We start from the raw sequence: 72,089 nt of genomic DNA, 5'->3' as shown, positions 1-72,089 counted from the left end.
AACTACGTGTTACAATAGTATTAATGTTTCTAATATATGTCATGCTAGGTTGGGTCAAACGATGATAATGTTTTACATACGTTAAAAGAAGACTTAAAAATAAAAGTTGATAATAATTTTGTTCCATGTGAAACTAAACAACATAGTGAACCTTTTCCATTAAGTGATCACAAAACTAAATATTTAGGTCATTTAGCTCATCTTCACATGTGGGGACCTTATAAAGTTAGAAGTAAGGAATGGCGTAGATACTTTCTAACCATAGTAGATGATTATACTAGGTCTGTGTGGATATACTAAATGAGACATAGAGATGAAGTATTTAATAACATTCAGCATTTGTTTAACTTAGTTAAAAATTAAAACTCAGTTTGATAAGACAATTAAGGTGATTGGAAGTGACAATGGTATTGAATTTATAAATTATACAAATGTTTTCAGAACCGGATCAGAAGTCTAACCGGTCTCCTTATCGGCTCACGCGTCTGACCGGTCAGACTGGACATAAGAACCGGGAGGTGTCATAAATATTATAAAAATTAATAAGGTTAAATATGAAAAATATATATAAAAAACGGTCCAACCCCTTTAAAAACCGATTCGACCGACCGGTTTCCCGGTCCAACCTCCGGGTCACCGGTTCAACCTCTGGTTCAATGTTATTTTGGCCTGACCGGCTAAACCTCTGGTTCCCGGCCCGATTGGCCGGTCCGGGCCTGCAAACACTGAATAATATAATGAAAGATTTTGTAAAACAACATGGTATTGTTCATCAAACTACAAGTATTTACACTCCACAACAACATGGAATTGTGGAGAGAAAACATAGACACTTATTAAATGTTGCTAGGTCTTTACTGTTTAAGAGTTCTTTAGTATTTAGTTTCTATTTGCTACTTACTTAATAAACAAGACTCCATCTTCTGTGTTTAATGGTAGGTCTCCATATGAAATGGTATACGGTTTTAAATCCTCTTTAAATCATCTTAGAATGTTGGTTGTCTTTGTTTTAGTATAGTTTTGAATAATCCTGATAAATTAGTAGTCATGTTGATAAATGTGTTTTTTATAATATATTCAAATGAGAAAAAAGTTATAAACTTTGAAATTCAAATTAAAAATGATTTTATTTTCTACGGTTGTAAGATTTTATGAATATGTATTTCCTTTCAAAAATCCAAAAGTTTATACAACCCTGATTTTGAAAATAATAAAAATTTTAAAAATGCAAATTTCTTTGATTTTTATGAAAACTTAATTTTTCTATTTACTGTTTTTTTACTTTTACATTTTCAATGTTTTTGTCTTTTTACATTTTTCAGTGTTTTTGATTTTTCTCCCAAATTCTCCCCCTAAATTAAAAACATATTTTTGGTTTTAAGAAAGAAAATGATGTCACACCCGGTCGTAGCGTAAGCGCGAGGTGTACAAGTCATTCATCTTGAATATTAGTTAGACTTGTATTCGTTTGATTTTTGAACCTTTGTTTATTAATATATATTCCATAAATATATGTGTATTCTTTTAGTATGGATGGGCCTAGCCCAAATGATAAGTGTAAGTGGGCCTAGTCCAATTAAAAAGTATAAGTGGGCCTAGTCCAATTGAAAAGTATAAGTGGGCCTAGCCCATATGATTTATATAAGTAGGCCTAACCCAATTGAAAAGTATAAGTTGTCACAACTGTCAAAACTCCAGGTATCCGTACAATTTAATTAACCATGATTAGTGCTTAATGACTGTGCTGAATTACAAGTAACTGCTTTCTGATTACCGCATCATACTTACATGTGCATCACATATTGCATACTATCACAACATTTTTACATACAAACTCTTAGTGACATAAACGATACACAAAACACAGTTAGCACAGTTAGCGGGTAACTCAGAAAAATGCTGACGATGTCAGTACATAGACAAACAGTGTTTTGAGACCCTGTATGGGCCAGGGACAAGGTACTACACTAGTATAGTGTGTAGGAAAGTAAGGACCATAAAACTGCTTCACTAGGTGATAGTTTAAGTGCCGGAAAGTGCCTAAAACCCACTCAAAGTGCTGCTGAATTCAGCATATTCAAGCAAAAATCAGCATTTTAACAAGTTTGTAACATGCAAAAATATGACTAAATGGTCCTGAATGCTTTCCTAAGTGTCAGGAATTAAAAGTGTCACAAAAGGGTACATAAAGATCGCTAAACGGTATAGTTTGACACTTTAGCGAACCGGTATCTAACCGAACAACCGGACATTACCCGAAATACCAAAATTATACTAGAAGCATTGTTTTTATGTTTCTGAGCTAGTTATGATCCCCAAACACCTTAACACACTATATAACACAACATACACTTAAACACTAACCTATACACTTAACTTCCAACTAAATTATCTAACTTACCATTTAAACCCAACCAAGACCCCCCCCCCCTTCATATGGACAGTCACCATGTAGCCCCCATGATAATCTTCCCCTTGATCTCCTAGATTTCATGAGATCTTATAAGATTTGTGGAAGATCATGTTGTGTACTAATGAAACACTTAAACCATTGGATAAAAGGATTAGATGGTTATAAGATGGATTAGATCTCTCACACTTCACCCCACTCATCTCCCTCTCCTCCCTTGCTCTCCTCTCGGCCGAAACCCACCCAAACACCACCATCATTTTCATCCATTGTCCATCCATTCCAAGTACATCCTAAGGTGCAAGAAGGTGTTTAAGGAAGTGTGGAACTTGTGGATCTTGAAGGACCTTCATCATTTGCTATTATCCTCCACTTTTGTCATCTTCAACCCCTTGTGTTCTTCCCTAGCCTTGTGCTAGTAGTAAGGCCCTTATGATCTCTTGTCATTTCATATTTTGATGATTAATAGATGACGAACCTTGTTAATCTTGAAGAACACTAAAAGACATAATCATAAATCTTTAACATAAACTTAATAACATATGAATACTTGTTGATTAGTGATGATTTGCTTCTTGATGATTGATGATTTGTGTTAGCGATGTTAGACATCATAAGGAACCTACTAGATGGCGATTAAACACATGATCTAGTAAGTTAAGGTGGTGGTCTTGTGAAAGACCAAGATCATCATACTTTATGTTTTCATGAACTTGAAAAATAAACATGATTTTATGAATGATGAAACATATAACAAGATTACTAGACATAAACTTGAATGATTTCTAAAATAGTTCTTCCAAAGAAACCAAGTTAAATCATAAGATTTACAAGAACATTGTTTTTAAAGAAAACCAACCATGTTTCTAGTGTTGAAACAAGTATAAGAATACATTGTTTACAAGAAAAATTCAAGAGAATGATTTTTGGAAAAATCATCTAGTAAGTTGTAAACACTTAAATCTTTCAAGAATGAGATTTTTAAAGAAGTAAACACACTTTAAAGGGTAACTAAACCTACTAAACACACTACCATGTTACTATAAGTTTTTATGAAAGTTCAAGTTCATGATTATTATGTAAATAGCATAGTTTTGGCACTTGGTAAGTGTAAGTTGTTTAGGATTGATTGTTGATTGGTTGTGATGATTTTGAAAAGAAAATGATATGCTTTAATAGCATGGACACCTCCATTTTTAGGGGAAACTATGGCAAAATTTTTTAAAAGTACAAACACTTAGAAAAATATTTTCTAAACAAATATTAACAAGTGTGTTTTAACTATGGTTTTCAATATAAACTTTCCCATAGACTTTGTTACAAAAATACAAGTATTGGAGGTTGGTTTTTGTAAATAAAAATAACTAAATATGTATTTGAAAGATAAATATTTAGAAGACACATTGTGTGTGATTATTTATATACTTTGTGTATTAGTTATATTATTTTAGGATCTAAAGTAATATAACTTAACAAAATACCAAGAATTTACAATCCAAAATAATACCAAAAATCACAAGGAATAAATATATAAGTTACACACTTAATATTGCGAAACCGAACGCAAGAACGTAACTTACAAAATATTCCGGAAGGTACCGTTATAAATATAATTTTGGTAAATATTATTTTGGATACAAGAAATTAAAATATGATTTTTGTAAATATTACAAAAGTAATATTGTATTTTCGACCAGGAGAAAATATATTATTTTTGAAAAATAAAAATATATTTTCTTGGAATATTTAGAAAATATATGATTTTTGAGGAAAATATATATTTTCTTGAAATACATTATTTTTTGGACAAATAAGTTTAATATATTTTCTAAGTTAGACTTAAAAACATAATATTTTGGAACTACAAATAGAAGAATGCAAATATACATGTATGAGATACCCCCATCCTTGGGAAGGACATACGAAAATAAATACTCGAGAAGTATTATTACAAATACTGTTTAACCAATTATTCCAAAACTAAATATAATTAAAAGTTAAAATAATCATTATTTTAACAAGAAATTATAACTTGAAATAATATTGGAGACATAAAAGAATGTAACTCAAAAACGTAAATACTAAGGCAAGGCACGGCCTATTCGTCTAATAGACATAGTATATTGTAGGGAGTCGTGTTTGCTGAGGAGATTTGGGTTATGAGTACTGAAGACGCAAAACCGTGAGTTCGTGACCCCCTTTTCTTTTAACTGTTTTCTGTTTTATAACTTCGGGGGTGAAATACATGTTACAAACTGTTTACGAACATTTTACGTGGTATGGTTAGTTGAGGAAGGGTATTGCTTGATCATGTGAGTGGTGGGTATGACACTTAAGGCCATTAATCCTCGTTGTAGGACCGAGGGACATGACAAATCCGCTAGGTTTGAGTTTTCCTGCATCACTTCACACATACCATTGGCCTTGTAAACCATTGGTGATATGTTTTTCCTTGCTGCTTTCATACCAGGATTTTACATACGTACAAACATACTTTAAAGGTTATTCATATACATACACAACACATGAACTCGCTCAACTTTTGTTGATGTTTTCAAACTACATGTATTTCAGGGAATTAAGTGGATCTGGCGGGTGTTTGCATGTTCCAAGCTGCGTTATGAATAAAGAGATGTCATCCGGAGTCAATGGGTTTAGGATGTGTATCTTAATCCTGGACGAGATACATGTCTCTAAGCTCGGTTCTATTTAAGGTCTTTTGTTGAGTCTTCGTGACTCATTTTAACATGTTGTGGTTTGTAATTTAAATTTAGAGTCTACGTTTCAGATAAGTATGTTGTGGTATTTTCCAAACTAAAATTTATGGATGAACATCTACTTATTTTATCATATAGTGTTGTTATGATTGATTGCTATGGTATTAAGAAAGTCACCTCATAATCACGCTTCCGCAAAAGTCAGGGTGTGACAGCTTGGTATCAGAGCTTCGATCGTAGCGAACTAGGATTTTTTCTCGAGTCTAGACTACGATCATTAGGGCTCTCACGAAAATGTTTTCACAAACATGTTTACATTGCATACACAAAATGTCTAGATCCAGGGAACAAACATTTTTACAAACAAAGGGCACAAAACACATTTCAAGGTTATGTTTATGGTTCAGTCTAAGAGACTGGGGAAATTCAGTCCAAGAGACTGGGGAAGTTTAGTCTGAGAGATCGGGTAGTTTAGTTTGAGAAACTGGGGAGGTTTAGTCTGAGAGGCTAGGTAGTTCAGTCTGAGAGGCTGGGTGGGATAGTCTGGGAAGACTAGGATGAATACATGCTTACATTGTTACTGCTTACACGCTTATTTGATGATTGTTGATATATGAGCATATGTTGTTATTATTTTGATTACAGACACCATGTCCTCATCTGAAAGTGAGCCGTCATATACCATAGACCCTATGGCCATAGTTTCGGACGATGAGATTTTCCCGGACCCTGAGATTTTGACCTCTGACACTGAGAGTGACGATGACGATGATTTCCAGCCTTTTGCATTACCTGACCTTGGCGACGATGTACCGCATGCTGATGGCTTACCCAACGAGGATCCCTTTCTTGTTCCTATTCCTGACCAGGCCCATCTCATCCTCGGACATCCCGATGGTGAGCATGTCGTGCTTTTGATCCTCGCCCCTCTGCCTCTTGCGGTTTTTCCTCTCGAGGATTTGCCTTTTGATAACTTGCCTGATGATGATGTCAATCTTTTCATTGATGGTCCCCCTGATGCTGCCCAGGGTAATGGAGTTCCAGCTGAGGATGTCATTGCTGTTCCACTTGTTGAAATTCCTATGGTTGAGGTTTCCTCTGATCCTTCTGCTCCAGATTCCTTTGAGTCCGCATCATCCTCCATTTTGCATGCATTAGGATTGCAGCATTACCCCACCGATTCTGATACTGATACGGCTTTGTCTGCCACACCTACTCCTCCACATGACTCTGAGTTTGACGTTTGGACACGAGCTTGACTTTGTTCCCGACGATCAGCCTTTTGATGCACCCGCTGACCTCGAGCCTATACCTGCCCCTGATCCTCTGCCTGACCATAACCGTGTATCTATTGACATACCTGTTGTTGCACCACTTGTACCTGATCCGATCCCTGCACTCGTTGACTATGCTGTTTTTGCTGATCAGATAGACCCCAGATACGTATTCACCAGCAATGGGTGGATAGAGGATGATGATGATATGACCCCTTTTGTTGAGCCTGTTACTCCCCTACCTGCACCTACACATGCACCTGTTGACGTTGCCCTGTTTCACCCACATGTGTCTGATATACACCGCACCGACCAGCCTATCACAATCTTGCAGGATATCCCTCCACCCCGTCTAGGGGAAGGTCCGTCCAGCCAGCAGCCTGGCCATGTTCCTCACGAGTTAGCCGCATTTCCTTACATGCCATAGTTTACACCTGCTACTCATTTTCCTTCTACACTGCCAGGCGAGCCACTCATATGGTTTCCGCCAAATACTATGCCAGTTTCTGATCCCTACCATCCTTCACACTACACTGGTTACACGAGGGATGAGCTACTCCTGTCCTTGCAGCTTCAGCAGGAGATTTTGTGTCATAGAATCATGGAGCTAGAGTGGATTCCACGTCCACCGCCTTGTTCATGTCAGTCACCTTTTGCGACTCCACCTGCTCCTCTTTTGCCTTATCCAGATTTTGATGTTCGATATCTCACCATGGAGCAGCAGATCAGTTATCTGTTGCGTCACGTTTATGACCTTGAGGAGGAGCTCACGCATGTGCGCAGCTTGCTTCCTGTTCCTCCGCCTCCTCCTCCACCGCCATCAGCATAACCGGTTTTTGGTTTTATATAGATAACTTACTTTGATGAGAGCACCGCTATTGAGCCTAGCTTGCGAAGCCTTTTGGAGACCACCAATTGACCGTATGACCTTTGTAGATTGGTAGACTTGTGGGACAAGGGTAGTGTGACCCTGTGTTCCCTTTTGATATAATGCACTTTGTAAAACATGTAACAATATTTGGTGATCGATGATTAATGAAAGCTCAATCGTCATGTTCTCATTAAGCACGTTGTTAACATAAATGTTTGTGATATGATACTACATGCATGCTTGTAACATTCTCGTTAAATATGCTCCCATTTACTTGTCCATGTTATGACTGTGTTGTGGCTTGATTGTTTGATATGATGGTTAGTTATATGTGTGTACATACGACCCCTATGTCACACCCCGACCGCGTAAAACAACAAACCGCGGCGGAAACGTCGGGGAGTGATGCGACAGAATTATTGTTTCAACAACCATGGTAATTAAAGTTATGTATTATTAAGATTAAAGTTTACATTGTCTTTTGAGTTCAAACTAAAACAACATAATTAACAGTCATTTAAGTTACTAAGGCCCGAGTCCGCCTAACTGAAGCACAAACATCATCATGCATTAGCACCTGAAACACATGTAAAAATAGGTACGTTAGCATAAAAAATGCCTGTGAGATACATAGGTTTTGTTTATGCAGGATTCATGACTTGTGGTTTAAAAAGTGTTTAACAGAATGTAGTCATGAACCTTGTAAAATGTTTTCCTTTATGAAATCATATGAAAATCGATATGAAAATCAAATGAGGATGAAATGACAATGCATGGTTAAATGAATAACCAAGTAAAAGTGAATTTGTAAAAATATGTAATTTGTAAAACAATGTCATGTTCTTGTATAAAATGTTTCATGTCTTGCCTAAGTGGTTTAGATAACGCAACGATGTATAATATAATAAAAGCACTTATATATAGGAAGTACCAGCGGCGTATCCACCATGCTTTTATCATATAACACATAGCCCCGTTACATAAGTCACTTATCAATAACTAACAAAATGTCATGTATAATGTCAAAATGTTCATGCATAAACCATGTCTAATATAATGTGTAACATGTATCATGTATAACCAATGAAATGCATAGCAAGTAGGAAGACATCTACTTAAACTATGTAATGATATCAATGTGAAAACATATGTCATGTATGGTGAATAACTAGTAATTACTCAACCATAGGAAGAATGTACAAAACAAGGTTTTTGAATAAACCTAAGTTTAAATCAAATGTTATGTTTTGCAGAAAAATGAGATATCATAAAATCGACAAAATGGAAGGATGGTGGTTATTTGTTTGTTACCACAAAGCAAACAAACAACACACGGTGACAAATCAAAGTAAATGAGTCATAATAATGTATCACTGAAGACATGCTCTCCTATAAGTGAACACTCACCCCAAGAGTTCCCAGGTAAGAGTGACTGGTCCGATACAGCGGATTTGTACGAACACTCTAGCCTTAGACAGAAAACTCAGGGTACAGGCATTCACTCTTCCAGTTTGCACGTGTTCACATTATTTAGACCCAAACTTTGACGAGATTTTGAAAATTTGGAAGGCACTAAGCCAAAAGAAATCATCTAAGGATAGATGATTGATTTCAAAATCATTTTGGAAAATTGTATTCAAGTTTTGGTAATCACCTAAGGATAGGTGACGTGTATTGTCTTAAGATCTAAACATAAGTAAACTTGTGTTAGGGTCCTAGAAAGTTATAGTCTAGGTCAAAGCATTGCTAATAACCTAATTCCCTGTAACCATTGCCTCTGATACCAACTCTTCTGTCACACCCCGACCGCGTAAAACAACAAACCGCGGCGGAAACGTCGGGGAGTGATGCGACAGAATTATTGTTTCAACAAACATGGTAATTAAAGTTATGTATTATTAAGATTAAATTTTACATTGTCTTTTGAGTTCAAACTAAAACAACATAATTAACACTCTTTTAAGTCACTAAGGCCCGAGTCCGCCTAAGTGAAGCACAAACATCATCATGCATTAGCACCTGAAACACATGTAAAAATAGGTACGTCAGCATAAAAATGCCTGTGAGATACATAGGTTTTGTTTATGCAGGATTCATGACTTGTGGTTTAAAAAGTGTTTAACAGAATGTAGTCATGAACCTTGTAAAATGTTTTCCTTTATGAAATCATATGAAAATCGATATGAAAATCAAATGATGATGAAAGGACAATGCATGGTTAAATGAATAACCAAGTAAAAGTGAATTTGTAAAAATATGTAATTTGTAAAACAATGTCATGTTCTTGTATAAAATGTTTCATGTCTTTCCTAAGTGGTTTAGATAACGCAACGATGTATAATACAATAAAAGCACTTATATATAGGAAGTACCAGCGGCGTATCCACCATGCTTTTATCATATAACACATAGCCCCGTTACATAAGTCACTTATCAATAACTAACAAAATGTCATGTTTAATGTCAAAATGTTCATGGATAAACCATGTCTAATATCATGTGTAACATGTATCATGTATAACCAATGAAATGCATAGCAAGTAGGAAGACATCTACTTAAACTATGTAATGATATCAATGTGAAAACATATGTCATGTATGGTGAATAACTAGTAATTACTCAACCATAGGAAGAATGTACAAAACAAGGTTTTTGAATAAATCTAAGTTTAAATCAAATGTTATGTTTTGTAGAAAACAATGCTTTATGATTACAAACATTTATGCAGTAATGTTAATCGCATACATTCAAGCCTTGCAACTGTGGCGACAAACCTTTAAATAAATTAAAGGTTTATCTAAGTTATGTAGTCGGATTCTGTCATTCCCAACTTCCAAACAAACCTAGGAAGTCGGAAACGGGAGTTGTCAATTCCTATGGTACCATTACACACTACCGAGCGGCGTGATCAATGTTAATGAATGTATTATTGTCCCGATTAAACACACCAAATGTCATAGTCAATGTAGCATGTGAAAACCATGTACTAGGTATGCTAAGTAAACATACCTAGTAGAAATGTTCATGTAAAACAATGTGCTAGCATGCTTAGTAAACATACATAGCAGAAATGTCATGTAATACAATGTGTACATATGCTAAGTAAACATATTTAACAAATGTATAATAAATCAATGTGCTAGTATGCTTAACATATGTAGCAAAACATAATTGGAATCATGTACTAGATATGTACTAGATGAAACTAGCATGTTTATGTCATAAAAGCATGAAATGCACGAAAATAACACGTATGTACATGTGTATCACCCGAAAATATTTGAAAACGGTAAAAGAGGGGAACTATGTACTCACTTGGGATTGCCTAATAGTCTTGTGAATAAGACCAAATAAGGCTTCAAGGATCATGAATCAACCGACACCTAGTATAGGTAACTATGTTATTAATCGGATCCTAAATGGGGAGATAGGATAGACTGAGGTTCTATAAATGAAATGAGTATTTGAACTCATATGGTATGATTTAATAGTCCCAACATTCTGATTTGAAAGTCTACCTAAGTGCTTTTGACCCGTTTTGACCCATTATGGTAGTATAAGCTACTAGAATGCGTCGTTTGTGTAAAACTAGGTTCAGATGGTTAACTATGTGCTATTCCAAGTCTTACATGCCCAATTATCCCTAAACATGTTACTAAATCAGATTATATGTCAAAAATATGTTCACATAGGCAAAAATACGGATTTATTCTTCAAAAGGGCGTTTTGGTCATTTCCTATGGGTATACAAGCTAACAAGCAAATGACTAACCAATCCTATGTGATCATAAGGTATAACCTCAGAGGTTATTCCCTATGCAACTATGATCACTAAGCAAGCTTGGTCGGATCCTAATGATCGACCAAACGGGTCGGGTGCGAAAGTGTAAGCGGTTGTTTAGACCGCTTAACTTACGACCCTAAACAAGCACTAAACTAATAGTGACGAGTTAAACATGTCAAAACATGTTTAACCTACTTAGAAAACTGATTTGGTATCAAAACAAAGTGTTTTGATACCTAAAAGTAGTTCCATGGCAAAATGCGTGCTAAAACGCATTTTGACCGAAACTTTGACTCGTACTATGCCTAGTTAACATGGTAATCAGTAGGTATAATCACTAAGGATTATAACCATCGTGATTACAATCACGTTGCAAAGTTCAATTGAACTTTGACTTGACCAATTGATGGTCAAAACCGAAAGTCAAATTGTTGGCCAAATTGTTTGACTTTCTGCACTAACATAAAGAAAAAGCATGAAGGAAAACATACAAGAGTCCAAAGCTTGAAGAAAGAATATAAGAAAACCAGAGAGGAAGTTCCAAATACTTGAGAAAGCTCCCAAATCAGATTAGAGAAGAGATTGAGAGGAAATGAGCAAAGAATGAGGAGATTTGGCATGCTATTTATACTTGTTGCAACTTCACAAGATCATGCCACATGTTTGTGTAGCCTCCAAGCAAGAAATCATGGCCATACACTTGTTAAGAGCAGATTCAAAGCCTTGGAGAGGTGTTAACTTGCTCCCCAAAACATGGAATTTGCATACAAGGGCCTGGTTTGGCAAAATAGCAGCTGATTTCAAGTTTCTGGTCGCTGGGCATGCTTTACGGTCCGCAAGGGGACCCTTACGGTCCGTAAGGACCCTGCATCTGATCAGCAACTTTCACTTTTTGACAGATTTGGCCCCTGAGCTTGTTTCGTCGCGTATTGGCACTTCTAACACCCGTCAAGCCCATATTTAAGATCCATAATGAAGTTAAAGTATAGGGAACATGAAACATGCTCAAAAATATGACGGATGTTGGTTCGTTTGGCTGTACGGTTGCGTTGTTCGGCTAATTACGACGGAAATCGTAACGGACGCGAAAACGATCCAAATTGCAAAATGAATGAAGTTTTTGTATGCCGATCACTAAAATAAAAAATATTTTAGTGTGTACAAAAATTTTGGATGTCCAGATGTGGTCAGAACGTAAGATATGCGCGAAAATGCAAACTTACGCTGTTTTTGACACTTTTAGCCCCTGTAATGTCATATAAGCATGTTTTCGCACACCGAACCTATCAAAGCTTATTTCTAAGCTATGTTAAGGTTATATATGGTATGTTTAGCTTATGATCATGTTCTGGACTGTACGTTTCCTTACGAAACGGCAGACTTTTGCAAATTGATGCATATAGTCCCTGCAAGCGAATAAACTTGTTTTTGCCATACCAAAGCCTTCAAAACTTATTTCTAAGTTATTTAAAAGATATTTAAGGTATGTTAAGATGATGTTACTGTTCCGGAGTGTTTTTCGTGTTAAACTAATCGCGTTTACGCATCAGTTCGCGTATAACTCTCCAGAAAGCGATATAGAGTTTAAAATCGATCAAAAACCAAAACGCGCATAAAATCAAACATAAATGACAAATATTGGGATCAAAATACATTGTTTTATTAATATTGAATTGTTCAGAGTTTGTAAAATGATTACACAAGCACAGATGTCACACCCTAGACAACTATATACATTCCCTGAACAAACGAGACCTAACTAACCCGAACTTCTTCCTAGAAGATGTCTCATCAAGAGATCATTTGACTGACCGAGGCAGAATGGCAAGCGCACGCCTCACGGGTCATAGCTCGGCACGAGGTTCTTCGCTACAAACGCAACGAAAGTACCTCAAGGAATAACCTACCTAACAGTAATGTTTAAGTCATCCAAGACACATTTCAACACGTTTGGAAAATTCCAAGTGTGCCTTGCTAATACTTACTGTGATAATGATTGCTTAGGTACAGGTTGTACCTACAAACAATTTTTAGACTGCCAGCCCCTGAACTTTGATGGCACTGGAGGTGCTGTTAGGACCGGTTTTGACTCTGAAACGATGGCGAAACGAACGTGTGACGTGCGGAATCCGTACACGAACGTGACCGAACACACGAGACGTAATATAATCGTGATTCTTTGATAAATCTGAAATTCCAAATGAGCAAAAACCTTTAATCTAACTCTAACTCTCCTATTTATAGGCCAAGGCTTATAAGGAAGTTCACCTTATTTTCAAATATGCCACCTTGCCTTTCTTATCTAAATATAACAATATAAAGCTAGATTTGAACTGTTTCAGCTACAAACTAGATTGACGGAGGCGATAGGCATAAATGCACTAACAGACTCCCCCTTGGATATTGTCGCAGTCAATCTCGTAGCGTCTTGTCTTTCTCTCTCTCTGAGTCTTCTTGAAGCTTTAACACGTTTTCATCAACGTAGACTCCCTCTTGCTTGAACCGAATCCCCGTGGATCTGTCTTCAGCTTCAGCTCCCCCTTTCAGTAGACTCTTTTCTTCATCAGGCTCCCCTTTTCATCAAGCCTCCGTGCTTTGGGATCGACATCTGGCTTTCCGGATACAAGCTCTTCTGAGATAGTTACATGGCTCCTTGAATCCACGCTTCCTCTTGCGTTGAGCTCGTCTTCAGACTCCTCCTTAGACTCAGCTGTCGGGATCGTAGTGTGGTACAACATCTGCAATCCTCAAACATTTATAAGTAAAAGCATTATGAACATCCAGTTGTCCAGGAATTGTAACCTGGCTCTATTAAACTTTCTAAATCAAGATTCTGGCTTTAAGATATAATAATATGAATATATCCAGAAATACTTGATTCACTCCCTTTATCAACAATTTTATTGATTTGGCAGTTTTAGCAGATAAGATCAAAAACTGGCTCTTTTTACAGATTTTAGCAATATGAGCATCCAAATCCTTCACGGTTAATCATCCAAGTCCAAGTTAATGACCTTGGAGATATGACAAACTGTTTTTGATTTTTGATTTTAAAAACTACAAGTTTCAAATTAATGAACTTGATTTATTTTCAGAAACACAATCAGCGTATAAGATTTTGAAACTTAGCATCCCAGACATCGGTTCTCGAAAATAAAGCAGAAATCAAAATCTTTTTGTATTTTTCTGAAACATAAAACAATAAAAAAATATTTACAAACATATTTACAAACAATATTTTTGTTTGAGTTCGCGTAAGAGGATCATATCAGTTTATGACAAATCACTAGCACCGTTGAGCTTTAAACACTTTAAGTTCTAAATGACTCACTTAGATTGTCAGTATATTGATCCACTTAAATTTTTACACAAAGTTCAATTGATTCGAGATACAAGATTAGTGTTTTAAGAACTTAAACTTATTCGCGTGTCCCACCTCAGAATATACTCCCGTATCAAAATTCCCTAGATTCAGTCTTACAGGTGAGTATACCAATTTGATATCTGTAATCTGGGTTAGTGCGAGACCTTGAGAGCTCAGGTATGAACTTCTGTTCAGTCAAAGAGATGAAGGCTCGACTTTAGGTCTGTTCCCTTTAGGGAATCTTTTCTTCAACTGCAATTGATTCATATCTTTCAATATTTTTTCAATTTTTATGCAGAGGGTAAGCTTTTATAGCGCATAACGTATTATATGAGGTCTAGGCCATTGCTTTCGCAAAATCAGAAGACCAGGTATAATACCCCAGATATCAAACAGTATAAAGACCTAGTATCTCAGAATCAGGCAATCTCTCAAACAAGATTTCGGGGGTTACCCATATATCCGAGAGATGTTCCCCACGAGATAAGTAAAGTATTGATATTTAGGTTTATATCTCGAAAACAATCTACTAAGCATGTAAAAACCTACTGGCATATCATCAGTGGGACCGTTTATCACATTAAAACATTCCATTTCTTTAGCGTACTGTGATTGTCTACTGATGTACTATCATTTCCTCTTTTTACACAGAAACTTATTTTTGAATTTTATCATGTTTTTGGCTTTTTCAAATTTTCTAATGTTTTTGGATTTTCTGACAAATTCTTACTCCCCCTAAAATGCAAAATCATTAAAAGAAAATTTGATAACCGACACTGATAGCTTTGTCTCGCCATCCATTTTCTGCTTTTCATGCACTGATTTAGCAGAAAATATAATGTACCCCCATGATATACAACACATTGATATTTTACAGTTTGAAAACCGTTTTTCAATCTTGTGAAATTAATCATGTTTGTTCCGCCGTGAGGGTTTCGACATATTCAATCTATATATTTTTTTAATTTTTGAATATTTGACAAAATTTAAAAACAAACATATTTTTGATTTTTTAAATTTTTGATAAAATAAAAACATATTTTTGGTTTTTTTTTAAATTTTTAAATTTTTAGGGTTTTTAGAAATATTGTTTATTTATATACAAAAAACAATCAAACTCCCTGTTTCAACCAACACAGGGTTCAGCAGCCTCCTCTTCCCGTGCCAGGCTGCTCCAACACTTCTCTTCTTGACATTCAAATTTCTTCGGAAGCACCCGCACATTCAAATTACTCAATTACTTGAACAATTTAGCCCAGGTCTGTTTGACCTTAGGCATTTCAACACAATATGCATCATGTAATTTCGAAAAATCTTTTTCATTTTGAACAAAGACTTTTTCAACTTTGACTTCAACTTTTTCTTCATTTACCGAAGTCATTTGTTTCTTAACAGTCCATGTTTGACCTTTTGGAGTCCTTTTTTTTTTTTTATAAAAATGTAAATCTTTTTGAACATTTTGATTTTGAACAACAACTTTTGGTTTCCAAAACTGTTTTGGTTTTGTTGCATCAACAGTTGTTTTCCAACTTTGTGTTGTTCTAAATTTGGACGTCACTGGTTTCCATGTTTGTTGTGAGCCAGTCTTTGACATTTTCGGCTTCCAAGTTTGTTTTGAAACAAACTTGGTTGACTTCTGATTCACAACTTCAGATTTCTGTTTTTCAATATAAACAGACTTCTTGTTCGTCTCAACACCAACATGTTTCAGATTTGGACACTTACGAGCAAGATGCCCTATTTGATCACATTTAAAACATGTTCTCTTGGACACATCTTTGACCTGTTGTTGTTTCTTTTTCTGAGCATAGAACTCTTCATTAGACTGTCGTCTAAATTGGAGTTCTTTCTCTTTTTCGGAATTTGTTCCATGAACAAAATTCATCTTTGTCTGATAATTTGGTGTTTCATTTTTATTCCAATTTTGTTTCTTTTTATAACCCAACCCAGCCTTCATGTTTTTCTTCTTGAAACCAGGTTTGTTATAAAAAGTTTTGTGACACTTTCCAGCGAATTTTGGAATTTCAGATTTTTCAATTTCGACCATTTTAAAAAATTTGTCAATGTTTTCTGAAATCACATTCTGAATCGGGAATACAATATCTAAGAATAATTTGTCCGATCCAATCATGGTATAAACCAATCCTTTGAATCATCATTCAAATTTTTCTCAGATTTTGAGTTTTTCAGATATTCTTCATGAAAACTACCTTTATTTTCATCATGTGATTCAGCTTTAACTGTATCAATCGACTCTTCTTTCAACACACTTTCAACGACCTTACCGACCACCTCTGAATCACTAGAATCATTAGATTTGGAATAGGTTACGTCAACATTATCTGGCAATTGATCTACCATGTTGAAAGCTTTTTCGACCTTTTCATCATCATAAAATGCAAACTTTTCCGGTGGAGGAGCTTGATGATACTCAGAACCAATGCCCTTTTTGTTTTTCTCAGAATGATCATCACCCGGTTTTACGTTGAAAATTCTTTCAAGCACATATGATGACGCATGATAACTATGTAACTTGTTGTTATCCTGTTCTAAATCAGCTATTTGACGCTTTAGCTTAGCAACATCCTCAATGTAAGAATTGACAACTTGTTGCTTTATTGAATACTGTCGCATAAGCGTATCAGTTGTTTCAGAACAGTATTTCAATCTGGATTGAACAAGTTTCATTTGACTTTTCACATTTTCATATGACCCTTTTGTAAAGTGATATGCCAATTTTATTGAATCGTATTCCTTTTTCATCTCTTGAAAAACATTCTCTTTTTGATCACATTCTTCTGTCTTTTTCAAAACATTTTCTTTCAAAATCTCATTTTCTTTTTCTAGTGCATTTTTGTGTTAGCTTTTCATCATTATCTTTCAAAACCTTTTCATTTTCTAGCATTCTTTTTCATTTTTCTTTGAAAACTTCTTCGATTTTATTAAATTCAAGATCTCTTGTTCTGAATTTTTCGTCTTTTTCAGTACAAGCACTGCATGTTTCCATGCATTTCTTGCACTATTCAAAAACTTTATTATCAGATTGTTTATCGATTTTAGTATCATTATTTATCAATTCATTTTTGTTGAGTAAGTCAGAAGATTCAGTTTGAATTTTATCTGTTATCCCACCTTCTTCTGTCATTTTCTCCTTTTCTGCTGTGTTCACCTGATCATCAACCAGCTTTTGATCACTCTCAACTTCTTCTATCACCTTCTTTTCCTCTTCTATCTTCTCATCCTCAACTTTCACAGTTTCGACTTTAACTTCCTCAGTAACTTTCTTCAGATCAGTTACCAACTCACCAACATTCTTCTTCATTCTTTCTTCATCCCTCTTTTTCAAACTCGCGGTCATTACGTCACGAATTATTTTATCCAGCTTTTATAGATAACCTGTTTTATCTTTCGCAATATTCAAATAGTATTCGCCAGACAGAGGGATCACTGCAACAACATCATCAAAAACAACTTCCTTTCGATGAACAACAGGATCACCATTTTTGTTGACATAGCAATCTTTATTCTTGTCGTATCTTTTATTGCTTACAACATTTTCATACTCTTCTTGCATTTTCTCAATTCTACAACTAGCAAAGAATCTCTCTCTCTTTCGGTTTTCTCTTTCAGAATTTCTTCTCGAGTTCTCATTTTTATTTCAGTCATGATGCTATCTCCTTGAATCACCTGAAACAAACAAACACAATTAGTTCAAACTCTTATCAAATAACTGTTGGATCAGACGAGTATCTGATCGAGTGAGTCAACAAAAATCAACAGTATAACACTAATTGTATGACAACGAATCGGGTGAGGATCCGTTCGGGTAACAACGTGTCTTGAATCGGATAGGGATCCGCTCGGGCGAGTATCCGATGCTTTGACAAACACCTGAAACACAAACAAACTAAAATGATTAGGGTCGGGTGGTAATCCGTTTGGATTGCCACTCGATTTGTTACACTTTAAACTTGAACAAACAATATCCTTTAACTCGGATTGTGACTATCAATACAAACTCACATGCACATTCAATATCTCGTGATGATTACTGACACATTCCACAACACAATTCAAACAAACAACTTTTGAATTATTTGTCTTTAATTTTTATTGGACCAAGAACTATATAATCACGTGTACTGTACAATGGCCGACAAAAAGATCACTTTAACACATGCAAACTATTAATGCTGTTGACAATCAATTCAATGAAATGTAGTAGGACCGATGTGATGTAGTGGACAATTAAGAAATCACATGGATTCTTCACGTGAATGATTCTACTTATCTAGATCCTATCAATTGTTATTTCACATATACATTATTACAATGCCGACAACAGTAATCTAATACTCAATTCTATTGGGCCGTTTAATATGGACTTTGACGTTAATGAATCGATTGGACCGATTGATATGAATCACGTGGGCTGATAACTATCTGACAATCACATGAATATACAAAATCAATGCATATTTTTGAATAATGGCTGACAAACTTTATCACATGTATTCAAGCGAATTGGGATCACTTCAAACGATTTGAGCAACTACATTCAATTCGTGCGAAATGGAAGTCACATTCAAACGAATTGATGATATTTCAAACGAAATGGACAACTTTGTGACACCTGTGTCACCTCGAACACCAAACAAATTCCAAATCAATGAAATATTATGTTTCATACTTGGGATTTGTATAAATATGTGTATCCTTTGCACATATCAATTCTTGTTCAATTCCGAGCTTTAAATCGCTTTCTGGAAAGTTATACGCGCACTGGTGCGTAAACGTAATCAGTTTAACGCAACAAACACCCCGGAATAGTGAAATAGGCTTAACATACCTTAAATGACCTTTACATAACTTAGAAATAAGTTTTGGAAGGTTTGGTATGGCAAAAACAAGTTTATTCGATCGCAGGGACTATTTGCGTCAAACTGCGAAACTTTACCGATTCGTAAGGTAACGTACAGTCCGGAACTTGATCATAAGTTAAACATACCACATATAACCTAAACATGGCTTAGAAATAAGCTTTGATAGGTTCGGTGTGCGAAAACATGCTTATATGATCTTGCAGGGACTAAAAGTGTCAAAAACGGCGTAAGTTTGCATTTTCTCGCATATCTTACGTTCTGTCCACATCTGGACATCCAAAATTTTTGTACACACTAAAATATTTTTATTTTAGTGATCGGTATGCAAAAATTCCATCCGTCGCTTAATTTGGTTCGTTTTCACATCCATTTGAGTTTCATCGTAAATAACCGAACAACGCGACCGTACGACCAAACGAGCCGACATCCGGGAGTTTTCCAAGCATGTTTTGAGTCCCTTAAACTTTATTGACCTTGTAGAGCCTTGAAAATGGCTTAACGGGTGTCAAAAGTGCCAAAAATGGACTCGAACAAGTGCAGGGGCCAAAGCTGTCAAAATGTGAAACTTGCTGGTCTGCAGGTCCTTACGGACCGTATGCACTGGACCTTACGGTCCGTAAAGCATGCCCAGTAACAGAAACTTGAATTTCAGCTACAGTTTGATAATTCAGGGACTTTTATGCAATTCTCTTGTTTTGGGCTCCAAGTAAACGACTCTCCAAGTAATACCAGCTGTTCCTAACACTTGTATGGCTAGATTTCATTGCTTAATGGCTAATTAAAACACTTGTGATGATCCTATTAACTCAACACAACTATAAATAGCCATCCAAACTCCTTCCTTCTTTGCTCATTTCCTCTCTTCTCTTCTCTCATCTGCTTTGGGGAGCTTTCTCATCTGATTGGAAGCTTGTTTTCTTAGTAGAAAAGATAGCAAGGACTTTAGTAAGCCTTCTTTCATTCTTTTATTGCTTTTCTAGTTTAAAAAGTCAAACAAGTGTTTGACTTTCAGTTTGACCAGTCTTTGGTCAACGCAAAGTTCGGTTGAACTTTGCAACGTGATTGTAATCACGTTGGTTATAATCCTTAGTGATTATACCCGCTGATTACCACATTAACTAGGTGTAGTGTCGAGTCAAAGTTTCGGTCAAAATGCGTTTTAGCACGCATTTTGCAACGGAACTACTTTAGGGTATCAAAACACTTCGTTTTGATACCAAATCAGTAGATTAAACATGTTTTGACATGTTTAACTCGACACTATTAGTTTAGTGCTTATTTAGGGTCGCAAGGTAAGCGGTCTAAACAACCGCTTAGCCTTTCGAACCCAACCCGTTTGGTCAATCTTTAGGATCCGACCAAGCTTAGTTAGTGATCATAGTTGCATAGGGAATAACCACTTAGGTTATACCTTATGATCACATAGGATTGGTTAGTCGTATGATAGTTAGCTTGTATGCCCATAGGAAATGACCCAAATGCCCTTTTGAAGCTAAAATCCGTATTTTGATTATGTGAACATATTTTTGACATATAATCTGAATTAGTAACATGTTTAGGGATAATTGGGCATGTAAGACTTGACATAGCACATAGTTAACCATCCGAACATAGTTTTACGCAAACGACGCATTATAGTGGCTTATACCACCATAATGAGTCGAAACGGGTCAAAAGCACTTAGGTAGACTTCCAAATCAGAATGTTGGGACTATTAAATCATATCATATGAGTTCCATTACTCATTTGATTTATAGAACCTCATTCTATCCTATCTCCCGACTTAGGTTCCGATTGTTTAACATAGTGATCCATTCTAGGTACCACTTGATTCCTTGATTTCCCAAGCTTTGTTAGGACACTAAATCAAGGATACTCGCAATCTCAAGTGAGTACATAGTCCCCTCTTTTACTGTTTTAAATTGTTTTGGGGTGAAACATATATGCCTATCTGTTATTTTCCTGATTTTAAACTATATGATTACACATGCTTAATACACAATCTTTTGACAAATTAAACAATTACCTATGGTTTAAACACTGATTTTCCAAAACTTATAAAACTAATTTGTTGGATTGTACTTATTTTTATACATTCACCCAGCCGATTGGTAGTACGATATAGCGCTATAGGACTAGACACCCATTTCCTGTTGTATGGAATGTCAGAAACCAAATTTAAACCAAATAGAAATTGCCTTCGTGGTATTTCTATAGTCTCCAAAGTGTAGTTTGATACACTAAGGCTTGATTGAATACTAAATCACACTTTCTTTGTATATGTTGATATACTACAAAAGTACAGTTTGATGTACTCTCAAATGTGATCTACCAAAGTATATTTTGATATACTAAGTACAAAATCCAACATATGTTTTAATATACTACTTTTACCAAAGCATAGTTTGATATGCTACTGTTTACCAAAGTATAGTTTGATATACTACCGACTTTGTTATTTCATAAACTAAAGTATAATTTAATATACTACCAAGGCATAGTTGATATGCTATTTTTAAACCAAAGCATAGTTGATATGCTATTTTCAAACCAAAGTATAATTTGATATACTATCAATATTTTTATCCTTAAACCAAAGTATATTTGAGATATACTACCAAAACTATTATTTTAATTACTAAAGTATATTTTGATATACTATCCATTTAACTATTTTAAAAACTAAAGTATACTTTGTTATACTATTTATACATACTTTTCGAAACCAAAGTATATTTTTTGTCTATACTATAAACCCTTTTCAAAAACGACACGTTTTCAGAAACAAAACTTTTACATTAGATTCATGGCTATTTTGAAAACATAAAACCTTTTTCTCGTATTATCTAAAGCCATGAATCTAATACACAAAAACCTATGTTACTCACAGGCATTTTTATGCTGACGTGTCTATTTTCATATATGTTTCAGGTACTGCTATGTGATGATTGATGATGCATGCTAAACGTAGGATGGACTCGTGCCTTAGTGACTTAAAAAAAAACTGAGAAACAATTATTGTATTTATCTAAGTTGTACAAAAACATTGAGTTCAATAATTTAATAAAACAAAACTATTTGATCCATGGTTGTGAAACAATGATTCTGTTACAACACTCCCCGACGTTTCCGCCACGTTTTGTTGTTTTACGTGGTCGGGGTGTGACAGAAAAGTTGGTATCAGAGCCAATGGTTATAGGGAATTAGGTTATTAGTAATGCTTTGACCTAGACTATAACTTTCCTAGGACCCTAACACAAGTTACCTTGTGTTTAGTCTTAAAACAATACACTTCACCTATCCTTAGGTGATTAACAAAAACAAAACACATTTCGTTCTCTCGAGTCAAAATTTTTCAAAACATCACAAGAAGTCATCTATCCTTAGATGATTTGTTTTTAGGCTTTTAAGCCGTTGGTGTTTTTAAAATCTCGTCAAAGTTTGGGTCTAAATAATGTGAACACGTGCAAACTGGAAGGGTGAATGCCTGTACCCTGAGTTTTCTGTCTAAGGCTAGAGTGTTCGTACAAATCCGCAGTATCGGACCAGTCACTCTTACCTGGGAACTCTTGGGGTGAGTGTTCACTTATAGGCGAGCATGTCTTCAGTGATACATTATATTGACCTATTTACTTTGATTTGTCATAGTGTCGTTTGTTTGTTTTCAGTAACAAACAAATGGTCACAATCCTTATGCCTTGTCGATATTCTTAACATCCAGTTTTGAATATCCAATGACATCTCACTTGTTTTTCCCTCGTGTTTCTTTGCTCTTTTAGAATATGCCTCCTCGACGTGATCAAGCTCAGGATGCCGCTTTGGCAGCCTTAATCACTCAGCAATTCGCTGCTGTACTCCCGAACCTTATCACCCAGATAAATCAGGCAAACAATAACAATAACAATGTTCAATGCACCTTTAAGACATTCAACTCAGCTAAGCCACTTACATTTACTGGGTCTGAAGGGGCCACTGGGCTCCTACAGTGGTTCGAGAGTCTCGAAAGCACGTTTCGTCATGTACAATGCCCAAACGAGCGAAAAGTTGTGTTTGCGTCGAGTGTATTCCAGAAAAGAGCACTCACATGGTGGAATGGCATAATGAGGGATCGAGGTGCCGATGTAGCAATGGCACAAACCTGGGAAGAGCTTCGGGCTCTAATGATGAAGGAATTCTGTCCTTGTCATGAGCTTAGGGCTTTGGAACGGGAATTTGATGATCTCAAACAAGACAGCGGTGAACATCAAGCCTACACTGATCGTTACGAGGAATTGAGTCTGTTATGTCCTACCATGGTTACGCCTTTGGATAAGGCGATTGAAAGATACATCGATGGTCTTCCTGACCCAGTTCAGGATATTGTTACTGGTAGCAACCCTACTACCATCAGACAAGCCATTGAACTATCTGCCACCATGACTGAATCTCAAATCAGGAAGGGTAAGCTTTTCCGAAAAGGCGATCCGAGACCATCTGACAAGACAGCACAAGATAAACCAAAGGATAAACAGACCGAGTCCTCTAAGAAGTCGAAGAAGCGTAAGGCTTCACAAAACTTCGCAGTAGTCGCTCAGAATGATCAGGTTTCACCAAATCAGCCAGCACAGCCTCGTGCTAGGAAGAACTATATTGGTACTGCACCCTTGTGCAACAAATGCAACCGTCATCATGTGAATCAAACACCGTGTCTCAAGTGTACCCATTGTGGGCGATTGGGACATTTGGTCAATACATGTCGCCATGTTATCCAAAACCAGAATGCTGCAAATCCTGGTGCTGTTCAAGCACAGTTTCCACCTGGATCGTGCTATAACTGTGGTGATCTTACTCACTACCGGAACAATTGCCCGAGACTTGTTAATGCAAATCCAGCACGCGGACGAGCATTTAACATAAACGAGGCAAATGCAAATGACGATGCAGCAGTGAACAATTAAACTTTTGTATTTCCTTTGTTGTTCTTTTGACATTTGAGACAATTCAGTTATTATAAATAAAATGATTGTTCCACTTTTATTTCCAAAACTGATTCGATGGTGTGTGTTGACATATCCCTACGATGTTGACACCTACGGATTTTGTTCCTAATAAAGCAAACTACTCGTATGGTTCCTTTATTCTATGATCACTTGTGATCTTCCCAAAAATCCTAAGTACGAGTTTCTTTTAAGAAACAAAGTACAGGTACAATCTTCAAATTCTTAATCAGATACTTGAAGTACCATTTCAAATCTTTGATCTGATAAAGGTACTATCGTAAGTCCTCAATAGGATTCTTTATGTGTCCTAATACGAATTTTATAACACGACAGAAACAAATTCCAAATCCTTATAAGATCTTCCTATCTTCATAGTTAGATTCTTGAGGATGTTTTAAGTACTAATTGAAGTCCGTGATTGGATTTCTGGTGTACTTCAAATGCATTAATTCATATTAACGATCGAGCTAGTAACTAAAATAATGAATACACAATTTGGTGATTTTGTGTTTATGTGTAACTCCAAAGCTCGTTATCTAAGTCCTGGTGGAATCTTTCGTATTTTCATATGTTAGATTCTCAGAAGGATACTTAAAGCACCTTCTTAAATCCTTAAGGGGATTCTATGCAAATAGTAAGAACCTTGGATTCCAAAGTGCTGTGTCAAAACACTTATTTGGTTCTGAGTTATAAAGATCCCTTAAGTGGTCTATTTAAAGAGATCATACAACGGTCTAGTTAAGGAAGATCATGTGTTGATCTGATTAAAAGGATCGTTCATTGATCTAGTTAAAAAGATCCTTTGGTGGTCTAGTCAAATCATTTCATGTTTATTTGATTGATTTGACCCCACACATTATGAAATGAACTGTGCGGACTGCGCAAGGAATTACGTAATTATGGATGCATACGTAATTATGGAATTCAGTGCACAGAAACCACAGCAAGTTTTGTCATGTGTTAAGACCCATAGTGATGAGAATAACGAGACGGGAACAATGTAAAAAGGGCATGGTGGATACGCCGCTGGTACTTCCTATATATAAGTGTTCCTTATTACATTGCGAAAGTAGCGTTATTTAAATTACTAGAAGTCCTGGACTTGGCCAATGTCATTTTATTTTGCGATCTCCGACTCTGATTTCGAGCACACACAAGTTTCCTATAATAGTCTTCATGGGAAACCTCCTCCTATCCATTACTCGAAACTCCATGTTTTTGTTACTGCAACAACAACAAGAATCCAAACGTGACCTAGAGTTTTACTTTGGGAAACGGAGGATTCATTGGAAAGCGAAACAATCACAGTTGTCTTCACAAGTTTCCTTTAGAATTAAATTTCGGGACGAAATTTCCTAAAGTAGGGGAGACTGTGACACCTGTGTCAGCTCGAACACCAAACAAATTCCAAATCAATGAAATATTATGTTTCATACTTGGGATTTGTATAAATATGTGTATCCTTTGCACATATCAATTCTTGTTCAATTTCGAGCTTTAAATCGCTTTCTGGAAAGTTATACGCGCACTGGTGCGTAAACGTAATCAGTTTAACTCAACAAACACTCCGGAATAGTGAAATAGGCTTAACATACCTTAAATGACCTTTACATAACTTAGAAATAAGTTTTGGAAGGTTTGGTATGGCAAAAACAAGTTTATTCGATCGCAGGGACTATTTGCGTCAAACTGCGAAACTTTACCGATTCGTAAGGTAACGTACAGTCCGGAACTTGATCATAAGTTAAACATACCACATATAACCTAAACATGGCTTAGAAATAAGCTTTGATAGGTTCGGTGTGCGAAAACATGCTTATATGATCTTGCAGGGACTAAAAGTGTCAAAAACGGCGTAAGTTTGCATTTTCTCGCATATCTTACGTTCTGTCCACATCTGGACATCCAAAATTTTTGTACACACTAAAATATTTTTATTTTAGTGATCGGTATGCAAAAATTCCATCCGTCGCTTAATTTGGTTCGTTTTCACATCCATTTGAGTTTCATCGTAAATAACCGAACAACGCGACCGTACGACCAAACGAGCCGACATCCGGGAGTTTTCCAAGCATGTTTTGAGTCCCTTAAACTTTATTGACCTTGTAGAGCCTTGAAAATGGCTTAACGGGTGTCAAAAGTGCCAAAAATGGACTCGAACAAGTGCAGGGGCCAAAGCTGTCAAAATGTGAAACTTGCTGGTCTGCAGGTCCTTACGGACCGTATGCACTGGACCTTACGGTCCGTAAAGCATGCCCAGTAACAGAAACTTGAATTTCAGCTGCAGTTTGATAATTTAGGGACTTTTATGCAATTCTATTGTTTTGGGCTCCAAGTAAACGACTCTCCAAGTAATACCAGCTGTTCCTAACACTTGTATGGCTAGATTTCATTGCTTAATGGCTAATTAAAACACTTGTGATGATCCTATTAACTCACCACAACTATAAATAGCCATCCAAACTCCTTCCTTCTTTGCTCATTTCCTCTCTTCTCTTCTCTCATCTGCTTTGGGGAGCTTTCTCATCTGATTGGAAGCTTGTTTTCTTAGTAGAAAAGATAGCAAGGACTTTAGTAAGCCTTCTTTCATTCTTTTATTGCTTTTCTAGTTTAAAAAGTCAAACAAGTGTTTGACTTTCAGTTTGACCAGTCTTTGGTCAACGCAAAGTTCGGTTGAACTTTGCAACGTGATTGTAATCACGTTGGTTATAATCCTTAGTGATTATACCCGCTGATTACCACATTAACTAGGTGTAGTGTCGAGTCAAAGTTTCGGTAAAAATGCGTTTTAGCACGCATTTTGCAACGGAACTACTTTAGGGTATCAAAACACTTCGTTTTGATACCAAATCAGTAGATTAAACATGTTTTGACATGTTTAACTCGACACTATTAGTTTAGTGCTTATTTAGGGTCGCAAGGTAAGCGGTCTAAACAACCGCTTAGCCTTTCGAACCCAACCCGTTTGGTCAATCTTTAGGATCCGACCAAGCTTAGTTAGTGATCATAGTTGCATAGGGAATAACCACTTAGGTTATACCTTATGATCACATAGGATTGGTTAGTCGTATGATAGTTAGCTTGTATGCCCATAGGAAATGACCCAAATGCCCTTTTGAAGCTAAAATCCGTATTTTGATTATGTGAACATATTTTTGACATATAATCTGAATTAGTAACATGTTTAGGGATAATTGGGCATGTAAGACTTGACATAGCACATAGTTAACCATCCGAACATAGTTTTACGCAAACGACGCATTATAGTGGCTTATACCACCATAATGAGTGGAAACGGGTCAAAAGCACTTAGGTAGACTTCCAAAACAGAATGTTGGGACTATTAAATCATACCATATGAGTTCCATTACTCATTTGATTTATAGAACCTCATTCTATCCTATCTCCTGACTTAGGTTCCGATTGTTTAACATAGTGATCCATTCTAGGTGCCACTTGATTCCTTGATTTCCCAAGCTTGGTTAGGACACAAAATCAAGGATACTCGCAATCTCAAGTGAGTACATAGTCCCCTCTTTTACTGTTTTAAATTGTTTTGGGGTGAAACATATATGCCTATCTGTTATTTTCCTGATTTTAAACTATATGATTACACTTGCTTAGTACACATTCTTTTGACAAATTAAACAATTACCTATGGTTTAAACACTGATTTTCCAAAACTTATAAAACTAATTTGTTGGATTGTACTTATTTTTATACATTCACCCAGCCGATTGGTAGTACGATATAGCGCTATAGGACTAGACACCCCATTCCTGTTGTATGGAATGTCAGAAACCAAATTTAAACCAAATAGAAATTGCCTTCGTGGTATTTCTATAGTCTCCAAAGTGTAGTTTGATACACTAAGGCTTGATTGAATGCTAAATCACACTTTCTTTGTATATGTTGATATACTACAAAAGTACAGTTTGATGTACTCTCAAATGTGATCTACCAAAAATCCAACATATGTTTTAATATACTACTTTTACCAAAGCATAGTTTGATATGCTACTGTTTACCAAAGTATAGATATACTACCGACTTTGTTATTTCATAAACTAAAGTATAATTTAATATACTACCAAGGCATAGTTGATATGCTATTTTTAAACCAAAGCATAGTTGATATGCTATTTTCAAACCAAAGTATAATTTGATATACTATCAATATTTTTATCCTTAAACCAAAGTATATTTGAGATATACTACCAAAACTATTATTTTAATTACTAAAGTATATTTTGATATACTATCCATTTAACTATTTTAAAAACTAAAGTATACTTTGTTATACTATTTATACATACTTTTCGAAACCAAAGTATATTTTTTGTCTATACTATAAACCCTTTTCCAAACGACACGTTTTCAGAAACAAAACTTTTACATTAGATTCATGGCTATTTTGAAAACATAAAACCTTTTTCTCGTATTATCTAAAGCCATGAATCTAATACACAAAAACCTATGTTACTCACAGGCATTTTTATGCTGACGTGTCTATTTTCATATATGTTTCAGGTACTGCTATGTGATGATTGATGATGCATGCTAAACGTAGGATGGACTCGTGCCTTAGTGACTTAAAAAAAAAACTGAGAAATAATTATTGTATTTATCTAAGTTGTACAAAAACATTGAGTTCAATATTTTAATAAAACAAAACTATTTGATCCATGGTTGTGAAACAATGATTCTGTTACAACACTCCCCGACGTTTCCGCCATGTTTTGTTGTTTTACGTGGTCGGGGTGTGACAAACTTCACATGAAATAGAGCACCTTTAAACGAAATGGAACTATTTCAAACGAAATGGAACTTCATTTCCTGTGAAATGGCAATTTTTTCAAACGAAATGTAACACCTTGACCTCATTTCGTACGAAATGAATGAACTTTCCATGCAAATTGAACCAATACGTGCGAAATGAATGATTCAGCACTCAATCCGTGCGAAATGAACATGAACCGTGTGAACTGTATCAATTTCGTGCGAATTGGAGGTTCAAATTCAAACGAAATGGTGAACTTTGAAACGAAATGATGTTATTTGGTGTGAAATGGAGCTGATGTCACGCGGTATCGGACCAAAAAACTTAGATTTCTCCCAAACGGCTTTGAATTAGAATCTAAAACTTTGTACGGATATAGATTAGGTGTTTTCGCACAACAAATCCAAAAATCAGCTAATTTGGACCGTAAAAACCTGTTCAATTTAACGATTTGCAGATAAAAATGTAAAAGAAATGTAGAAGATGAAGAAATAGATCAAATCTGATGCAATTTGGATCTGAAATGAATGAAATCCTGTGCGAATCTGTGTGAATGATTAGTGCAATCGAGCTCCTTCTCTGATACCACTTGTTAGGACCGGTTTTGACTCCGAAACGATTGCGAAACGAACGTGTGACGTGCGGAATCCGTACACGAACGTGACCGAAAACACGAGACATAATATAATCGTGATTCTTTGATAAATCTGAAATTATACAACACCTGAATCACGTGGAGCACTTTCACTCTCTAGACTTTCTCTCTCTAGATCCTAGTTCTCCAAAGTTCCAAATGAGCAAAAACCTTTAATCTAACTCTAACTCTCCTATTTATAGGCCAAGGCTTATAAGGAAGTTCACCTTATTTACAAATATGCCACCTTGCCTTTCTTATCTAAATATAACAATATAAAGCTAGATTTGAACTGTTTCAGCTACGAACTAGATTGACGGAGGCGATAGACATAAATGCACTAACAGGTTCCATAGCTTTTGTGAAATGGGTTGAGAATGTGGATGCTGTTGTACGAATGAGCGGTTGTACGCTAGAGCAACAAGTCCCTTACGTTTCTGGATTGCTTCAAGATGAGGCTCTGATATGGTGGAACCTTCGGGTTTGAATAATGGGCGAGAGTGCAGCATATGCGTTGACATGGGGTGAGCTGAAGGAAATGATGCGTAGGGAGTATTGTTCTTAGATGGAGATCCAGAAGCTGGAATTCAAAAACTGGAAGCTAAAGATGGAAGGTCTACAAGTGGTGGAGTACGTGCAAAGGCTTCATGATTTAGCACGAGTTGTTCCATACCTGGTGGAACCAGAGATTAAGAAAATAGAACAATGCATCTGGGAATTGGCGCCTCAGATTCTAAGCTTGATCACAGCGTCAACGTCTCCAACAACTATTGATGCGAATATCTTGAGTTTGGCGCTCGCTAAGGAAGCACTTAGACTGGAAAAACTTGCAACCCCTAACAAGTAGAAGGAGACTCATGCAGAGCCATCGAGAGATAACAAGAGGAAATTCGCAAAGTTCAAGAAGGGCACTCGAGTAGATAATAAGACCAGGACCAAAAAGGGGAAAAAGCACATGGGTATCCCACCTAAGTGCAACAACTGTCTACGTTATCATAACGGGCGATGCAGGTATGAGAAATGTGGAACTTGTGGAAAGGTTGGTCACCTTAAGGAGACGTATTGGTACGGTACCGGACATAGGAATAAAGGTCAAGATGGCAGCGGAAATTGCGGAGAAAATAGCAACAACGGTTACCAGAACGGAAACAGTTATAATCAAGAACCGGGTCAAGGTTGTGGTAGCGTTGGGCATTTCTAGAGAGTTTACTTGGGGACTAAGCCGAGATGTGATAAGTGCAAGTTCCACCATGAAGGTCTATGGCAGAAGCCTTGGTGCGATAGGTGTGGAAGGGAAGGACACAACAAGTACGCCTGCTGAACGAAGTATCTCAGACAAGAAGGAAATAATACCCACAACCAAGACGGAAACCATGATGGTAGAACTCCAGGATGCTTCAAATGCGGGGATGTGGGGCACTTTAGGAAGGAATGCCTAAAGGATGACCAGGACCATGGAAGGGCGAGCAACATCGGAGCTCGTGAAGCATGCCAGGATCCAGATATGGTTGCTGGTATGTTCTCTATCAACCAATAATTTTGCACATATGTTGTTTGAGACCAATGCCAACCATAGCTTCGTATCTCTAGAGTTTAAGAATATACTTGGCTTAGTAGCAGTAAGTTAGATGTCCCGTATCCAATAGAACTGACTAATGAGAAGCTAGTGGGATGCCAATAAAGTAATTAAAGACTGCGTGATAGAACTCAGAGAGCGTGAGTTCTCGATAGATCTTCTGTCAGTAGAGTTGAGAAGCTTCGGTGTTGTTGTTGGGATGGAAATGGTTGACGAATATTCGTGCAGAAATTGTTCACCATGAAAAGATTATCCGCATCCCGATGGCGAGTGAAGAGACGATCGTGATTCCTGGAAAAGAAGCAGGGTATGCTACTACGAGTTACTGGCTATTCGAAGCCACAGAAGTTTTTGCGTAAAGAATGTGTCATCTTCATAGCCCATGTCGTGGGCAAGGAAACAATGAACCGAAGCTCGAAGATGTCCCTGTGGTAAAGGGATATCCGGAAGTCATCTACAAAGACTCGCCAGGAGTTACCCCCCCTCAGCGACAAGTCGAATTCCACATCGCTTTGGTTCCAGGCACCACGCCTGTAGCTATAACACCTTATCAACTTACACTTCCAGAGATGCAAGGATTGCCAGCGCAGCTTCAGGAGTTGCTAGGGAAGGAAGCTAACAGACCAAGCCTCACGTTTTGGGAAAATTCCAGTTTTGCTCGTCAAGAAGGAGGACGATAGTTTCCGTACATGCATCAACTACCAGGAGCGTAGGTAGAAACTTGTTAAGGGTTATCACTTAAGAACTACGCCTATTAACTTGGGAAAACATCATTAATTTGCCAAATGTGCCATCTCAGTTAACCAAATAGATAGAGTACTCAAATTCCTTTTATTGAGATTTCCCACTTTTGCTTCTAGCAAGTAAATTTTTTTTACATCTCTACTCCTCTTGATGGTAGTTGCATCACCTCGATTTTCTTTATTAAAACAAACACTCCATTGTCTCGATACTTGGTCATTTCTTCATTTTAGCAAATACTCATTGTTTCATTACTAGAAAAACTTATATGTCACGCATGCACCATTTGTTACGCATGTGGTTTCATTCGAATAGACGCTCCGTTGAGGTTCAAATTTTATTTTGCTAAAACTAACCATTGGTTTATGATTCGAATAACCTACATTATTGTAATTGTTGTCTCCTTTGTTATCAAGTCAACACGCTTCCTTGAAACTTCTTTACTTTCAAGTGACATTCATGGTTTATCTTCGTAACCATGCTGAGATTCCCTTGTTGATACATACGTTTATTGTCAGGTTACGCTGAAACCAGGTTCAATTGCTTGAACCTATCCATGTCACATATTCAATTTAAGACACCATATGATGTATTGAGAGCATCATACTCAAATATTTTTGCAAAGGTTCTTTTGTTTCAGGTCGTAGTAGACTTGGTTGGTCTACGACTCCACTAAATCGTTTGTTGGTTTTGATACCTTATGGTGACACTCTCACAGAATTGAAGCTTGCGCTAATTTGGTTACGCACCTCATACGCGAATTTAATTGTCTATTCATTTGTTCTAAATCCGTTTTGTTTATCACGATTAAAGCAGTCTCAACACAGTTGTGTGTTAAGACAATGGTACCCAAATTCATTTCGTATCACGATGTACCTCCTAACGATTCTTTCGTTATAAATTGATTACCTTGCAGTATTTATTGCTTTCCATCTTCAATTAGAAATGATAGTTCTTTGATGTTCCATAATCGATTGAAAACTCCATGACATTGTGTAAATCAAATCTTCAGGTTGTTTTAGTACACTTTCATTTGTTACAAACACGGTGAACTTGTTCGGTCACCACTATTATTGAGATATGTCAATTACGACACCTTGTGGTGTCATTACAAATTTATAACTTGTGCTAATCGTGGTCAACCGTTTCACACATAACCACACATACTTTTGTTTGACTTGTCATTTAAACATTCCTAATGCAACTACAATGATACACCAGATTCGCTCATATTTCATTCGGTCTATTCTCGCAATTCAAGAATGTCAACACACTAATCCTTACCATTTATTTAATCGAAAGTTGACAGATCATTTTCATATTCAAGTTGTTGATTTTGAGTTCGTATAGCGGATGCTGTGGTTTGTGAAAACTCGTTTGCATGTTGTGACCGATTGTTTGAAGGATCCATTGGTCAAAACTCCCCTTTTGTGGAACCCCTGTTAACTGAGTTACACTAGACTATACACCTCTACGACTTGTGTCCTTTAACATTAAATGCTAGAACACATGCCTTGTAACCATTGGGCTCTTATTGTTAAAATATATCCATGGAATTCACCTGATGTGAATAAGGTTAGATGTGGTTTTGTAGTTACCCAGTATCATTCATATACATACACGCATAATGAAACCCTAAGGAGTTAAGGTAGTACGAATTTGGAGGACGAAATTTTCTTAACAGGGGGAGAATGTGACAACTGTCAAAAACCAGGTATCCGTATAATTTAATTAAGCATGATTAGTGCTTGATGACTGTGCTGAATTACAAGTAACTGCTTTCTGATTAATGTATCATACTTACATGTACATATTGCATAATGTCACATCATTTTTACATACAAACTCTTAGTGACATAAACGATACACAAAGCACAGTTAGCACAGTTAGCGGGTAACTCAGAAAAATGCTGACGATGTCAGTACATAGACAAACAGTGTTTTGAGACCCTGTATGGGCCAGGGACAAGGTACTACACTAGTATAGTGTGTAGGAAAGTAAGGACCATAAAATTGCTTCACTAGGTGATAGTTTAAGTGCCGGAAAGTGCCTAAAACCCACTCAAAGTGCTGAATTCAGCATATTTCAGCAAAATCAGCATTTTAACAAGTTTGTAACATGCAAAAATATGACTAAATGGTCCTGAATGCTTTCCTAAGTGTCGGGAATTAAAAGTGTCACAAAAGGGTACATAAAGATCGCTAAATGGTATAGTTTGACACTTTAGCGAACCGGTATCTAACCGAACAACCGGACATTACCCGAAACACCAAAATTATACTAGAAGCATTGTTTTTATGTTTCTGAGCTAGTTATGATCCCCGAACACCTTAACACACTATATACACTTAAACACTAACCTATACACTTAACTTCCAACTAAATTATCTAACTTACCATTTAAACCCAACCAAGACCCCCCCCCCCTTCATATGGACGGTCACCATGTGGCCCCCATCATAATCTTCCCCTTGATCTCCTAGATTTCATGAGATCTTATAAGATTTGTGGAAGATCATGTTGTGTACTAATGAAACACTTAAACCATTGGATAAAAGGATTAGATGGTTATAAGATGGATTAGAGCTCATACACTTCACCCCACTCATCCCCTCTCCTCCCTTGCTCTCCTCTCGGCCGAAACCCACCCAAACACCACCATCATTTTCATCCATTGTCCATCCATTCCAAGTACATCCTAAGGTGCAAGAAGGTGTTTAAGGAAGTGTGGAACTTGTGGATCTTGAAGGACCCTCATCATTTGCTATTATCCTCCACTTTTGTCATCTTCAACCCCTTGTGTTCTTCCCTAGCCTTGTGCTAGTAGTAAGGCCCTTATGATCTCTTGTCATTTCATATTTTGATGATTAATAGATGATGAACATTGTTAATCTTGAAGAACACTAAAAGACATAATCATAAATCTTTGACATAAACTTAATAACATATGAATACTTGTTGATTAGTGATGATTTTCTTCTTGATGATTGATGATTTGTGTTAGTGATGTTAGACATCATAAGGAACCTACTAGATTGTGATTAAACACATGATCTAGTAAGTTAAGGTGGTGGTCTTGTGAAAGACCAAGATCATCATACTTTATGTTTTCATGAACTTGAAAAATAAACATAATTTTATAAATGATGAAACATACTAGACATAAACTTGAATGATTTCTAAAATAGTTCTTCCAAAGAAACCAAGTTAAATCACAAGATTTACAAGAACATTGTTTTTAAAGAAAACCAACCATGTTTCTAGTGTTGAAACAAGTATAAGAATACATTGTTTACAAGAAAAATTCAAGAGAATGATTTTTGGAAAAATCATCTAGTAAGTTGTAAACACTTAAATCTTTCAAGAATGAGTTTTTTTAAAGAAGTAAACACACTTTAAAGGGTAACTAAACCTACTAAACACACTACCAAGTTACTTCAAGTTTTTATGAAAGTTCAAGTTCATGATTATTATGTAAATAGCATAGTTTTGGCACTTGGTAAGTGTAAGTTGTTTAGGATTGATTGTTGATTGGTTGTGATGATTTTGAAAAGAAAATGATATGCTTTAATAGCATGAACACCTCCATTTTTAGGGGAAACTATGGCAAAATTTTCTCAAAATATAAACACTTAGAAATATATTTTCTAAACAAATATTAACAAGTGTGTTTTAACTATGGTTTTCAATATAAACTTTGCCATAGACTTTGTTACAAAGATACAAGTATTGGAGGTTGGTTTTTGTAAATAAAAATAACTAAATATGTATTTGAAAGATAAATATTTAGAAGACACATTGTGTGTGATTATTTGTATACTTTGTGTATTAGTTATATTATTTTAGGATCTAAAGTAATATAACTTAACAAAATACCAAGAATTTACAATCCAAAATAATACCAAAAATCACAAGGAATAAATATATAAGTTACACACTTAATATTGCGAAACCGACGCAAGAACGTAACTTACAAAATATTCCGGAAGGTACCGTTATAAATATAATTTTTGGTAAATATTATTTTGGATACAAGAAATGAAAATATGATTTTTGTAAATATTACAAAAGTAATATTGTATTTTCAACCACGAGAAAATATATTATTTTTGAAAAATAAAAATATATTTCCTTGGAATATTTAGAAAATATATGATTTTTAAGGAAAATATATATTTTCTTGAAATACATTATTTTTGGGACAAATTAGTTTAATATATTTTCTAAGTTAGACTTAAAAACATAATATTTTGGAACTACAAATACAAGAATGCGAATATACATGTATGAGATACCCCCATCCTTGGGAAGGAAATACGAAAATAAATACTTGAGAAGTATTATTACAAACACTGTTTAACCAATTATTCTAAATTTAAATATAATTAAAAGTTAAAATAATCATTATTTTAACAAGAAATTATAACTTGAAATAATATTGGAGACATAAAAGAATGTAACTCAAGAACGTAAATACTAAGGCAAGGCACGACCCGTTCGTCTAATAGACATAGTATATTGTAGGGAGTCGTTTTGCTGAGGAGATTTGGGTTACGAGTACTGAAGACGTAAAACCGTGAGTTCATGACCCCCTTTTCTTTTAACTGTTTTCTGTTTTATAACTTCGGGGGTGAAATACATGTTACAAACTGTTTACGAACATTTTACGTGGTATGGTTAGCTGAGGAAGGGTACTGCTTGATCATGTGAGTAGTGGGTATGACACTTAAGGCCATTAATCCTCGTTGTAGGACCGAGGGACATGAGTGATAGATCTATTTGGGTGTAGCGAGCCCACACCCATGTGGACCAGGGTGGCCCATGTGGTGACTATGTCCTATTCCCGGAGACAAATCCGCTAGGTTTGAGTTTTCCTGCATCACTTCACACATACCATTGGCCTTGCAAACCATTGGTGATCTATTTTTCCTTGCTGCTTTCATACCAGGATTTTACATACGTACAGACATACTTTAAAGGTTATTCATATACATACACAACACATGAACTCGCTCAACTTTTGTTGATGTTTTCAAACTACATGTATTTCAGGGAATTAAGTGGATCTGGCGGGTGTTTGCATGTTCCAAGCTGCGTTATGAATAAAGAGATGTCATCCGGAGTCAATGGGTTTAGGATGTTTATCTTAATCCTGGACGAGATACATGTCTCTAAGCTCGGTTCTATTTAAGGTCTTTTGTCGAGTCTTTGTGAACTCATTTTAACATGTTGTGGTTTGTAATTTAAATTTGGAGTCTACGTTTCATATAAGTATGTTGTGGTATTTTCCGAACTAAAATTTATGGATGAACATCTACTGATTTTATCATATAGTGTTGTTAAGATTGATTGCTATGGTATTAAGAAAGTCACCCCATAATCACGCTTCCGCAAAAGTCAGGGTGTGACATAAGTGGGCCTAGCCCATATGATTTTGTATAGATGAGCCTAGCTCAAATTAGAATGTTCTTATATATTTATTTGTAAATTTATATACTTTTACTAAGTGTTTGGGATGTATGTTTCGTACGTGTAAATATATTCGTATACTTATATGTTTTCACTTAGTAACTTATTTTACTTTTCGGAATTTATTTTATATAATGATACATATATTAAGTTCTTAAAAATATTCTATATTTTTAAGACTAATGAATTTGTATATAAAAGCTATGTTTATATAAAGATTACAAAATATTCAGTTTTGACCTTCTAGTTTTGTCTAACTATTACAAACAGCTCTAAAATAAAAAAACTCAAATACCAACGGTCTCAAAACGTTCTAACACGGTTGAAGCATGAGATGATCCAGAGAAGGCGATCGATTCGATATTTTTATCGGTGCCAAGCAGTGGCGGGACGGTGTCTCCGACAGTAGTGAAGGCCAGCTTGTTAGTCATGAATAGCTCATTGACGTATTCCATTTCGTTAGATTTGTCGTTGGGAAAGTAGGTAAAGACATGGTCCAGTTTTTTTTAAACGGCAAGGAACGACGTGCTAACCACCATGACACCGGTTGCCTTAGCCAAGGTCGAATACTCGACCGCCGCCAGTTTCTTGGCTCTCCCAAATGCGCGAAAACCTGACCTCCACTCGCCCGAGGGCACGACAATGGAATAATCAGTAAAACCTCGCCTCCCATCCAACACGAAGTGGCACCACCCGTATTTGCCCTTCATCTGGATACCGCAGAAAATAATAGGGAGAGTGGGAGTCGAACCCGGGTCACAAGGAACAACAAGTCTTTTCCCAACGACTCCACAACTACCTCATTGGCAGACACATTGTAGGACCGTATTTGACAGTCAATTGAGTCAATTCGAGTTAGAAACTACCGAAAATGCAGCGAAAATACAAAATCGGCATGAATCAAAGCAAGAAAGGAGTAGAAACAGAAGTAATACACTTTAACACCGTTTTCTCATTCAACTTTCATAAAATACAAGGTCAGCAGGTCGGCTACACTTGTGACATCAACGTGCAAAATGAGAAAACACTTTGGGTATATATAGGGGTGATAGTTCCGCTTATGTGGACACTCCATATGAGCGAAACCTCTTAACAAGTAGTTTCGCTTTTATGGACATGTCCATATAAGCGAAACCTTTACATAACAAACCCAAAATTACACTTTCAACCCCTATACAATACATAATTAACACATCTAGACCCTATACATCAACAACTAAGACTAAGACGCAGGCTTTAGACATTATGCACCAACAAACTCCCCCTTGGATACAGCCGCAGTCTTTGTCTTGTCTTCGGGTCTTCATATCGCTCTGAACTTTTCTTCATGTTGCTTAGGCTTCCTGCTAAGCACCTTTCTTATTATTTCGTTCTCTTTCTTCTTTGCTTTTTCTTCTTCAGCTTGAATCTTCATAAATGTACCTCTCTTTTCTTCAAGCTTATGACGTTCACGTTTGGCTTTCTTTTTCATCTTCTCATCAAGCGACCACCAAGATGATTTCCATTTACTTTCAGAATTGATACCTTTCTTAAAGCAAAGGGCAACAACACGTTGAAACTGCTGCGCTTGTTCTCTATCTTCTGGTTGATAATGAATCTGGTTGATGAAAAGACATTCGATATCCTTCTTAGAGCAATTTACAAGCCACATAGGATCATAAACATGTATCTCTCGTATCTCCCCTCCTGCTCTGTAAGTAATTATGGCTTCGGTTGAAATACAACTATACACCCAACCTATGAAGCCTTTATAAAATTCTTGTTCCATCTGAGGCATTGGTATCGTTTTCATCGTTCATGGCGGTTTGACATTCAAAATGGTCTCTTCAACTCCTATTTTAGGATCAACCCTCTGCACTCTCTTAGGATGATGTGGCTTCCATTTACAAAACTCTTTTAATGATTCATATTTAATGTAACCCCACATAGCAACATCATTCTTTCGAACAGGATAATCCAAACATCTTACCTTCGGTAGTTCATCCACATCCCACCATGGTAATGACATAATGTCATATAAACGTTCAAAGTACTGAACTCCGTACTCTCTTCTAATTGCATATGCATTTACTTGAGGTAAGAAACCCCAACTGATGATGTCACCAAGAGACACACTACGATCATGTTGATAATACTTCAAAGGTCTCTTAAACTTTCTCTCATGACTTTTTCTGAACCATTTCTTCCTATCTTCCTGTTCCATATCCTTTTGAGTGCTCTCAAAGTTCTTATCTTTCACCGCCTCAGCTACTTTTTGCCTCAATTCATCTCTATTCTCCTCTGCAAAGAACTCCATAAGCGTAGGATACTTAGAAGTATCTTCAACCACATCCTCATCATCCGTCCAGTCTTCAACTTCAACTCTGTCGTACTTATCAGCCTCTTCAACATACTTATACGTGTATTCAGGCTGTTGATTAATGTCAAAAGTATTCAACTCTTCTTCAGAATCAATCTTGAAATCAGGATTCACAGTAAGCATCATTTCTTTGTAAACATCCAATCCTAAGATTAACTTCTCAGTATGTTCAACAATTTGAGTTTTACTAGACTCCCCCTTTCCACTTGCTTCCCCTGATTCTTCATTAACTGAATCATTCATCAGATCATCAACTGTTTTCTTAGTAGATTCTTCAGTAACTTTCAAACCTATACCTCCCTGAGCATCATCATCATCATCATCATCATTTTTTCCAGATCCATGACTGCTCGCAGAGAATACTTTTTTATCCTCTTTATCTTCCTCTTCATCCTCCTCTTCATCATCTTCATCATTACTTTCACCCATCAACTCTTCAAGAGGTGTCTCATCTTCAATCAGACCAGATATTGCAGAGATAGGCTCAGGATTATCAACAACCATTGAAGGAACAATCGATCTTTCAGTCACAACTGAACTTCCTTCAACTCCTTTGCCTTTGTCTTTCATTTGTTCGTCTATTTTGGCTTGACGTTTAGCTCTGGGCTCTTCAACCTGCAGCTCTTCAAACTTTTGCTCAATAGACGTACCGAGCATGCTTTCCACTACTTTATTCAGCATATAGAAGTCATGATCTCTTAACGCTTTAGCTGCTTCAAATTCTTTGTTCTTCAACTTGAAGTATTCATTTTTGTTCATCACGTCTAGCCTTTTCTTCTTCCAGGTCAGCAATTTTTACCTTCAAAATGTCTATCTCAGATTGATCAGAGTCAATCTTTTTCACCAACTCTTCATTGTCATTCTCCAATCGCTTCACACGCATTTCTAGAATTTTCTCACGATCCATAACTTTCTTGTTTTCAGCTGCAAGCTTTTTGTTCTCAGCAACAATTTCATCAACTTTCTTTTCAACATTCCTTACTTGTGAAGTGTTGGCAAAATCAAAATCTCCAACATCATCCCCACTCACATTCAAATTAGAAGGAACATTTGGAAAGTTACGGAATCCTGCAGAACCTGGTGTAAGTTGACCTTGGGTGAGTGGAGGTGTTTGAAATATTTCTTGTGAGGTGAGAAAAGGTTTTTGTTGTGGTGGTGATTGATGAATATGTGAAGATTGTCTTGGTGGAGTTGGTTGTTTTGGTGGTGACGATTATTGTGGTGGTGTTGGTTGTCTTGGTGATGAGGATTGTTGTGGTGGTGTTGGTTGTCGGGGTGGTGATTGGATAGGTGATTGTGGTGGTGTTGATGGTTTCTTGGTTTGTTTCTTCTTGAGCACAATCTTTGGCACTTTGATCTTTGGAGTAACTTTGCGAATCTTTGGAGAAACCACTTTCTTTCTAGCTCCAGCTTTCTTTCTGCCACCTGGAGGAGATTGCGATTCAGAGACATGTTCTGGTGAAGGAACGTAAGCAGCATCTGTTGGTGCAGTCATCTGTCGTCTTCGTCTTAATATCGTGTCTCGGGTTCATTGCGGTTTTGGATCAAACATGATGTCATCATCTTTGATGATGACATCATCATTACATGACCACAAGAGACAAAACGACAAGAATCATTGAATTTAAATGTTAAGTGTAGCCGTTTGTTTTTGATTGGACCAATTGAAGGTCCAATAAGGTGTTGCCAATTAAAGATCCAATAGAAAAGGTGGCATGATGGTCAAATGAGAAGGTCCGCTTTTAAGACAAAAGAATTAAATGGTTCGCTTATACGGCAACATGGAGGTTCACTTTTACGGTTATGCATGTGGTTCGCTTTTTTGGTTCTGTCATTGGAGCGAACCGGCATTAGTATAAATAGGCTTGTTGTCATTTCATTTTGTAACGATTCCAGAATTGATACCGAGGTATTGCCGGTGTTCCTTGTAACTGTAAACGCTGTAAAATCAATATACAAGAGGTTTAAAGTGTGATTCAAGCTGTGTACACGTCCGTTTCTTTGTTTCCGCCTCTGAAACGGATTTGAGCTCTTCCGAACGACTCGTTTAGGTCGCAATCCGATCCTACAATTGGTATCAGAGCCAAGGAGGAAGAGATCTCGCAAAAAACAGCTCGTTTTCATCACTTTTTCTGCTTCTACACCTTTCTTTTTCGAAAAAACAGAACTTTTTACGGTCAGAATTGCTTTAAACTCACACAGTGTATGCGTAATCATGTATTAACAAAACCTGGAAGATTTCAGAACTAAAATAGGCTTAAAATTGATTCAAATTGAGCTTTCGCTTGAAAGTTGTTCGTTCTTTGCTGACATCACCAACGTCCGCTCCAAACAATTGCTTAGGTTCGCTCATAAAAGTCAGGTCCGCTCCAAAATTCAAACAGGTTCGCTCAAAAATGAAATAGATCCGCTCATAGAACATTTGGTCCGCTTTTAGTGACAGTCGAGGTTCGCTCTTTGTGACACTTGAGGTCCGCTCTTTTTGACACTTGAGGTCCGCTCTTTGTGACATTTGAGGTCCGCTTATAAGACATCATCGGTTCGCTTATAAGACATAATCTGGTTCGCTTTTGTGACCATCATAGTCTAATTCAGATCTAAAGTGTTTCAGTATTTCTCGTGATAATGCATTGAGTTGTGTGAACCATTTGAAAAAGTGCCTTGTGTATTGTGTACAAACATTAAACAAGGTTGAGGTAATCAAGGTTAATGTGCATGTGAACATAGAAATAATTAGTAACAGTCAACTAAAATTTTCGGTCCAATCATCAATTTAGATAATAAATGTGTTGAATATTAAAATGGTTGTCAAGTCATTTCATGTTATCGGCAGCTTTGTCAGCTTGTTGTGTCTTGGGAATATAATTTGAACATAGTATTGCATGATGACATTTAATGTTGCACGATTTAGTGGATTGTAGGTCACATTAAAATTGATTAAAAAAGGCTGATGGTCAAATTATATCTGTTGGTTACAATATATGTCCATTACACAATTCGTCCTAATTACAAAAGGAAATTAAAGTGTAAGTCGGTTTGCATAGTTCATGAGACATCAGACTTAATTTTGTGTTGATTCAATTAAAATAGTTTGGTTTGAATAGCCCATTTGATATAATAATCTCGGCTCAATATTATTACAACGACCCATATAAAATTTTTAGGTTGTGTGTTGTTAAAAGCCCATTTGAGAATTTGAGTTTATATGTGTTAGTTGAGCTAGTCGTGTGTGATTTTAGTTCTAATTGTTTGAATAGAATTTACAGGTTGTGTGGTTTGACATTAAAATTCGTTCGCACCAAATATGTTCACTTCGCACGGTATGTACTCAGGTCGCGTGGTTTGAGTCGTGGTTTCTGTCAGTTCGTACAGTCTGAAGTTCAAAAGTTTCAAAGAGTCAAGTCGTTTGAAAACGAATTGGGTCATAGCAGTCCGCACAGTTGGTCAACGTTCAGTTCACACAGAAAATCACCAGTTTGGGTACCAGTCTTATTCAATTAATTGACAAACGTTTAAACTGATTGTGTTTTTTTGTTTGTTTGATTGTCAGGTATTTTGTCAGAGGTATTTCCCGAAGCATCATCTGAGTTTTGAAACATGGCTGAAGAGTTCTACAATGCGTTCGCGACACCCGTTGCCCCTGTAACTCCTGCTGAAGCGTTGTATAATGAGAATGAGATGGGCACTCATCAAAAAACGCCGAAACTCATGTACATTGAAGATTTTCAGGGTTGGAGAAATAGATTTGAGAATTGGGTTCAAGCCTACAGATTCGATGCTTGGTGTTCACTGCTAAAAGACTATGAGAAACCAAAGAATGAGCGTGGATTAGTAAAGGGTTTTGATGATTTTACTGAAGCTGATAAGTTGAAGTACACTAGTGAGAAGATGATGATCAGCATCCTTCACCAAGCAGTTAAAGAAGATATCTTCGTCTTACTTCAACATAACGGAACAGCTAAATCCATTTGGGAAGCGTTGATTCAGAAATTCACAGGGAGTGCTGATATGATCAAAAACAAGAAGGCATTATTGAAGAAATCGTTTGACATGTTTACTGCATTTGATCATGAAACAACCAAGCAGACTATTTATAGATACTGTCATTTGGTGTTGGAAATGGGTAGGTTGAACATTGTGAAAGATGATGATGAGTGGGTTGATAAATTAGCAGAGGCGTTACCACAACATAAGTGGGGAACGTATTTGATGGTTGTGAAACTTATGAGAAAGTCCGAAAATATGAATTTGGCTCAGTTTATTCAGAAAATCGAAGAGCAGGAGCTGGATATTCAAAAGACAGCTATCATGACAAATCCAAATGCAAAGCAAGATGTCAGTCTGTACTATCGAGGGAACAAGTTTGAGACCACTCCCAGTCAAAGTCCAAAGATTAGTACTGCATTTAGTGCTGATGGTTCTGCAAGTCCAAATGCAAGTACTACAACTCAAAGTGGTGGATCTACTTCATCATTCTCATAGCTTTGATCCAAACAACAACACACCTAGCCATCAAAATCAAAATTCTACAAATCTGTAGTGCAATGTGACACTGAACATCCAGAATGGTCAAAATCTTTCTCCTGAGGTGGCAAAGCAACACATGGCATCTCTTGTAGCCATGTTAGAGTCATATGAAAGTTTGATTGCAGGAAGAATTGGTAATCCGATGCTCACAAAAGAAGATTACGACCAAATTGATGCAGAAGAGCTAGAGCTGATGGATGTGAAGTGGTGTTTAGCTAGTGCCTGCAGGAGAGCTGAAAAATTTCAACAGATTACTGGCAGAGACGAGTTCCGGGGAATGGCTGCTTCTCCACTTGGTTTTGACAAGTCAAAGGTTACCTGTTTCCGATGTAAAGGAAAAGGTCACTTTAAACGGGAATGTAAGAACCAAGAGTCAACTGGTAGTCAAGAAAAGAGCAATTATTATCAGAAATCGATCTTTCATCAAATCGATCAAAAACCTCAACAAAAGGAACCGCAAACTGCTCATGGGAAAATGATTGAAGAAGCCAATAGGAAAGCTTATTATGGGATAATAGACCAAAGTGATGAGTTTGTTGCATAGGGGTTTAGCTGGGATAAGTATATACCCAGTGGAACTAAACCAGATGTGGCATTAGTTACCAGGATTTTGGATCAAAATGAAAATTGTCAGAAAAGGATTCCGATATTTCCAGATCTTGGAAGTAATGTTGATACGGATGATGAGGAAGAGTATCTTAACAAATGTAGAAAAAGTATTGATCCTGACAGTTTTAATTTTTTCTATGCAGATAAAGTTGAGATGCTGAATCAGAAGAAGATTGCTAGATTGCAAAGAGAGCTAGAAGCAGCAAAGCTACTCGCTGATAAAAAGGCGAAGACTGAAGCTGTAGAAACAAAAGATGAAGCAATTGCTGAGATTACACCAGAAAAGATTGTTGAAATAGAGAAAGTGGTCGAGAAAATTGTGGAAGTCGAAAAACTCGTGGAAGTTGAGAAAATTGTTGAAAAGATTGTCGAAATAGAAAAGATTGTTGAGGTCGAGAAACTTATAGAAGTTGAAAAGACTGTCGAAGTCGAAAAGATAGTTGAAAAGGTGGTTGAAGTTACTAAGCCTTGTGAGAAATGTTCAGAATCTTGCAAAGAGTGTGATGAGAAAGACAAAAGGATTGCCGATTTAGAGAAGATTAAGGAAGATTTACTGTCAGATGTGAAGTATGTGAAAGAGTCATACGATGTACTGAATAGGACAGTTGACAGTTTGAAAAGAGCAAATACAGAATTTGAAAAAGCAAATGACAAGATGAGTGCAACTTTGATGACAATGCAAAGTGTCATTAATGATTATATCGAAGATTGTGCTAACTTGAAGAAGGAGTTGGAACTTGAGAAGATCGAGAGTGAAAGGATCAACCAATTACTTTTGAGTTATACTACTTGTGATTATCTGATTGATCGTGTTTATCCTACTGTCGCAGGTCTTGAAGCTTTCAAGAAGAAAGGAAAAGAAGAGGATACTGGTAAGAAACCAAGTGTCAAGTATAACAGATGTCCGCCTCCTATCTTTGAGAGTTATTCCCCCAGGAAACCAAATGAGGAACAAGTAGACAAGGCTCTAAACATCAAATTAAAGTCTGAAATCACTGATGAATTACCAGACAATATTGATGTTACATTCACAGCGTCTGACACTGATCATGAGTCTGAGTTAGTTAAGAAAGCTGTCGATCAGGTGTTGGATATGGATGAAGAGTCAAAGTCGGAGTCTAAGTCTGATAGTTCGAGTTCGTCTGAGAAAAGTCCGAGTTCGCCGGTTAAGAGGAGTTACAATAAAGAATTCCTGTTATCAAAATCTAATTTCAATGACGAATCAATCAAAGTAGCATATACATTGAATGATTCAGACAAATTATATTCTGATGAGGAATTCCCAACAAGAAGTGTCAAAACTGAAATGATCAAACATGTTTTCAAATTAACAGAAATTAATATTTCTGAAATAAAAGATGTAAATCTTACTAAAAAACCTAAGAAATACACTTCAAGAGTTCAACAGAGATTGAACAAGAAAAAGGGTTATGATTATGGTTCAGGTTATCGAAAGAAACCAAACCATAATGGTAATCTCAAAAAGAAAGGTCTTGGTTTCAATTCTTCAGAAAATTATAAAAATCAGAAAACTTATAAATCAAAAACAAATTTTGTTTCAGGAGGAAGTTCAGAGGATGAACAGAAGAAACCGTTCTGGAAGCAGTCGAATCAAGAGTTTCTTGCTGAAGTAAAGAAGAATGTGAGGAAGTTTGCTTCGAGAGTTGACAGAAGAACCTGTTTCAAATGTCAAGAAGTAGGACACATAGCTTGGAATTGCCCCAAGACCAACTACCAAAAACAGGGAGTTTCTTCTAACTCTGTTTTGAGAAAAACTTGTATTGATAAGAAAGAACAATCTGAAAAAATTGTTAAAAAGTTTGAAAATTCTACTTCCGAGGAAGGAGAAAGTTCAAAAAGGTTTTACAAAAGAAGAGGTGATTTAAGTAAACAAAAATGGGTTGTTAAATCTGAGGGTAATTCTGACAATGAATCTGATTCCATAAAATCAGAGGAGTCATTGGTTGATAAAAAGATTGTGAATTCCGTTCCAGTGGTGAACGATGAGAATTTTCCTAAATTGTTAAAAGAAAATTTAATGAAGAAAGTTGGAAAGGTTGAGATCTCAAATCAATTCTTCGCTGATAAAGGAGAATTTGATGTTGAAAAGGCTTTCAACGGGAAAGTCAAACACATTTTTGGGAAGATGGTTGATAAGAAGGTAAAAGGTGCTAAAGAGTTTTATAAATCAAAATGTTGGTGGGACAGATGTGTTCCAAAGTCACCCAAGGCTGGTGAGGCTTGGGTGGACATTATTTTTGAGTAAAACACTGGACTTGCCGGAGATCCAAAGTTGGTAATCGTGGATCAGGAATCGGCATCTTTCATGTTAATTAGGATGATTTGAAAGTGTTTGTAATTGTTAAAATTTTACAGGATTGAAGGACTATGCCGGAGCTTCCAGGTTGGTAAGCGAGGAGCAGGTATCGGCATCTTTCTTGAGGAATTTACTACGGTAATGTCAATCATGCAAACGGTAAAAAAGGTTTGTTTGTGTTTGTTTACAAGTGGTTAGAAGATTTGTTTGTGCATAACTTGTGCATATGGTAAATCAAGGACATTAATTTGTACTTGCATTTTCCTACAAGCAATTGAGAGACAAGATGATGAACCACATCCCCGAACTTAGTATTGATATACTTATAAGTGGTAAAATCAACCAAACTTATTTTCCGGAAAAAATCATTTTGATTAAAACAAACTTAAGTGTTTTGAAATCTAAATGAGAAAATAGTTTGTTGATAGGGGGAGTTTTGATTGTTTATGCCAAGTGAATGGCGAATTGAGGCGATTTAATATCGGTTGTCATGTTTCTGTACAGTTTGTTTTCAATTTTCGTTAATGTGTTTGTATTTTAGGGGGAGTAGAAAATTTCCAGAAAATCCGAAAACATTAGAAAATTTGAAAAAGACAAAAACATGATAAAATCCAAAAATGAGTTTGTTGTGTAAAAGAGGAAATGATAGTACATCAGCGGACTATCACAACATGCTAAAGATTTGGAAAGTTTAAAAGTGTTAAACAATCTTACTGTGGATATGTCAGTAGGTTTTCACACATTTAGTAGATTGTGACGAGATATAAACATAAATTTCAAACTTGCTTGTTCTGTGGGTTAACAAAACTGCTTGGATATATAGGTAACCCCTGAAATCTTGTTTGAAAGGTCCCTTATTCTGAGATACTAGGTCTTTATGCTCAGTGATATCTAGGGTATTATCTCGGGACTTCTGCTGTATGGAAGTACTGACCTAGTCCCCGGATAATACTTTCTGCAAATGCTTGAAAAAGCGCCGCCCTCAGCAAATTGATGAAACAATAAAATTGATAGTCATTGCTGTTGTAAAAAAGATCCTCTAAAGGGGACCCACCAAAAGTCGAGCCGTCATCTCTCTGCTGAACGGAAGTTCTGACCTGAGCTCTCACGGTTTCGCAATTAACCCCTTACAGATATCATCTGTGGTATACTCACCTGTAAGACTGAATATTGGGATCTGGATACGGGAGTATATTCAAGTAGTGGGACACACGGATAAGTTTAAGTGCTTAAAACATTAATATCGTATCTCGGATCAGTTGAACTTTGTGTGAAAATTTAAGTGGACCAGTATACTGACAATCTAGGTAAATTGTTTAGAACTTAGAATGAAATCAAGCTTAACGGTGTTGGTGATTTGTCTCAGAAGCTGATATGATTCTCTGACACAAACTCACAAAAATAATGTTTGTAAATGTTTCTTTACTACATTTTATTTCTCTTATGTCAAAAATCCAAAAAGATTTTCAGTGTGTTTTAGCATAAATTTTTGAAAAATACAAAAATATTTTTGACAACTGATATTGAAAAGTTGATTTTCAAAATTCCGGGTGCTAATCATGATGAACAGATGGTTTGGGAGAGTGTGTTGTGTTGAAAATAAAAATGATATCTCTTCAAGTGGTTTATCAAAGATTAACATTGTAACATTATCTTTGATTGTAGAATTTCTGCAAATGATTCATTAGATCTTTACATGTTATCATCAAAAAAATTATTTTTGGGTAGAGGATGTGCAGGTTTCTAAGTGATAGAGAACCAGGTTCCGATACCTGAAGACTTTGTGATTTCAACATGCCAGACTGCGATCCCAGCATATCGAAAGGGGGAGTTTGAAGACATCTGAGTAGAGATTGTGCGTGGAGAGTCTGTTGGTGATGATAAAAAGAGAAGAGAAAGATTTGAGGATGCTTACACTGATAAAGACTGAAGTCGTTGAAGACTCTACACTTAAGACTCGTCAACATCTGAGGGGGAGTCTGTTGGTGCAGTCATCTGTCGTCTTCGTCTTAATATCGTGTCTCGGGTTCGTTGCGGTTTTGGATCAAACATGATGTCATCATCTTTGATGATGACATCATATGATGACATCATCATTACTTGACCACAAGAGACAAAACGACAAGAATCATTGAATTTAAATGTTAAGTGTAGCCGTTTGTTTTTGATTGGACCAATTGAAGGTCCAGTAAGGTGTTGCCAATTAAAGATCCAATAGAAAACGTGGCATGATGGTTAAATGAGAAGGTCCGCTTTTAAGACAAAAGAATTAAATGGTTCGCTTATACGGCAACATGGAGGTTCGCTTTTACGGTTATGCATGTGGTTCGCTTTTTTGGTTCTGTCATTGGAGCGAACCGGCATTAGTATAAATAGGCTTGTTGTCATTTCATTTTGTAACGATTCCAGAATTGATACCGAGGTATTACCGGTGTTCCTTGTAACTGTAAACGCTGTAAAATCAATATACAAGAGGTTTAAAGTGTGATTCAAGCTGTGTACACGTCCGTTTCTTTGTTTCCGCCTCTAAAACGGATTTGAGCTCTTCCGAACAACTCGTTTAGGTCGCAATCCGATCCTACAGCATCATCGTCCTTTTCTTGTCTCTTTCTTTTCCTCAGTTGTTTCTCTTTTTCTATCTCCTCTTGAATTCTTTTTCGACGTTCGGTTTCATCTACAACCTCTTCATCTGAAGAACTTGAGGAACTTGTTGTGTCTTTATCCACATCATCTCCTTCAATATCATCAACAACCTTTTCTTTCTCTTTCTGTGCTTCAACATTGACAGCTTTATCAACATCAGCAACCACTGTTGTCCCTGTCTCCAAGACATCAGTATCAAATAAATCATCAACATTAAAAGGATCATCGTCCGCAGCTACCACTGTTTCCTTTTCTGCAGTGACCACCTGTTCATCTTCTTCAGGTTCATCGATCAAAGACGTTTTAGCAGCTTTCTTTTGCTTCTTCTTTGGTTGTGAAGAAGATCCCTCAGCCTGTTTAACAATAGGAGTGGCCTTTCTGCGTCTTCTCCCAGTTTCTTTCACATGCCACTCATTCTTTGTACTTTTGAAGTCTTCAAGAACTTTCAACTCTTCAGCATGCGCTGCCTCTTTCATCTCAGCTTCATTTCTCCAGTTCTGATGATCAACTGGATCTGGATCAGCGTAGTTAGCATCTTTTATAGCCCCAAAGAGTTCAACATCAACTTTCGGTTCAGGGTGGTTCGGATGATATTTCACAAGCTGTTTGATTGAAACCTTGTTCATATGTGATTGCACCAGGAAATCATCCTTTATATTTCTGTCAATTTCAGGATAGGCGTGATCAATCAGCATCTGCACAAACCTCGGATACGTCAAGGTTTTGCTCTTTGATGTAATATTTTCTGCCATGTAATGAAACACGATATGCGAAAAATTGTATTTCTTGTTTAGCACCAAAGCAGTGACCTTATTCATTTGATAGTCACGCATCGCATCATACCCTCATTTTGTGTGACTTAAAGACATTAAAACACAGTGAATCAGGAACTTATACGGCTTTGTAAACTTTGACTTCAGATAATTCCCAGCATTCAAAGCTCCCTGGTATCCCATTCTTAACATGCAGCCTTTCACCATTCTTTCCGGAAATCTCATTGGCGAATCTGCTTCATTTGGAAAATTAATAACTTCACGAATAAGAGCTTCGGTAACAAGAATCTTCTCCATCTTGCCATGTACCTCAACAATCGAAGATATAACTTCATTCTGATCATCATAGCAGGCATTCGTCCAGAAACGTTCAATGTGAGACTTGTATACTGGCCTTTGATCAGTTAATGCCTTCTGAATGGGAATACGACCCATAAATTCCAAGATGCCACTGAAATTTGCCAAATCTGGGTATTTCTGAGTATCCAAATCACAACAACTGTTGTGAAGAGGATCAAATACAACACTAGATCCCTGCAAATCACAATCATATACACTGAATCAGAATTACATGGAAATTTTTTTGAACATTAAAATTTTACAAGTTATCACACATGATACCCTATAAGCGAAACTATTTTTGTGCATACAAGCGGAACCATAAATGCTCTTATGAGCAGAACCTCTGTTGTTCATACAACCGGAACATATTGATTGTACAGATGGGCGGAACTACAGGCTGTACTCATGAACGAAATTACCATATGCTCCTATGAGCGGAACTACTGATGAACATTCAAGCGGAACATCATTAACATGGTAAACATGAGCGAAAATACACATTGTCCTATGAGCGAAACTATAGATTGTAACCATTTGAGCGAAACCTCTGACAAACCTTCTGCAAACTCATCAAATCCTCAAATTGAATTCACTAAGCTGATAACATGAGAAATCCGACACTAGGGGTTTGTTTTAATTTCAATTTTTACTTTAAAAGGACCCTAGATCTATGTCTGAACTTTCTGCAACTTGATAAACATCATCAATCAACAAATTTGAACCAATCAATACACAATAATATGATCTACACACTCAGACGACTACACATGATTGATTTTGAGTTCTGATTTAACAGTTATAAGCCTAAAACTATGTTTCATTCAACAGACGTGGCCGACAGTTCAAATTAAGCATGTTATTGAACAAACTAGAATAGTACTAACCTTGCCCATGATTGTAAACTAAGAGAATAACAAGATCAAAAGAAAATCGGGCAGCACTTCGCCTGAAAATGGTCGATTCTAGGGTTTCGTTTCAACGTCGCCGGAGAATGTGTCGTATAAGCGAAAGGGTAAAGTGACACATGAGCGGAACCTTCTAACTTATATAGTGGGTGTGGTTTCGCTCTTGTGACCAGTGACAGATAAGCAAAACCACATGAGTCATTCAAGCGAAAACACATATGAGACAGCTATATGAGCAAAACCAATTTTTAAGATGACAAATGAGCGAAACCATGATTTAATGAATGACATAAGAGCGAAACCATGTTGTGATTTTCAAAAATTCCATTTTTTAACACTTTTCAGATTAATCACTGTCACACCCAGTTGACCAAGTCCAAGTCAATGACCTTGGTCAACTGCTTGGCCCACCAAATCCAAGTTAATGGCTTTGGTTGACCTAATTATGAAGTAAGCAGTTATTTTATTCTGAAAATAGTTCAAGTAAATGAACTTTTGGACATTTTGATCTTCCAAACACTTTTTCAATTGTCCAACACTGTACCAATCACAATTCTGCCTCACCAGCTTACCCAACCCTCATCAAACACTGACATGTTCTGCACTAAGCTTTGATCTTCCGATTCCCAAAGTCAGTTGTCGAAAATAAATGAGAAACTAAAATCTTTTTGGATTTTTTTGACAGAATAAACTGAAAACTGTACACACAATATTTTTGTGAGTGTGTTAGGGGATCATATCAGCTGCCGACTAGACACTAGCACCGTTAAGCTGTTATTTCATTTTAAGCATTAAACAATGCCAATATACTGATCCTCTTAAATTCTCACAAAATGTTCAACCTGTTCGGGATACGAAATTAGTGTTTTAGAAATTAAACATCTACATGTGTCCCACCTCAGAATATACTCCCGTATCCAGACCCCAGTATTCAGTCTTACAGGTGAGTATACCACAGCTGATATCTGTTCAGGGGTAAGTGTGAGGGCCGTGAGAGCTTAGGTCGATACTTCCGTATACGCAAGAGAGATGACGGCTTCGACTTTAAGGTGTGTCCCCTTTAGAGGATCTTTTGTTTACAACAGCAGCGACTATCAATTTTATTGTTTCATCAGCATGCTGAGGGCGAGCTTATATTTCAAAGCTTTTTGCAGAAAGTATTATCCGGGGACTAGGTCAGTACTTCCATACAGCAGAAGTCCTGGGATAATACCCCAGATATCACTGAGCATAAAGACCTAGTATCTCAGAATACGGGACCCTTCAAACAGGATTTCAGGGGTTACCTATATATCCTGGAGGTGTTCCCCACGTAGACGCAAGTGAAATTTATGTTTATATCCCAAACTGATCTACTGATTCTGCGAAAACCTACCGGCACATCTTCAGCGAGACTGCTTAATTGCATTTATACATTACATTTCTTTAGCGTACTGTGCCAGTCTAGCTGATGTATTATCATTTCCCCTATTCTACACAACTCTTTTTGAATTTCTTAATGTTTTTGGATTTTAGAATTTTATCATGTTTTTGTATTTTTCTGCGAATTTCTCCCCCTAAAACTAAAACATATTTTTGTGTTTTTGTTTTTATCGAAAAGTAGAAAATAAACTGTGCAAACAAAATTGACAACTCGACAAAAGTTCACGTCAGATCGCCGCCCAAATCGGCTTCACATTCAATAACCCTCCCAGATTGCAGATTTTTCATCCCATTTAATCTTAAAAGATAATAAAATCTCTTTTTATCAAAAGGTTTGGTGTAGAAATCCGCTTTCTGATCATCGTGTGCAAGTGTTCAATCCGAATTAACTTTTTCTCGTGACAATCACGGATAAAGTGGTGACGGATTTCAACATGCTTTTTTTCGAATGGTGAACCGGATTTTTAGTAATGTTAATCACTGCTTCATTGTCCACATAGATAGGTGTATCTAAGAACTGCAAACCGAAGTCGCGCATCTGCTGTTGGATCCAAAGGATCTGCGAGCAACAGCTGGAGGCTGAAACGTATTCAGCCTCGCAAGTACTGCGGTTTGTTTCTTACACTGCCAGGTGACGAGTCGAGTTCTGAAGAACTGACACCCAGCAGTGGTGGACTTTGCATTTTGCTTGCAGCTCCCAAAGTCAGAATCAGCAAAACTAGATAAAGTAAAGTCACCCGATCGAGGGTACCACAAGCCGATGCTTGGGCAGCCCTTCAAATACCGTAAAATACGTTTCACTATGGTCAGGTGTGACTGTTTTGGATTTGACTGATATCTGGCGCAGAGACACGTCAGGTACATGATGTCTGGACGAGAAGCCGTGAGATACATCAAAGAGCCAATGATAGATTGGTACAATGTCTCGTCCATCTTCACACCATGCTCATCTGGACAAATTCCATGATTCTGCGTGAGGGGGTGGATACAGGACTGCAATCTGTCATGTCGAACTTGTCGAGCACGTGCTTTACATACTTCGTTTGGTGAATGAAGATTCCGTCGGGCATTTGCTCAACTTGCAGCCCGAGGAAGAACTTCATCTCCCCCATTGAGCTCATCTCGAACTTTTTCTTCATTACCTTTTCAAATTCTTTGCACAGGTCGTCGTTGGTGGATCCAAAGATGATATCATCAACATATATCTGCACGATCAACAAGTGGCCTGCTTCTTCCTTGGTGAACAAAGTGCTGTCTACTGTGCCTCTTGTGAACCCGTTGTCCAACAAGTATGTCGAAAGCGTCTCATACCAGGCTCTCGGGGCCTGGTGAAGTCCGTACAACACTTTGTCCAGTAGATACACCTTGTTTCTGTGCAGTGGGTCTGTGAGCCCCGGCGGTTGCCCCACATACACTTCTTCTCTGATTGTTCCGTAAAGGAAGGCAGATTTGACGTCAAGTTGATATACTTTAAAATCTTTCCAAGACGCAAAGGCTAGAAATATCCGAATTGCCTCGAGTCTGGCAACCGGCGCGTAGACTTCATCATAATCTATTCCTTCCTGTTGACTGAAGCCTTGAGCCACAAGTCGCGCTTTGTTTCACACCACGACACCTCTGTCATCACGCTTACACTTAAAAACCCATTTCGTCTTGATTAACTTCTGATTTTTCGGCAGATCAACAAGTCTCTAGACGACCAGCTTTTCGAACTGTTGCAGCTCCTCTTGCATTGCATTCACCCAACTATCCTCGGTCAATGCCTCTTTGAAGGTTCTGGGCTCTATCTGCGAAATAAAACATTTTAATGAGACTTCTTTCTGCATATCAGCAATAGATGAATAGAAACATGTAAGAGCTCGATCTAATTGATGTCGGGTTTTGACACCACTTTGTAGGTCACCAATAATCTGTTCTGAGGGATGATAAGACAACGTCCATGGCATAGGATTCTCAGGCACATTTACTTCCGATTCCAAGCTCGATATGTCAAGATCAACCGTTTGATCCTCAGCTTCTGTTAGATCCTCGTCAAAAGTCGGAGCGGGTTCCGCTTCTGAGTCGTCGGATTCGTCAAAAGATGGAGCTGGTTCCTCTGGTGGTTCATGAGCTGTTCCACTCGGTCCTGCTTGATTGTCGTGAGTACCCACGGCGGGTTGAGGAACTTCTAGCGGTCTAAACACTGGCTCTTGTGATGCATTTTGCTGATACAGGTACATAAGAGCTAGTTCCTCCTCACTCGACTCGGCCGGCAAATGAAACGACTCCCAGAGTTTATCGTAGTCGAACATGAATCTTTGTCCGAGAAGTTGTGGCGATGAAGTGTGTTTCTGACAATCCACGTGCTGAACTTGAATCACCTTCCCCAGACATGGTACGAACACCCTTTTCAGCGGGCTTGCGTAACCTACAAAGAAACCCTCATTAGCTTTAGCGCCAAATTTACCGTTTTCATCAATAAAAGTACAAGGAGACCCAAACGGCTCCAAAAACTCAAGGTTTGGCTTATAACGGTGTAGCAGCTCAAAGCAAGTCTTTTTATACTTCTTGACAGTGAGAACTCTATTCAATGTGTAACAGGCTGCTGAAACTGCTTCACTCCAGAAAAAGATTGGAAGCTTGGAATCGGCTAACATGGTACGAGCTGTCTCAATCAGAGTCCGATTCTTTCGTTCAGCAACGCCGTTTTGCTGTAGAGTGTAAGGCGCACTGAATTCATGAAGAATTCCCTTCTCGTTACAGAACTCGTACATCTTGTTGTTCTTGAATTCCGTTCCGTTTTCGCTCCGAATCCTCCGGATTGGCAGTTTGTACACCGTTTCCATCTTCCTGAAAAGCACCATCAATGACTCGAAAGTTTGATCTTTTCGTTCCAAGCACACTACCCAAGAAAATCTCGTAAAGTCATCAGTTAACACCAGGCAATATAAGTCTCCGCTGATGCTCTTTACGTTGACAGGCCCAAAGAGATCCATGTGCAATCTCTCAAGAGGTAACGTGATTGTATTCATCATCTTCAATGGATGTGACTTTCGAGTCTGCTTTCCCTTCTTGTATGCTACACAATCATCATTTAAGTGAAAATTCTTCAGATTAACACCATCAACTAAATCATTGTGTACCAAAAAAATCATTTTGCGAACATGAATGTGGCCCATCTTTCGATGCCACATTATTGAATCTTTTTCTGTCGCTTTGGTTTTAGACACAAAACACTGTTTCTGATGAGATGTTGACGTTGCGACGCTCATATCCAAAATATAAAGATCATTTTCCCGCGGAGCTCGCAACAACACCATCTCATCAGGGATTTTAAACCTTGGTTTCAACACAACACATTCAGTTTTAGTAAAGTGTACACTAAACGCTTTATCACAGATTTACGAGATACTGAGTAAATTGTTTGTTAACTCTACTATGTAGTTCACTTTATCGAACGAAATTACTCCATTAGACAGCGTCCCTTGACCAACGATCCTTCCACCTTGATTCCCATCAAATCCAACATAGCTTTCGTTTATCGATTTGACATCATAGAGCAAAGCAAGCGTCCCAGTCATATGCCTTGAAGCACCACTATCCATAATCCACTTCGATAGAATTGACTTGGGCAGCCCCTGCAACCATCAAATCAAATTTATTCAAACAATGAAGCCCATGATTTCTTTACTTCCGACACACTTCCGAACACAATATCACACTTTTCATTTGTTTTTGGAAAATCAAATGTGACATTTGGAACCTCTTCTTTCACAATTGTTTTAACTTTGTTAGTTATTGGTGGAAATTCATCAAGAAACTTATCAACTTCATTTTCAAAATCAACCACATCATCTTTAAAAAGATTTGAATCAATTTTCAAAGCGTTCTCCATCTTCTTGACTTCAACTGACGGTTTCGTTTTCGCGATCCAAGATTGATTTTCAAAAATTTTTCATTTTAGGGTAAAAATTTGACGTCTTGCTAGTCTTAGAAGATTCGCCAATCTCGAAAGTCGATTTCGGCTTATCCTCCGACTTCAACGATTCACCTCATTTCAAAATACGGATCGGAGAAACCATCGGCTTTTTGCCCTTTGTGTCAGTCGGAGATTTAGGTCGTGGTTTTTGAATGTTTGACTTTTGAACAGTTGGTTTTGAAACAGTTTGTCTTTGAACCGGTTTTACAATAGGTTTCTCGACCACTTTCTGACACTGTTTCGCCATGTGGCCGATCTCATTGCAGCGGTAACACACCCTTTTGTCATATTCGACAAAAGTAGATTTGACTGACTCTTTTCTTTCAACTTCTTTGCTGCATTGAAATCGTCCACAGCTTTTTGACTGGAAATATAATCTTTCTCATCGTCAACACTAGGACCAGCAACAAAAACTTCATTGATCTTCTCTTTCGGCTTAAACACCTGCTTAGCCGATTTCTTTTCAAACCCGATTCCTTTGTTTTTAAAGGTGTTTTTCTTGTTTTGTCCTTTACCAACCCCTTCTTTCTTTTCCGAACTTGTGGGACGTGATGTAACAAACGACTTTTTGGGTTTCGAAAAGAATTCATTGTTATTTACTTCGTTAATGTTCATTTCAATCAGTTTAAACACTTTTTCAACATTTTCGATTTTCACATTCTAAAGCGGGTACTCGAAGTCGGAATAAAGTTTGTCAGTTCCAATCATGGTGTATACCACCATAATTGGATCGTCATTCGTACTCTTTTCCGATTTCTGTACATATCGATCTAAGAAATTTCCTTCATCTTCAGAATCACTGGCTGCCTTCTCAGATTGAGCCTTTTCAGATTTCCCACTCTCCTCATCCAGTACCCGATCGACAACATTTTTGATAACCTGAGATTCGTTGTCGGTATCGGATGGTCAAAATGTGACATCTATGGTCTCAGGAAACTCATCTTCTATCGTTCTCAATTTAAGATTTAAAGCCGCTTCCACCCCATTTGGATATTTCTGTGTGTAATGACTCCACATTGGGGGTGGAACGCTCTTAAAGACAGGTGAAGCATGTGGCTGTTGGGGAACAATTTGTTCAAGAACGTACGACGAAGGCACATAACTCATTAACTTCTTATCAATCCGATCGTTTTCAATTTTAACCAATTCAAGTTCCTTTTTAAGCGAAGCGATTGTGTCTAAATGAAAATTGACTTCTTGTTGTTTATCAAATAATGTTGCTTTAGCCAATTTTGTAGCTTTATCATTTTCGACACTTTCTTTTTGTATCATCTTGATTGACCTTTTAAGAGTATCGTACGCCTCTTTCACTTGACTAAGGTCAAACTTAATTATATCAGCATGGTGTTTCAACTCCTGATACTTAGTGTCCTTTTCAAGACACTCCGTGCATGGTTTTAAACACTGTTTGCACTGTGTTTCAGGGATTGAAACAACCTTTTCAACAACCTGCTCTACACACACAGTTTTACCGACATTGTTTGACTCTGACTCAGACAGTTTGACAGATTTGCTCTCCTGAACTCCAGATTCCTCTCGTTTGACAGACATACAACTGACAGACTTTGACTCCTCGGATTCTGAGTCTACCTCTTTGAGTTTTCCCATCAGTGCTTTGTCAGCTATGTCTTTCAAAACTTCTCCAGTCATCTCTTTCGACACATCTATCAACTCTTCAATGACTTCTTTCTTCTCTTCAAACCTTGGGCACAATCCGGTCCTTGGTTCTTCAAAGTAACCTGCAAACGATCCAGAAATGTTAGGAGGCAACACAGATTTCATTAAACTTCCCAAAACCTCCTGTTCAGACTGATAATAATATACTCCAGCAGCTATTTCTTCCATATCGACCGCATTATCAGCAGAAACCTCTTCAACAACCTCAGAAACATCTTCAGTAACTGTTTCCGGTTCAGACACACTCTCAGAAATCTCAACAACTTCAGCCATCATTGCTTAACCATCGCTACCGGGGATATACTTATCCCAGCTGAAACCTGCAGCAACCTTCTCGTCGTCTTGATTCACAATCAGTGCCTTTTCCGATTTATTCTCTATCTGTGGCCTCTGAACAGTTTGCTGTTGATTTGGTTGGTGATATATCGCTTGCCTGTAGTAGTCGTTGGTGAACGGGTTTTGATGATTTTTGACTTCACGATTAGGACATTCTCGTTTGAAGTGACCGCGTTCTTTACATTTAAAGCATGTAACTTTCGACTTATCAAACCCTAACTTTTGATCTGGGCCTGATAGACTGTTCCGGCCTGTAATTTCCATGAAATGTTGAGCCCTACGCACCAAACTCGCCATACACCATTTTATGTCGATCAATTCAAGCTCTTCGGGATCGATTTGGTCGTAATCCTCCTTCGTCATGTCAAGATTACCGATCCTCCCTACGACTAAGCCCTTATAAGCCTCAAGTACGGAAGCGAGCAGTGCTATGTGCTGTTTTGCGGCTGTTTCAGTTATCTCGTTCCCATTCTTTATGTTTACCGCAATGTTGCACTGAACTCCAGAAACGTACGCCTGATGATTTGATCCTGTTGAGCTTTGAGGTGAAGGCTGTTCCTGAGCTTTGACATTTGGTTTAAAGTTCGCGAATGGTGAAAAATTCCCGGATTGCGGAGTGTTTGAAGAAACACTTGAAGTGTTATCAGCACTGAACCCTGTATGTATTTTTGGACTTTGATTGGTTGAAACTGTAGGGTTGCCTTTGTAATACAATGATACATCCTGCTGCACACTCGCTGAGTTCATTTTCTTGATTTTCAGCAATTCCAACTCGTGAGCTTCGATCTTTTCGATGAATGAGCTAAGGTTGAGATTCACAAAATCAGAATTATTCTTCAACGTCATTAGATACGTTCCCCACTCATCATACGGAAGTGCATCACACAACTTATCAATCCATTCTTCATTTGTCTTCTTAATTTCCAAACATTTCATTTCGACCACAAGATGACAGTATCGTTCGATTAACTGCTTTGTTGTCTCGCCTTTAATCCCAGTAAAGATATCAAATTCCTTTTTGATTAAGGCTTTCTTGCTCTTAATCATTGAAACACTGCCTTGGAATTTCAACTGTAACGCTTGCCACATTGACTGAGCATTGTCTTCATGTTGCAATAAAACGAGAATATCTTCTTTGATGGCCTGTTGCAGAATGCTCACCATCTTCTTTTCAGCCTTGAAGTCGATCTGTTCTGATTCTGTCAAACTCCCGATGCCCTTTTCCAATCCCATTCCATTAACTGGTGGTTGATACTTAGCCTCTATTTTCATCCAACACTCGAAGTGATTCGCTTGCACCCAGTTTTTGAAACGACTGGACCAACCCGCATATTCATCTAAACTCATGAGCTTCGGTGGCTTTTGCATAGTCCCCAATTCATTCTCCATGTTAACGTTCTTCATGATATTCGCCGGACTTTGTGTAGCCATACCACTCCCTGCAAACAAGTTATAAAAATCTTGATGTTCCATTTTTAGCGACAAATTTCCAAAATGTTTAACTTTTTGATTAACAGGTTGGTTTTATCAAAAACTTTTAACACAGACTGAGTTTCCAACACTTGATCACGTACGAAATGGACTAAACGCTCAAAACATGGTTTTTACACAAAAACAGGTCAAATAAGCGAAACCAGACTTTATGTGAACTAAAGAGCGAAACCACTAGTTGTTCACAAAAGCGAAACTATGTGATGACCAAATAAGCGAAACTACTCCATGACCTTAAGAGCGAAACCACAAACTTGACTAATAAGCGAAACCACTCGAGCGGAACCTCAAAACTGATACATTTGGAGCGAAACTACACGAGCGAAACCACTGAAATGTCACTATGAGCGAAACTACACGAGCGAAACCACTTGTTTCTAATGCCGTATAAGCGGAACTACTCAATATGACACAAAAGCGGAACCTATTCTTGAGCCATTTTAAGTCACTTTTAAGCTGATTTTAGATCTGAATTTCTCAAGGATTTGTTATTAATCAGTTTTACACTATATACTCAAATCTCAGTCCATTTTGTCCGTCGGAAAGGTCTGAAACTCAAAATGTGCTTGAAAAAGGCTTTGATTCGGGTCAACTAGCTCACAACTGGCTCTGATACCAATTATAGGACCGTATTTGACAGTCAATTGAGTCAATTCGAGCTAGCAACTACCGAAAATGCAGCGGAAATACAAAATCGGCATGAATCAAAGCAAGAAAGGAGTAGAAACAGAAGTAATACACTTTAACACCGTTTTCTCATTCAACTTTCACAAAATACAAGGTCAGCAGGTCGGCTACACTTGTGACATCAACGTGCAAAATGAGAAAACACTTTGGGTATATATAGGGGTGATAGTTCCGCTTATGTGGACAGTCCATATGAGCGAAACCTCTTAACAAGTAGTTTCACTTTTATGGACATGTCCATATAAGCGAAACCTTTACATAACAAACCCAAAATTACACTTTCAACCCCTATACAATACATAATTAACACATCTAGACCCTATACATTCAACAACTAAGACTAAGACGTAGGCTTTAGACATTATGCACCAACACACATGGTCCAATTAACAAATAATATTTTAAGAAGATCTACTTTTCAACTAGTTAGATTCTAGTTCTTTTTTCTAAGCTTGTTCACTAATCTCATAACCAGATAATATTTAGTTTTTTTAATCAACCTATTTTGACTTTTAGTGAATAAATTTTGGCCTTAATGAAAGCGGGGTATGCAAATAGTACCATTATTTATGGGTTTTAAATTATTGAGTAGAGACTAAATGACTTATTGATGTGTGGTTGGAAAAGTAGTTGGATACATGGTCTAGTTGTTGAAATTTGTTGAAATCGAAAATAGCAAAAGCTTTTTGAAGTCGAATTGCAGATGAACATTAATCACAAAAATAACTTGAATTAGATATAGAATCGTGATAACCACTACTAAATAAAACCTTTTGATGGTATACATCAAAGATTCAATCGGATTAGACTAAGAACTTGACAAGAATGAATTTGGTTTTTTTTTTTTTGAGAAGAAGTCTAACCGTACCACTATACCTTTTGTAAACCGCTTCTATTTCGGTGCATCACAATGGTTTCTTGGTTTTCGAGGATCTATTCGGATCCATTTCTTTTATTGAACAGATCTTGGTGAACTTTGACCAACTAATTCAAAGCTATCTCAATTAGTTGAAAAGCCTAATTAAATAATACACAACTAAACAAGTCCAAATTTTACCGATAAATGCCCCAAATCTTATTAGTATCATACGAGTAGGCACTCCCGCATTCCTAACTCGTTTAATAATTAATTAATAAAATTAATTCAGTCAACAAGTTAATCCAATACCACCAAAACATGTTCATAATACTAAATTTACCAACATTTCTCCCCCATTTTAGTGATATCTATCATAAACATAAAACACTTCTCACATAAACATAAACTTATGCATAAATGAAAATGTCACGCAGATTAAATTTTCATCTTAGTATAACATATTATCCAATTACTCAAATATTAGGGTGTCGTATGGAGTGAACCCTTACTATTCATCCGAATACATGAAGTTAATATACACATACATTTATAATTCTATATGCTCTTACTTGATACAATAATAAACTAGCTTAAGTCCAAATCCTTTAAAAAGTAAATCAAAGCCAAGTCCAAACTTTTTGAAGCGGCTAAAATTCGTACTCCTATAGGTGGTCTCTTTATTCTTGTACCTGTAAATGCAATTTGTTAAAGAAATACTAAGAAGTCATACCTCAACCTACTTTATCTTGTAGTCTGAACACAAACCTTCAGATGTTTTTAATAATGTGTTCCAGTATCATCTGTGATAACCCGAGATTTCAAGTTCTTTCATTTACGTACCTCTTGTGTGGCAATTCTGTTTTGATAATTTGTTTCATGTTATGTGATGTGTAATTGCTTGAAAGATTCGAATGTGATTAATGAATTGTTGGTGAATGAAAGCTTAAGACTTACAAATATCTCATCACTTAGTGTTCACGACGAAAGACTGGACTTTCATCATCATCGGCCAACCGACGAAAAATGGTTTTTCGTCGAGAACGTTATTCGCCGAAATGGGCTTTGGCCCAAATGGAACCCAGACACGTTGCTCTCACTATTTAAACATAAACCTGCTTAACCCTAGACTTTTCTTCTCAATTGCAAATGCCGGCAGCGCTAGTCATCTCTCTCGAAGCCTTCTTGTATTATCGTAACTATCTTGTCGATCGGTTAGCACTTCACCACACTTTATGTTGATTAATGTTTGTTTTCTTAATGATTGTTTGTGCTGCATGAGATCTTTATGTGAATTTAGGGTTTCGTCTATGGCCTTGTGCAGTTAGAATGGATAAATGAATTTGGGTGTGAGTTCATGTAGTTACTAGTGGTTAGAAAACTCTACAATGGGCGATCACTTGTAAACTGTTATACATAGGGTGCAAGTTTAATGTATGATGATTTACTGTTACGCTTTGTATGCACGGTGATTCATAACTAGAATACATGATTATCGTTGAATCTGTTGTTAGATCGGTGTGGGTATTGATGAAATTAATAGCATACGGCTGAATGAAAGAAAGTGTAACTGTCTGGCTAGGGTTGTGACGAAACACTAGGGTCTTTCGCCACACCTCATCTCGACGAAACATGGTGGTCTTTTGCCACACCTCATATCGACGAAACATGGTGGTCTTCCGTCGAGATGGTTCACGACGAAGAGTTGGGCTCTTCGTCGGACGGTTATTCGCCGTAGGGTAATCTGTTGGGCTTGGGCCTGGTTGAGTGACCCAGTTGACTGTTGGGAGATATTCGTAAGTTATACATGGATGTGAACTGAGCATGTACTATGTGATGTACGGTGATGCTTGTGATAAATGCAATCTTTGAAATACGTGACCTATTTGATAAATCTTGAAACTGATTGCTACTGATAACCACGGTAGGGTTGGTTGATTAACTGGAACGGGTAACTTGTTAAATACCGAGCAAATCCAAGGTGAGTTCACTACCCTTTTAAGCATGCATCCCGGGGAGGGATATCGGGTAACGTTCCGGGGAGGAATGTCGGGTATTGTGACAACTGTGCTCTGTAATCGATGAACGATGTAAAACAATGTTGATTATTAATAAAACAATGTGCTTTGGTGTTATTATATGTGTTTTGATGTTATTATGTGTGTATTTGTGTTTGGTGATTTTTACAATTCGATTCGATTCCAATTTCAAGCTTTAAATCGCTTTCTGGAAAGTTATACGCGAACTGGTGCGTAAACGCAGTCAGTATAACGCGACAAACATTCCGGAATAGTGACATAGGCTTAACATACCTTAAATAACCTCCACATAACTTAGAAATAAGTTTTGAATGGTTTGGTGTGTTAAAATCAACTTTGTTCGATCGCAGGGACTATTTGTGTCAAACTATGAAACTATACCGATTTGTATAGTAACGAACATTCCGGAACTTGATCATAAGTTAAACATACCCTAAATATCCTTTACATAGCTTAGAAATAGGCTTTGAGGGGTTCGGTATGCTAAAATAAACTTTATTGATCAATAGGGACTAAAAGCGTCAAAAAGTGCACAAGTTTGCATTTTCGCGCATATTTTACGTTCTGAATATATCCGGACATCCAAAAATTCATGTAATCATTAAAATATTATGTTTTAGTGTTTGGCATGATAAAATTTCATTCGTCGCTTAATTTGGATCGTTTTTTCGTTCGTTACGACTTTTGTCGTGATTAACCGAACAACGCAACCGTACGACCAAACGAACCGACATCCGAGATATTTGTGAGCATTTTTTGAGTTCTCTATACTTTAACATCATTTTAGAGCCTTGAAATGAGGTTAACGGGGCTTAAACGTGTCAAAAATGAGCCGAATTGCATGATTCTGAAGTGCAGGGACCTGTTTTGACATTCTGTGAAACTTCCTCACACGGGCCGCGTAAGGTTTGGTGTGTAGGTTACGCGGGCCGCGTGGCCTTCCTAGACAGAAAGTTCAGAAACAACAATCTGGGCTGAATTCAGGGGTTTTAATGTAATATTTGCAATACCTGGAGCTGGTTTTCGACTCCCATTGTATTCTAATACCATTAACCCACATGTATGGCCAAGATTACTCCCTCAAACCACTTGGAATCATCCTATTGATCCTAACTTCCTATAAATAGCAAGCTTCCTCATTTGGGTTCTTCACACCTGATCTGAATTCAGCTCTAAGTTGGGGTGTTTACACTTCATACCTGAGCTATTTTAGATCAAACATCCTTCTTGGACCCTTTGTAAGTCCTCTCCTTGCTTGTTCTTGTATTTCAAGCATGAAGGTCAAACAAGTTTGACTTTCAGCTTTGACCAAGTCAATGGTCAACACAAAGTTTCGTTGAACTTTGCAACGTGAGCGTAACCACGATGGTTATAGTCCCTTGTGACTATACCTACTGATTACCACGTTGACTAGGCGTAGTGACGAGTCGTAGTTTCAGCCAAAATGAGTGTTTATGCGTATTTTGTAACCAAACTACTCTAGGGTATCAAAACCGTTTGTTTTGATATCAAAACCTGTTTTCTAACTTAACTAAACATGTTCTAGCATGTTTAGCTCGTCACTCTTAGTTTGGTGCTTGTGTAGAGTCGTAAGTCAAGCGAACTAAACCCCCGCTTAGACTTTCGAACACGACCCGTTTGGTCGATCATTAGGATCCGACCAAACATGTTTAGTGACCATAGTAGCATAGGGAATAACCTTTCAAGGTTATACCTTAGGGTCACTTAGTTTTAATTAGTCGCATGATAGGTAGTTATATGCCTTTGGTAAATTACCAAAATACCCTTTTCATACATAATTGGTAATTAAGCATATGTAACCTAAACTTTTGACACGTATCTAATTATGTAACATAATAAACATGTATGGGCATATAATACTTGTCATATGACTAGTTAGACGTCTCGAACGCACTTTTGCGCGCACGACGCGTTAAAGTAGCGTAAGCTACCTTAATGGGTCGCGATGGGTCAAAAGCACTTAGGTTAGGTTTCAATTTAGAATGTAGGCTTTGTTAAACCATATCACATGAGTTCCAACACTCATTTGGTTTACGAGACCTCATTCTGTCCGATCTTCCGATTTAGGCGTCTATTGTTTGACTAAGTGATTCGATTACTAGGTGCTGTTTGATTTCTCTGAATTGCTCGAGTTTGTTGAAGTTCTATTGCTTGAGGATACTTTGCACTACATGTGAGTACATAGTTCCCCTATTTTACTGTTTTAAATGTTTTGGGGTGATTCATATGTACGAAATGTTTTCAAGGTTTAAACGATGATTTCAAAAACGATTAAAACGATTTTTACTAAACTAATAACGATTTCAATAATGTGAACAAACTTGATGGTTGTAGTTACATAACGAATGACATTCATTAATTTTGGCCCAACCGACCAGTAATAGGTTATGGTACCATAGTACTGACAAATCCTGTTATTTTACTGCACCCATGGTTATGTGTGGGGTTGTGGGTAACGACTGAATCTGATGTTTGTTAACTTACCCTTTGGTGGTTTGTTAATTCGAGAAGCGAGAAACGAGGTGATTGAGTCACGAAGGTTTGAATGTTGTTAGCGAGACGACCATAAATAGTTTTTCGCAAATTAAAACGAGGATGATTTAAACGATTTTTAAACGAGTTAACGATTTTGAAACGATTTTAACAAGTTAAATGATTTAGGTAAACGATTGGTTTTTGGTTAGTGTTTAGATAACGGGACGGGTTTAATGTGATGAAAGCATGGTAGATACACCGCTGGTACTTCCTATATATAAGTGTTTTCATCATATTACATACCGTGGTGTTATTAAGTTCACTTGGGTAAACGATTTTGAAACGATGTCACTCAACGATGTTTTTCTAAAGGATATAAACCATACGAGTTTTTAACAAATTTTTACAAGATGTTTTACAAGTTGGTTTTCTAAAACAAATGTTCTTGGGTTAAGAAGAATGGCTACGAGATTTTTAAAACAATAACCATCTTGATTTGGGTTGGTTAATAATGTTGCAATACACTTTTCAAAACAAGGTTTGTATTTTGACTCTTGTAGTCTAATAAAGTACTGCAACATATAAACGAGCCATGATTCCGATACTCTTATAAAACCTATGTACTCGCCAGCATTTCTTTGCTGACTAAGTTTTTACATATGTTTCAGGTGTTGATGCTTGATTGATTTCTAGGATGCATGCGTCACATAGGATCTAGACAAGGCCTTAGTGACATAATGACTATAATAGACGATATAAAACTTGTTTGTTCCATGTGCTAAGACAATGCAATGTTTAATTTTATCAATAAAACGAAATTATTTTGTATCCATGGTTGTGAAACAATAGCTTCTGTTGCAACACTCCCCGACGTTTCCGCCACGGTTTGTTGTCCTACGTGGTCAGGGTGTGACAGAAGAAGTTGGTATGAGAGCCAATGGTTATAGGGAACTAGGTTATTAGTAATGCTTTGACCTAGACTATAACTTTTAGGACCCTAACGCAAGTTTACTTGCGTTTAGATTTTAAAACAGTACCGTCGCCTATCCTTAGGTGATAACCGCAATGAGAACGCTTAGTTCGAATCCGCTTTGAAAACTAATCATCTGTTCAAGGATGATTGATTACAAGGTTTTGAACTCTTTGTTATAAGGTTTTGAACCCTTTGAGTTTTCAAAAACTCGTCCAAGTATGGGTCTAAATAGTGTGAACACGTGCGAACTGGAAGAGTGGGTGCCTGTACCCTGGGTCTTCTGTCTAAGACTAGAGTGTTCGTATAAATCCGCAGTATCGGACCAGTCACTCTTACCTGGGAACTCTTGGGGTGAGTGTCCACTTATAAGCGAGCATGTCTTCGGCGATACATTATTTTTGATCCATTTACTTTGATCAATAATGTGAACAAACTTGATGGTTGTAGTTACATAACGAATGACATTCATTAATTTTGGCCCAACCGACTAGTATTAGGTTATGGTACCATAGGATCTGACAAATCCCGTTATTTTACTGCACCCATGGTTATGTGTGGGGTTGTGGGTAACGACTGAATCTGATGTTTGTTAACTTACCCTTTGGTGGTTTGTTAATTCGAGAAGCGAGAAGCTAGGTGATTGAGTCACGAAGGTTTGAATGTTGTTAGCGAGACGACCATATATAGTTTTTCACAAATTAAAACCAGGATGATTTAAACAATTTTTAAACGAGTTAACGATTTTGAAACGATTTTAACAAGTTAAGTGATTTGGGTACACGATTGGTTTTTGGTTAGTGTTTAGATAACGGGACAGGTGTAATGTGATGAAAGCATGGTGGATACGCCGCTGGTACTTCCTATATATAAGTGTTTTCATCATATTACATACCGTGGTATTATTTAGTTCACTTGGGTAAACGATTTTGTAACGATGTCACTCAACGATGTTTTTCTAAAGGATATAAACCATACGAGTTTTTAACAAGTTTTTACAAGATGTTTTACAAGTTGGTTTTCTAAAACAAATGTTCTTGGGTTAAGAAGCATGGCTACGAGATTTTTAAAACAATAACCATCTTGATTTGGGTTGGTTAATAATGTTGCAATACACTTTTCAAAACAAGGTTTGTATTTTGACTCTTGTAGTCTAATAAAGTACTGCAACATATAAACGAGCCATGATTCCGATACTCTTATAAAACCTATGTACTCGCCAGCATTTCTTTGCTGACTAAGTTTTTACATATGTTTCAGGTGTTGATGCTTGATTGATTTCTAGGATGCATGCGTCACATAGGATCTGGACAAGGCCTTAGTGACATAATAACTATGATAGACGATATAAAACTTGTTTGTTCCATGTGTTAAGACAATGTAATGTTTAATTTTATCAATAAAACGAAATTATTTTGTATCCATGGTTGTGAAACAATAGCTTCTGTTGCAACACTCCCCGACGTTTCCGCCACGGTTTGTTGTCCTACGTGGTCAGGGTGTGACAGAAGAAGTTGGTATGAGAGCCAATGGTTATAGGGAACTAGGTTATTAGTAATGCTTTGACCTAGACTATAACTTTTAGGACCCTAACGCAAGTTTACTTGCGTTTATATTTTAAAACAGTATCGTCGCGTATCCTTAGGTGATAACCGCAATGAGAACGCTTAGTTCGAATCCGCTTTGAAAACTAATCATCTGTTCTAGGATGATTGATTACTAGGTTTTGAACCCTTTATTATAAGGTTTTGAACCCTTTGAGTTTTCAAAATCTCGTCCAAGTATGGGTCTAAATAGTGTGAACACGTGCGAACTGGAAGAGTGGGTGCCTGTACCCTGGGTCTTCTGTCTAAGGCTAGAATGTTCGTACAAATCCGCAATATCGGACTAGTCACTCTTACCTGGGAACTCTTGGGGTGAGTGTCCACTTATAAGCGAGCATGTCTTCGGCGATACATTATTTTTGATCCATTTACTTTGATTAATCTCTGCGAATCATTTGTTTGTTCGAGATAACGAACGAATGATCGCCTCCCTTGTGTTTTGTCGATGTTTTCAATGCCTCTTTTGTTTTTCCTTTTGTCGATCCCGCTCATGGAGGAGCATTCAATTTGAATGCAAACGAGGTTCGAGCTAACCACCTCGTTGTCGATGGTACCTTTCTGGTTAACGGTACGTTTCTTGTTAACAATCGACCTGCATCTATTCTTTTTGATTCTGGAGCCGATAGAAGTTTTGTTTCTTTATCTTTTGAGCCTCTTCTTGCGATACCTAGAACTAAACTGAGGAAACGCTTATCTGTTGAAGTTCCTTCTGGTAAACCTCTTGTTTTCCATTCTGTTATTCGTGATTGTCAGTTGAACCTTGATAACCATCTTTTTCCTATTGACCTCACACCGATGCAACTTGGGAGCTTCGACATCATCGTTGGAATGGATTGGTTAACCAAACACCATGCAGAGGTGGTTTGCTTTGATAAGATTGTTCGTATCCCTTTGTCTTCTGGCGATGTTCTGGAAATCCGTGGCGAGAAACCTTCAGGTGGATTGAAGCTTATGTCGTGTATGGAAGCCCAAAGGTATTTAAGAAAAGGATATGTTGCTTTTCTAGCACATGTCACCGAGGAGAAAGACAAGAGCAAGAGTATTCAGGATATTCCAATTGTTCGGGATTATCCAGAGGTGTTTCCTAATGAACTGCCCAGTTTGCCTCTAGTTCATCTAGTCCAGTTTCATATTGACCTTGTACCCAATGCCAACCCAATTGCAAAAGTGCCTTATTGACTTGCACCATCGGAAATGCAAGAGTTATCAAAACAGCTTCAAGAGTTATCTGATAAAGGATTCATCTGACCGAGCTTTTCACCTTGGGGAGCTCCTGTCCTCTTCGTGAAAAAGAAAGATGGGTCTTTCGAATCTGTATCGATTATCGTGAGCTTAATAAGCTCACCATCAACAATCGATATCCCCTACCTCGAATTGATGATCTCTTCGACTAGCTGCAAGGTGCTTCATGCTTTTCCAAGATCGACCTGCGTTCTGGGTATCATCAACTTCGTGTTCTCGAAGAAGATATTCCCAAAACTGCTTTCCGCACAAGATATGGGCATTATGAGTTCTCTGTCATGCCTTTTGGTTTGACGAATGCTCCAGCTATCTTTATGGACTTAATGAATAGGGTCTGTAAACCTTATTTAGACAAGTTCATTATTGTGTTCATCGACGATATTCTGGTCTATTCGAAGTCTCGAGCCGAGCACGAGCAACACCTTCGCTTAACATTGGAACTCCTAAAGAAGGAACAACTTTTGCTAAATTCTCCAAGTGTGAATTCTGGCTTAAAGAAGTTCGATTCTTGGGTCATATAGTCAATGAGCAGGGTATTCATGTGGATCCATCCAAGATTGTTGCTATTAAAGACTGGAATACACCAACAACACCTACAGAGATTCGATCTTTTCTTCGTCTTGCTGGTTATTATCGTCGAATCCTTTCCAACTTCTCAAAGATCGCGGTTCCACTCACTGCTTTGGCTCAGAAGGATAAGCCTTTTTAGTGGGGACCCAAACAAGAAGAAGCGTTCCAAACGCTATCTGATCTTCAAACTCGTGTTCTTCAAGCTCAGCAATTTGGTGTTTCTAAAAATTTGATATTAAGCTCGAAAGGAAAGGCGATGATTTATCTACTTCAAGGATCGTTTGTGGATTCCGAAACAAGACGATCTTCGCACCCTAGTGATGGACGAATCTCACAAGTCTCGATATTCTATCCATCCTGGTGCTGATAAAATGTACAACGATCTTCGTACTAAGTTCTGGTGGCCTGGTATGAAGAAAGATGTTGCCTTATATGTATCAAAATGCCTAACTTGTCTCAAAGTCAAGGCTGGACATCAACGACCTTCTGGTTTGCTAGTACAGCCAGAGATACCAGTTTGGAAGTGGGAGAACATTGCGATGGATCTCATCACTAAGTTACCGCGTACTTCTAAAGGTCATGATCCTTTTTGGGTTGTTATCGACCGATTAACGAAATCAGCTCATTTTATTGCAATTCGCGAGGATCTATCTATTGATAAACTTGCAAAGATTTATGTTGATGAGATTGTATCACGACATGGTGTGCCTTTGGATATCATTTCTGATCGTGATGCTCGATTTTCATCTCATTTCTGGAAGACCATGCAATCTGCTTTGGGA

Source organism: Helianthus annuus, chromosome 3 (assembly GCF_002127325.2).
Source record: "Helianthus annuus cultivar XRQ/B chromosome 3, HanXRQr2.0-SUNRISE, whole genome shotgun sequence".
Lineage (NCBI taxonomy): Eukaryota > Viridiplantae > Streptophyta > Magnoliopsida > Asterales > Asteraceae > Helianthus > Helianthus annuus.
The sequence above is the reverse complement of the archived record's forward strand: the minus strand, read 5'-3'. Positions refer to the sequence as shown.